The 72,089-nt window shown below is 36.6% G+C and overlaps 2 protein-coding genes and 1 non-coding gene across 3 annotated transcripts; 1 reads left to right on the top strand and 2 right to left on the bottom strand.

Annotated features, from left to right (window-relative positions):
- Positions 1 to 50,579: 50,579 nt before the first annotated feature.
- Positions 50,580 to 51,371, bottom strand: LOC142171744 (uncharacterized). The gene has a single exon (XM_075235440.1). The coding sequence runs from the start codon at positions 51,369 to 51,371 to the stop codon at positions 50,580 to 50,582; it is 792 nt and encodes a 263-aa protein (XP_075091541.1).
- A 1,105-nt stretch (positions 51,372 to 52,476) lies between these two features.
- On the top strand, positions 52,477 to 52,583 carry LOC142172271 (small nucleolar RNA R71). Its single transcript, XR_012701645.1, has one exon. It is a non-coding gene; the product is annotated as a small nucleolar RNA R71 (small nucleolar RNA).
- A 3,987-nt stretch (positions 52,584 to 56,570) lies between these two features.
- LOC142171743 (uncharacterized) lies at positions 56,571 to 57,049 on the bottom strand. The gene is made up of 2 exons (XM_075235439.1): positions 56,852 to 57,049; positions 56,571 to 56,762 (listed from the first exon to the last, which is right to left on the bottom strand). The coding sequence occupies exons 1-2, from the start codon at positions 57,047 to 57,049 to the stop codon at positions 56,571 to 56,573; spliced, it is 390 nt and encodes a 129-aa protein (XP_075091540.1).
- Between the last annotated feature and the right edge of the window lie 15,040 nt (positions 57,050 to 72,089).

The following is a 72,089-nucleotide window of genomic DNA, read 5'->3' as shown; positions in this document are numbered from 1 at the left end:
CTCTACTTTTTTTTTTATCAAGATACTAAAATTATATACAATTAAGATATTAGTTCATTGAAAATTTAGAAAATCAATTGTAATATCCAATATATAAAATGTTAATGGTAGTTATCATTATATCTAACATGGAAAGTATATTTATGTTGATATATTTATTTCTCATAATTGTTTAAATATTTACCACTAATAAATTTATTCTAATAGAATTTAAATGATTAATTATATTTAAGCAAAAAAGAAAAAATAGACAAACCTAATGTGTACTGTGTGCATATGGAGAAGTTTACCGCAAATTGATATAATTCTTTTATTAATTGAAAAGGTCATAAAATTTCGGAAATGTTAAGGACTTCTTACCTAATTCAATTTGATTTGATTTTAAAATTCTAAATATTAGGAAAGTAATTTAAATTACAATTTTATCCAATGTAAAACTGATTTTAAAAGGTAAAAAAGGCGAATGATATTTTGCTAAGGGCCTTCGTGCTTTTAATATAGTATCAGTTTATGTTTACGTGCGTTGCACGTGTCATTCTGCGTAAATCATTAAAAAATTATATGTCAAAACAATAAATTTATGTGTATATAATATTAACAAAAATAGGAAAAATTAGATATAGTTCCTTTAATTTATATCAAAGTTAATCAACTAATGTCATGGCTGTATCTTTTGTAATTTTAATAGATGTGCTATTTTAATCACATTAATATTGACAAATTTATAATTAACTTTAAAGTCTAAAATATGAAGTTCAATCTAGCGTCAATGAGTGGTTCTCCACTACCCTTATGGAGTATATTGAACTTCCCTTTCGAGAATTTGGAGAACCGAGAAGACATGAAATGTAGTAATAGGCCATTTAGTTTTAATATAATCAGACCATCAATTGGGACGTCTTAGAACATACTTCTCCCGTAATTACAATTTCGATTAGGATAAAATTCATGCAATTCTCCCGCAACTCGAATTTTCACTTCGTAGTTGTATTCTATTTAATTTGTGATTAGTTACCTTAATTCTTCAACTATATCTTAGACGTGATCAAGCATAAATTTTGTCCAACATGGAAGTATATAGGTCAAGTTGTAGTTGATTTCAAACACTTGTTAGAAAAGTATTGCAATTTTATCCAATCAGAAGCCATATAATTATTCGAATTAATTAGTTTTCAAAGGGCATAAAGACAGTTAAATTTTCAGGATATTTTCGTCGTTTAACATTAAACGTTTTAATATTCGTATTTTTATAATAACATAGATATAGAAATAGTTTGACAGGGGTGGATTCACCTTGCGACATACGGGTTCACGTGAACTCGGTAGCTTTTGTCCAAACAATGTAAATGTGTTTGAAAAATTCACTAAATATCTATAAATATTTGAATGTAAATCCAGTTACTATTGAAAATTTACTCGAAGTCATTGCTGAAACACATAAATATTAAATTCTGGATCCGCCTCTTTAGATAGATTATATCAAACCGTTATTAGCAATATAGTTTTTGATGTAATATGTTTATTAAAAATGTCTGCTAACGCCTCGTTACGGAGCTTCATACTTCTATAATAAAATACAATATAAAAAGATTTAAAGGTGTAAAAAAGTAAGAATGTGTATATTTTGGAATATTTCTTGTTTTATTGTGAACATGAAAATTTAGAGTGAAACTTAAAAACTCTAAAAAAAATGTTTACTACTTTTCTAATGTCATACACGAAAATAATAAAATTCTTTGTTAACTAAAATCTAATACAAGGAAAACAATAAAGTTCTTTAATTATTAAAGGTCAAATGACGAGTAAGGAATTAATGAGTTCATAAAAAAAATATTCTACTATAAATGTTTGCTCTTTTGTTTCCTGACATTCTTTTCGAGACCAAAATGTGATTATTAAAAATGTGTCATTTATACCAATTGTCGCTATATTGCATGGATGAACAAATCAACATGTAAATATATTTGGTGGCTCTTCCTCTCAGTGAGAGTACTGCTGACGAAAATCAAATTAGGCATAAGACACCGGTAATATCCATGATAAACCTTAAGAGAAGATCATATGCTAAGTAGGAAACTTGAAAAATAAACACAAATAAATCAACAACATCGAAAGCGATATGAATGCCATATACCTCATAGTCCATTTAATCAGGTTAATGTCATCCAAAGTCCTGAAAATTACAACATGAAAGGAGAAATTAGCATAATTCAAAGTAATACTCTCGCTGACTCAATTTATATGATGGTGTTTAATTGAGCAGGAATTTAAAAATAATTAGAGCTTGTGTTCCTAAATAATATTGTTGGAGGACTATATTTTTCTAGAGGCAACCGATATAGAAATTTACAAAACCTAAGTAGATGCATATTCCTAGTATTAAAGCAACATCAATTAAAAAGTTGTTTTTCTTGATTAACAGTAAACTATCCACAAGTAGGATAAAGATTTTTCGAAGGATGACCTTGGCCCTATACATCTGCCAACACATAAAGTTAATTTTTCAAAACTATGAAACAAAAACTACACATGAAACACCATTAGAGGCATCAAGAAAATAAACACAAAATCTAAGAATGATATATCTACCAATACGATATATCGGGTAATACCAACATGTAGCATAAATCATCGAAAGTAGTAAAACAAGACTATATAACATTATAATATCGATAAAGCAAAACGATTAAGAAAGCAATAGAATTGTAGCCTAATGTATTCTTTTCATTGTTAAGGTTCTTTTATATAGGTGCTTTTCTATTTTAAGTAAGTTTTTATTTGTTTCCTTGATTATGAGTAGGAGTGTTATTGTACCGATTTCATAGGAATGAGTTTTTAAAATCTATATAGTAATAATGATGTAAGGAAATAATTACGCATGCTTTTATTTGTTTCCTTGGATTATAAATAGAAGTGTTATTGTACCGATTTCATAGGAATAAGTTTTAAAATCTGATATAGTTATTTTGATGTAAGGAAATAATTAAGTCTTTAAAATTAATTGATTTACAATACACACCGTAATAAATAAAATTTTTAAAGAAACCCTAAAACTAAGGGGGGAAAAAGACCAAAGGAAAAATAGCCTGTAACGAAAGAATCTCAATCAATGTAAATTCTAAAGAATCCTAAACCTAAAAGCAAGCACAAGGAAATTTTTAATTTTGCCCACAAAAAAACAGTGATTACAATTACAAGTATATCCAACATATAATGCACTTATAAATGGTAAAAAAGACGAACGATATTTCGATAGGGCCTTCGCGCTTTTAATATAGTATATATATTATTTTTCTATATATTAAATATTTTTTAATTTTAGTCTCTCATTATTTACCATATAATTAGAATTAAGTTGTTGTATATACTAAATGAAGTAAAATAGTTCTTAAAAGAAATTTCTTATTTGATGTTAAAAATTGTTTTGTTCGTCATGAATACAATTAGAATGTCACGTAATTACGAAAACTATGAACGTCTACAACTTTCGTACTAACATACCAAATAATTGACTTTTTAAACATTTAGTTAAGGTAAAAATTTAATCAATTTTAAAGTCTTAAATTTTAGGTATCTAGTTTAAATAAGAAAAGATTTAATAACCAATTTAATTTTCATGTCCTAAATATTAGGAAATGCTTATTTGATTATTTTATCTAGTGTGAACCCTACTTTTAAAGGGTAAAAAAGGCGAACAACATTTCATTAAGGGTCTTCGTGCTTTTAATATAGTATATATTATTTTCTATATATTAAATAATTTTTAATTTTTAGTCTCTCATTATTTACCATATAATTAGAATTAAGTTGTTGGAAATACTAAATGAAGTAAAGTAGTTCTTAAAAGAAATTTCTTATTTGATGTTAAAAATTGCTTTGTTCGTCATGAATACAATTAGAATGCCATTAGGATGTCACGTAATTACGGAAACTATGAACGTCTACAACTTTTGTACTAGCATACCAAATAATTGACTTTTTAAACATTTAGTTAAGGTAAAATTTTAATCAATTTTGAAGTCCTAAATTTTATTAAATAAGGAAAGATTTAATAACCAATTTAATTTTCATGTCCTAAATATTAGGAAATGCTTAATTGACTATTTTATTTAGTGTAAACCCTATTTTTAAAGGGTAAAAAAAGCGAACAATATTTCGATAAGGGGCTTCGTGCTTTTAATATAGTACTTTTCTTAGGATACGCGCTTTGCGCGTGTACCTTATACCAATAATATAAAACTTTTAAAAATTATATAAAAATTATTAAATTTTGTATATCTTATGTGCAATTATTCTGTCTCATCCGATAGTTTTTAAAAATTTGATGTTGAGTTAAAAGTATAATAATTATGAATATTGGGATAAATTATACCTAATATTAGTATTTAGTAGGATTTGTATTTGTACTTGTATTTGTATATAACTAGAGAATAAAACATAATTTTTCACAAAATGTTTTTCTCTATATTTTTATTTTTTATTTTTATTAAGATAATTAAATTATATAAAATTAATTAGTTTTAATTTTATGATCAGTTATAAATCTATAATTGAGAATAAATAAATCATAGGAGTGCCAACTAATATTATACAAGATATTAATATTGAAACTTATATAATTCAAAAAATGATTTAATGTATAAAAAGTAGTTGATTTAAAACTTTTAGTCTCTCAGTATAATGTTTTTTAAAACTACATAATAAATACATTAAGATATGTTTAAGTTATAGTAAAGGTTAGTATCAAACATGTAAGTCTTTGAAATTGATAAATATTAATAGCAAGCATAGATTGTTAAATAAAACAGATAAATACGATATAAGAGCCAAAGAATTTAAAGTAAAATAAAGTAAAAATAAGAGAGATATTCAAAACCATATGAGAAAATATTCGTTAAAATATTAGAAGGAGTAATAGATAATACATTAATAATGAGTAACAGACGAAACATACTTTTATTTTTAATACACGCAATATCAGTTCCTATTATTTATTACGTACTTAATCCACATAAAGTCTTTTACATAAAATATTTGATCAACTTATTCTTTGTCATGGATTCATGGTAATGATAGTCCAAAAAATAAAAGAATAAAAATTACAGAGGACCTATAATAAACAAGACTAATGTCAAATTTGATTTGATTCTTTCAATTCCTTATTTACCATTTGATTCAACACCATAAAGAAAGTATAAGTTATCGGAAGTTTCTATGTTGGGTTTTATATATTACTTAATTACTATGTTTATCTTATAGCTGCATAAGGTAAATCTTTAATTAATATTTGATTTTTAAATATTAGAATTTCTTACTTAGTAGTTCAAATAAGGTAATTATTTAATATGCAAGATTTTTAGTTGATTTTAAAGTCTTAATAAAAATTAAAATAATTAAATGACTATTTTGTCTAATATGAAATTAAATTTTAAAGGACAAAAAAAGGCGAACGATATTTTACTAAGGGTCTTTGTGCGTTTAATATAATATAAATAAATAGATTTGAGAAGAGATCACTTAACTTAAGCGTAGAATATGACCTCACAAGGTTTCTTTCAACTCGAACACATTTTTTCGGAGAAGGAAATTTAGTAGCAGATCAACTTGCTAACTTGGGGAAAGCATTAAACAAAATACTCTATTCACTGAGGATATCTAGACAGGTAAAATCCACAATGAAGAATGAGGCTAATGGATCTCCTACATTCAAGATTAGAGTGAAGAAAGGTGTCTTCATTTTTTATCCAGAATGACTCTCTTTCCGCCACTAAATTTCTTAATACTTAGGGCCCGTTTCGCCATAAGAAATTTTTCACTTTTTTTTTTTTGAAAATTTTCACTTTTTTCGGTATCTGTGTTTGGTCATGAGAATTTTAAATTTCACTTGAAGTTGAATTTCAAATTTTTTTGAAAATTTTAAAAACTCCAAAAAGTTATTTTTCAAAATTTTCACTTCAACTCACTCACAAAGATTCAAAAACAGCTCCAAATTGTATTCATGTCCAAACACAACTCTAATTTTCAAATACCATTTTTACTTGATTTTTTTTCTTCACTTTTTCGGGAATTTCAAAATTCTTATGTCCAAACGCCCACTCATAGGAGTGGGCATAGTTTGGGCAAACCCGAAATTCAATTTTTTTAGATTTTTGGTTTGGATTTTCGGATTACGGGTTGAATTTTAGATTTAATTTTTAATTTGTTTTGGATTTTGGATTGGATATTGAATTTGATACTTTCGCTTTGTGGATATCCGAAAATCCGAAATTTTTATACTTATTGTTAGTCCATTATCCATATGTAAATAGTAATAAGTTCCAATACCTTACCCATTAGATATTATCTCATAATATTTAATACTAATGACCGAGTCACTGTTAGAATACTTTCTATTTTGACATAGTTTTACTACTCCCTCCGTCTCATATTAACAGTCGTGGTTACTAAAAATAATTGTTCAAATTATTTATCATTTTAGAAGTTCAAGACAAAATTGATTGTTTTTCCCTTTTTACCCTTAGTAATAATTGTTCTTGAAGATGGAGATAACACATAAATAGAATAAATATTCAATGAAGAGAGATTATATCTAAAGACATAAATAAGGGTAGAATAGTCCAATCCCTTTCCTAATTAATATTTCTTAAGGGACATCTAAAAGAGAAACACGACTGTTAATATGAGACGTATGGAGTATTGCTACTTCTTAACAGCCTTATTAATGTCTTTGTTGTATTTTCTTGATAATGATTTCATTACTTGAATACTTTATTTGGATGATTGCAGTGAGAAATGAAGAACTTTTTAGGCTATTTAACATGAATACTTTATTTTGATGTTCATTTTTGTAAGAAGAGGAAACATCTAAACTTATAGGCTCAAGACCGAAAATCTAAAATATCCAAATCGATTAATCTAAAATCGAACTTGAAAAATCCAATCCAATCCGAGCTTATTTGGATTGGACTTGAATTGTCATTTATTTAATCCGAAAATCGAATATTCAATCCGAAATTTTCATATTCAATCCGAAGTACCCGAACGCCCATCCCTACCTACTTAGTCAATCTCTTTTGGAAGCAAAACAGTAACATGAGGAGTCACTTCCCATCTTAGCTTCTTTCTTCTGCACATTAGCCCTTTGCATATTTAATACAAGATGTTAGGCTTTTGTCCCCTCTGTGTAATCTCTTGACTTATCAATGGAATTAATACCCCTTCTTTGGGGCTTTTTTAAAGAACAAAAATCACTCCAACTAGATTATTTGGCTTTGTCAGTCTCTCTTGTTTTCCTGCAGTCCACCAGGTTTATCCTTGATATTTATGTTGAAAATGAATAATCGTTGAAATTAGTTGCTGGGAACATTTGTTTGGAACCAAATGCTTTTCTACTTCAAGTGATCTGGTATTTCACATAATAAAAGCGATTGATCAACATTTGAAAAAGCAAGCTACGGAATATCGATAGTCGTTGGGTGTTTGGTATATGTTACTCCTTCCGTCCCAATTTATGTAATGCATTTTTGTATACGGTTAAAACCGATCCTCGGTCATGAAGATCGATCGAGGATGGTATTTCAATCAAGGGGTATCTTCATGGAGACCCCGAACGAATTCCGAGATGGGGGCGTCGAGCTCGGGCGTTCGAATCGACCGAGGTAATATCGACCGATACATGTCCCGAACATCGATGCACAAAAGTGATCACCTAGCTCGAAACCAAGGCTGAGGTTCCGATCCGATACCGAGCTCGAGTCGGTATTGAGTTCACAGACAAAAAGCTGTTACAACCGCATCAAAGGAGAGAATCTCTACGGGAATTAAGGAGGAGACACACCATCATGGGTCCTCCACTAGTAATATTTATTCCAACATGTTGCTATAGATAAAGTAGTGATCCTTGGCTATAAAAGGAAAGATAGTTTGTAGTAGAAGGCACTTTTTGGCTGGGATTAAGAATTCATTGTGTTTATCGTTCTAAAGCTCACTAAATATCTTTGTTCATCATCTTCTATTTTTGCACCATAAATACGTGTATTGTTATTTTCATATCAAAGGAATCTACTTGCCCTTAGAACCATACATAAATTCAACGTTATCCGATTCTTCGGGTAAACAGTTTGGCGCCCACCGTGGGGCTAAGGATAACAAGTGATTATTTTATACAAATATACAGTACACTCCAACTTACAACTTCATACCAGCAATGGCTCCGCCAATCGACCTCGAAGCCGGCCTTCAGGATGAAACCAACAACTCGGTACCCGTGGTCGAAAGGCTACCCAACAACGACAACGAGGCTCGAATCGAGGAACCCGAAATTCGAGCCGAAGTACCAGTAGATATCAATTCACGAATAGCTCTAGAAGCGAATCAACGTTCCGAGCAGGAAAGAAGCGTTCAGGGTGGCGCTCGACCCATAGCCCGAGACACCCACAACGCGGGGGAAATCGGGGTCAGCTTGCGTATGATTTTCGAAATGCTACAAGCCCAACAAGTAGCGATAGCTCAGTTGCAGAGCCAAACTCATATGCAAAGTAATCCTAACTCCAATCCACTTCTTCGAGAAGTAACCCCCAGAACGGAGCCCGACACAGTGAAATCGAACGAGCAAAAATCAGGAACAGCTCCTGAAATTACTAAACTACTCGAGGAACTCACAAAACGAGTCGAAGCCAACGACAAAAAATTCGAAACATATGATGCTAGGATCGATCAGATTCCGGGGGCTCCGCCCATGATGAAAGGGCTGGATTCGAAGAAATTCATACAAAAACCTTTTCCATCGAGCGCGGCCCCGAAACCGATCCCAAAAAAGTTCCGTATGCCCGTAATTCCCAAATATAATGGTACGAACGATCCTAATGAACATCTCACCTCCTATACATGTGCCATCAAAGGCAACGATTTGGAAGACGATGATATCGAGTCCGTATTATTGAAAAAGTTCGGAGAGACCCTCGCAAAAGGAGCAATGATCTGGTATCACAACTTGCCACCGAATTCTATCGATTCTTTTGCCATGTTAGCAGATTCGTTCGTAAAAGCACATGCTGGTTCCATAAAGGTCGCAACGAGGAAATCGGATCTATTCAAAGTAAAACAAAGGGGTGACGAAATACTGAAGGAATTCGTATCCCGGTTTCAAATGGAACACATGGATTTGCCACCAGTCACGGACGACTGGGCCGTACAAGCTTTCACCCAAGGGTTGAATGGACTGAGTTCGACAGCATCACGTCGGCTGAAACAAAGCTTGATCGAATACCCTGCAATAACTTGGGCGGATATACACAATCGGTATCAATCGAAAATCAGGGTCGAAGATGATCAATTGGGATTTTCGTATGAACCCACACGTCAGAACCGCGCAACCACTAAAATTCTGAAGGAAACCAACAGAGAACAAAGGTCAAACATAGACCGACACCAGCCGTACGTCACAGATCGGGTGAACCGCGGTTCGGCACATGAGACAGTTAGGAATAACCGCAAGTATGATCGGGGGCAAAATTCTCGGGGACTTATGAGCAAGAGAGGCTTTGATAAATATGCCGATTCTATAGAAGTTCCTCGATTATCGGAATATAACTTCAGCATCGATGCATCAGACATCGTATCGGCTATCGGACGCATCAAAGATACCAGATGGCCTCGACCCATGCAGACCAATCCGGCCCAAAGGAATCCCAATCAGATATGCGATTATCATGGCACCCATGGTCACAAAACGAAAGAATGCAGACAATTAAGAGAGGAAGTAGCCCGCCTGTTTAACAAAGGGCACCTTAGGGAATTTTTGAGTGATAGGGCGAAGAACCATTTTAAAAACAAGGACTTTGGCAAGCAAAACGAAGAAGAAGAACCACAGCACATCATTCACATGATCATCGGCGGCGTCGATACCCCTCAGGGACCTTTGCCCAAACGCGCTAAAACGTCGATTGTGAGGGAAAATCGATCTCAAATTCAAGATTACGCTCCCAAAGGGACTTTATCGTTCAATGATGAAGATGCAGAGGGAATCATCCAACCCCATAACGATGCACTGGTAATATCCGTACTCATGAAGTCCCCTAGATTCAGACCGGTGAAGCAAATAAGAAGACCCCAATCGGAGGTGAAGCACGCATTCATAAAAGATGAGGTAACCAAACTGCTCAAAATAGGATCCATTAGAGAGGTAAAATACCCCGAATGGTTATCCAATGTGGTCGTAGTGCCTAAAAAGGGAAACAAACTTAGAATGTGTATAGACTACAAAGACTTGAACAAAGCATGCCCCAAAGATTCTTATCCACTCCCCAACATCGATCACTTGATCGATGCCACGGCCGGCCACGAGATCCTTACCTTTATCGATGCCTATTCCGGGTATAATCAAATCCAGATGAACCCAGAAGACCAGGAAAAGACTTCGTTTGTGACCAGATATGGAACATATTGTTATAACGTAATGCCCTTCGGGCTAAAAAATGCAGGAGCTACTTATCAACTCCTAGTAAATAGAATGTTCGAAGAACAAATAGGTAAATCAATGGAAGTCTATATTGATGACATGCTAGTCAAGTCCCTGCGCGTAGAGGACCATTTGTCCCATTTGCAGGAAACATTCGATATCCTGAGGAAATACAACATGAGGCTCAACCCCGAAAAATGTTCTTTCGGAGTCGGCTCAGGTAAGTTCCTCGGCTTCATGGTGTCAAATCGGGGAATCGAGATTAACCCAGACAAAATCAAGGCCATTGAAGACATCACCATCGTGAACATCATGAAAGCTGTACAAAGGTTAGCAGGAAGAATAGCAGCCTTAGGCTGATTCATTTCAAGATCATCAGATCGTAGCCACAAATTTTTCTCTCTACTCAAAAAGAAGAACGACTTCGCTTGGACACCGGAATGCCAACTAGCGTTGCAAGAACTGAAATGATATCTATCGAACCCATCACTGCTGCACACTCCGAAAACAGACGAAAAACTTTACCTATACTTGGCAGTATCAGAAGTCGCCATAAGCAGTGTCCTGGTTCGAGAAGAGGAAGGTACGCAATTTCCTGTTTACTACGTAAGTCGAACCTTAGGGGAAGCGGAAACTAGATATCCGCACTTGGAAAAACTGGCGCTTGCACTGGCTAGAGCCTCTAGGAAGTTACGACCGTACTTCCAATTCCACCCCATAAGCGTATTAACCAACTGCCCACTTCGTAATATTTTACATAGGCCTGAACTATCGGGCCGATTGGCCAAATGGGGCATCGAACTCAATGGGTATGATATCGAATATCGACATCGAACGGCCATCAAGTCTCAAATTTTAGCAGACTTCGTAGCCAATTTCATGCCGACCCTCGTACCCGAAGTCGAAAAAGAACTACTGTTAAAATCAAATTTATCGACGAAGGCATGGATCCTCTTTACGGACGGAGCTTCGAACGTAAAGGGGTCCGGGCTAGGCATAGTTTTAAAATCTCCCACGGGTAACATTATTAGGCAAGCTATTAAAACTATCAGGTTAACTAACAACGAGTCGAGTATGAAGCCACAATTACAAGTCTCGAGCTAGCTAGAAATTTGGGAGCAGAGGTCGTTGAGGCCAACTGCGACTCTTTGCTAGTGGTGAGTCAAGTAAACAAAACCTTCGAAGTCCGAGAAGGCAGAATACAAAGGTATTTGGACAAACTGCTTATCACTTTGAACCATTTCAAACAGTGGAGTCTACGACATGTTCCACGAGAACAGAATAACGAGGCCGATGCGCTTGCTAATTTGGGATCATCGGTCGAGGAGAATGGTTTGAACTCGGAAACTGTCGTTCAACTTTCAAGGTCTGTAATCGAAGAAGGGCACGCCGAAATAAATTCTACTAGCTTAACCTGGGATTGGAAACAAGTATATTGAATACTTAAAAAACGGAAAGCTCCCTTCAGACCACAAAGAATCCAGGACCCTTCGAACTAAAGATGCTCGATTTACTTTGGCTGCGGACGGAACGTTATATCGAAGAACATTCGACGGACCAATGGCGGTGTGCATAGGTCCGGGGATACCAATTACATCCTCCGGGAAGTACACGAGGGCACTTATGGCAATCACTCCGGTGCCGACATGTTAGTTCGAAAAGTGATCAGAGCAGGGTATTATTGGATCGATATGGGCAAAGACGAAAAAGAATTTGTTCGTAAATGCGATAAATGTCAAAGGTTTGCTCCAATGATCCATCAGCCCGGAGAACAGCTTCACTCGGTCCTATCGCCATGGCCATTCATGAAATGGGGAATAGACATCATCGGCCCCCTACCATCGACCCGAGGTAAAGCCAGATTTATTTTGTTTATGACTCACTATTTTTCTAAATGGGTTGAAGTGCAGGCGTTCGAGAAAGTAAGAGAAAAAGAGGTTATCAATTTTTTATGGGATCATATCGTATGCCGATTCGGGATACCATCCGAAATAGTATGTGATAATGGGAAGCAATTCATTGGCAGCAAAATCACAAAATTCTTCGAAGACCACAAAATAATAAGGATACTAGCAACCCCATACCATCCCAGCGGAAACGGACAAGCCGAATCAACAAACAAAACTATTCTTCAAAACCTGAAGAAGAAATTGAACGATGCTAAGGGAAAATGGAGAGAAATCCTGCCCGAAGTCCTTTGGGCATACCGAACAACATCGAAATCCAGTACAGGGGCGACCCCATTCTCCTTAGTATATGGATCCGAAGCATTGATACCAGTCGAAGTCGGAGAGCCTAGTCCCAGATTTTGATTCATGACGGAAGAAGCAAATAACGAGGCTATGAACACCAGCCTTGAATTATCGGATGAAGGACGAGAAGCTGCCCTCGTCCGGTTGGCCGCACAAAAGCAACGAATCGAAAGGTATTACTATCGAAGAACTAAACTTCGCCACTTCAAGCCAGGGGACTTGGTGTTACGAAAAGTCACCATCAACACTCGGAATCCAAACGAAGGAAAATTAGGACCAAATTGGGAAGGGCCGTACCAGGTGCTCGAGAAATTTGGGAAAGGATCGTACATGCTCGACATCATAAACGGAAAACAGCTATCAAGCAGTTAGAATATATCACATCTAAAATGGTACTACTGCTAAGGTCCGACCTTTCCCATATTTATTCAACTGTCCCGTACAGAAGTATTCTTTTACTCAAAAGCACGTGTTGCACACTTTTTTCCTTAGACCGATTTTTCCCAAAAGGATTTTTTGCGGCAAGGTTTTTAATGAGGCAACCATCGATCGTGCTGCGCTTTCAAAATAGTATCCGAGGCTTTCAACCCTTAGCCCGAACGGCCTCGAATACCGGGGGGGGCACCAGGGCCTCAAATACATCGAGTTCAGACGCAACAAAGTCTTCTCACAACAATAGAGGAAAAATTGTGAGAGCCAAAATGGTCAAAATGAACCATGCTCATATTAGATTGCCCCAAAACATATGTACAATGACTTGAGATTTATTATGCAACCAGAATTAACGATCACTCGAATATTAAGCCTACGGGCTACCACATTATCTCGAGTTCGAAATAATCACTCAAATATTAAGCCTACGGGCTACCACATTATCTCGAGTTCGAAATAAACACTCAAATATTAAGCCTACGAGCTACTTCTATATCAAGTTCGAAATACTCAGTCGATTGTTAAGCCTATGGGTTATTTCAACATCGAGTTCGAAATAATCACTCGAATATTAAGCCTACGGGCTTCCACATTATCTCGAGTTTGAAATAATCACTCAAATATTAAGTCCACGGGCCACTTCTGCATCGAGTTCGAAATAAACACTCAAATATTAAAGCCTATGGGCTACCGAGTTCGAACAAGGACCCAATCGAATTTGAAACATTGAAAAAGCTACGTTTACTCAGAGTTTACGTTAACCACCACATTATCATCAACTCAACAAGCAAAACGTCACTCCAAATCTGATCGATCAAAATCGACCTTGGTATATATATACAAAATTGCCTACGTAATTAATTTACAGATAATGAGAATTAGACTCTAAGCTTCTGGGTCGGGGTCTTCCCCACCCTCGGACCCTCTTTTGCTACCATCATCGTTATCATCATCATCGTCATCAGAAGCCAAGGCTTCAGCTTCCGCTTCAAGCTCTTTTGCCTTTCTTACCTCTTCAGTAAGATCGAAACCTCGAGCATGAATCTCCTCGAGGGTCTCCCTCCGAGATCTACACTTAACAAGTTCGGCAACCCAATGAGCTCGAGCATCGGCAATCTTCGCCGCTTCCCGGGCATCCACCTGAGCGGCCTCAGCATCAACTTGATATACAGCAATAGACTTATCCGCCAAAAGTTTCAACGATTCAACCTCCACCTTAGCCTCAACAAGTCGTATCTCAAGCTCATCGATTTTCTTAGCCTGAACCGACACCTTTTGCTTGACGTTTCGAAGCTGAACGTCGGCTGATAATAACTTTGTTAAGATAGTTTCTTTCTCCGCTGCCAGGCGGTCAATAGTCTCCTTCCACTGGTTGCATTCGGTCCGGATTTGATCGACCTCATCCCGAAGTAGCCCGATCTTCTTGATCTTTTGCTGCAATTGAGACAACGGAGGGTTAACTTCCACAGTCGAGTCGAATCCATACTTTAACAGAACGAGGCTCACCTGTTGATCGAGCTCGACCCTTTCTTCACGAACCTTAGCCAAATCCGCTTGAAGATCCTTTATAGCCTCCTCCTTTTTGCTACAAAAAAGCCGAAGGTCATCTCTTTCACCGAGGACCTTCCGGAGTTCGGCCTCACACTGGTTAAGATCAACTCGGAACCTACCGATGGCCTGCATAGTTATAAACTATCATCAACACCAATAAAGCAAAAAGAGATCACCGATATCAGAACCACCAAGTATGGAAAAGAACAAAGAAGCCAAGTATGGAAGAATCATTACCCGAGTAATAAAACGCTGAGCTTCCTCTAACAAAAGAGAAGCATCACCGATATCGGAACTGTCATCAACACCAGTAAAACAATCCTTAAAAGGATCCGCTGCACCTGAGCCAGCACCAATGTCGGGAGTCTTCAGTTCTCGATCCTCCTTCAACGCCTCCTCAGAAAAAGACGGAAGGGAAGGTGAATGACCCATTGCCATTGCCCCGAGCAAATCACTCGGAGTACTCCGATCGAGACTTAGGTCTTCGGAACCAACCCCGACGGGCACGACCTCCATCGGCTCATCAACTCTAGCAACCTCGACTGCCTCCGTAGGTCGGACTATCAAAGCTGAGGAGTTATCTTCTTCTTCTTCTTCTTCTTCTTCTTCTTCTTCTTCTTCTTCTTCTTCTTCCTCCCTCAGTTGATGGACCGAGTCGATCGAAAGCGCAATGATTTTTCTCCTCACCTTTCGAGTTTTGGGCTTAGGGTCCTCCGGCCGAGAGGAAGCCCTTCGTTTCTTTTCTTTCCCCTGTTCCAGGACCGGGGGCTTGTTTCCTTCATCACCGCTCAAAGGCCGCAAAACAACATCCCTAGTTACACCTATATACAAGGGGAAAACCGATAATGAAATGAACGCAGAATATACCTCGAGGGAAACAGGAACCAAACCTCACCATGATTCTTGGCCTCCCATCTACCTTTAGCCAAATCACGCCAAGCGCGTTCGGCATAGGATGAAGTCGAGGCTAACTTTCGAACCCAATCCTCGAGATCAGGCACATCTTGTGGCATCCAAAGTGCAACTGGACATCAGAAAATAATATTAACAAATACGAAAAAAGACACGAAAAGCAAACATGGATCACTTATGGTCGAAGTTCCATTTTTCAGGAAAAGACATCTTTTCCTCCGGGATAAGATCACGAGTCCTCACTCGAATATATCGACCCATCCATCCTCGATCCTTATCTTCATCGATGCTCGACATCAAAGCCTTCGATGCCCGACGATATAGCCTAATAAGTCCACGATAAATCTGAGGCCGATACAGTCGTATAAGGTGGCTCAGAGAAAAATCCAACCCTCCGGTTTTGATAGAGAAGAAACGTAATAAGATGACTATACACCATAAAGAAGGATGAATTTGGCCGAGGGTGACCTGATATCTCCTGCAGAAATCAAAAATCACGGGATCGACGGCTCCCAACGTAAAGGGATAGGTGTAAACACTTAAAAATCCCTCCACATAGGTAGTGACGCTCTCATCGAGGGAGGGGATTTGTAACACAACCTCAGAACCCCAGCCGCAGTCTTCTCTGACGGCCTCAAGGTGAACCTCCGCTATAGAGCATGTATACATCGATACGTGCTCACACCGACCCGGAACTGACGAAGGGTTCTCCACCTTAAAATCAATTTTTAAAATACACGGGCCGAGAATATAATCTTGAACGGACGGCTCGGGCGGCGCCTTATTGTCACACAACCGCGAGGAAGAAGCTTTCTCCTTGTGAGGTATGATTTTTAAAGTTTTCGCCATTAATATGAGAAGAAAAAATCGCAAAGAAAGGTGAAAGAGGGGACATCACCGTAACTCCGGTATAAGCGGCACTAAAGCAACGAAATAAGAGAAACTAATCAAAGGGAATTTGGGAAAAGAGGAAGCACAAAAGTGGAAAACATTATATGTGAAAACTATTTATAAGGCATGGAGATTCATTTCTAGCGGTGGCCGACCACCGACTGACACACATTAAATGCCTCGATAAAACTAAATCGATGGGACAGCTATCACGCACGTCATAGTCAAAGCCGATAGAAACGTCATTATCGATTCAGTCGAACCTTAAGGAAATCACATCGTTTCTCGTCATATCCTTTCCAAGAAACGAGGGGGCTATCTGTATACGGTTAAAACCGATCCTCGGTCATGAAGATCGATCGAGGATGGCATTTCAATCAAGGGGTATCTTCATGGAGACCCCGAACGAATTCCGAGATGGGGACGTCGAGCTCGGGCGTTCGAATCGACCGAGGTAACATCGACCGATACAGGTCCCGAACATCGATGCCCAAAAGTGATCACCTAGCTCGAAACCAAGGCCGAGGTTCCGATCCGATACCGAGCTCGAGTCGGTATCGAGTTCACAGACAAAAAGCTATTACAACCGCACCAAAGGAGAGAATCTCTGCGGGAATTAAGGAGGAGACACGCCATCATGGGTCCTCCACTAGTAATATTTATTCCATCATGTTGCTATAGATAAAGTAGTGATCCTTGGCTATAAAAGGAAAGATAGTTTGTAATAGAAGACACTTTTGGCTAGGATTAAGAATTCATTGTGTTTATCTTTCTAAAGCTCACTAAATATCTTTGTTCATCATCTTCTATTTTTGCACCATAAATACGTGTATTGTTATTTTCAGATCAAAGGAATCTACTTGCCCTTAGAACCATACATAAATTCAACGTTATCCGATTCTTCGGGTAAACAATTTTCTTTTTTGTTTGTCTAAAAAGGAATAATATTTTTTTATATTTAAATTACTCATTTTATCCTTAATGAAATAATTTAGTCATATAAATATCTATGGCTTGTTTTGGATCACAAGTTTTAAGTCTTTCTTTCTTAAATTCCGAGCTTAATTAAATTATATCAAATAGATCATATTCCTGTATACTTATGCATAGTATGGACTATGGAGTACTATATTTAATTCAATCAATAGATAGAGTTATGATCTTTCATAAATTTATAGAATTTTTAATTAGCTATACTAATTTTAAAACTTTTTTATCGTCACTAATGAAGTTTTAATTTAATTATTAATTGATATACAATTTACCTATTATATACAAACTAGCGTTAGTAGCCGCGCGATACGCGAATAATTTGATAGAATATTAATCTTATAAAATTATGATCTAATATGTCATATTATTTTAATAAATACTAGTTATATTTTATTATTTAATATAGTGTGCAGAAATATAACATAATCTATACAAACTCAAAGGATACACATCATATAGTAATAAATAAATTGTTTGTTCCTTATTTATTCTTATTGTCAAATTAGCAAGTAGTTAATACTATACATTTACTAATGTGACTTTTTACTAACTTGTCAATTGGCTTAATATTTTTATACTACTTCTCTTTTAATATAACATAGATATATATTTTCTTACTCTTGAAATATTTTATTTTTAAACTTATGTTAAACTGTACAAAATTCTTCAATTATCTAAATTTATTGATAATATTTTGAGTGTTATTTATTTATCTTTTAATCAATTCAAAATTTAAATATCATAAAATTATCTTTATGGAGTACTTTTCATACATTCTTTTGTACCGTAATATTTCATTAGTTTTCTTATTTTGTAGTTTACTAGAAATTTAAATAATATAATTTGTTTTACTAAATTATAATTTTGAATTCATCAAAACTATAAAGAGATAAGCATTTTATTATTTTTATAAAAAACCTACCAATATTTTAATAATTATTAATTTGTGTTATATATATAATATGCTTATCTTATATATAATATCATAATAGTATCTTTATATTTTCGTTTTTTATAGATAATTATAAGATATTATATTTATTAATTTAAATAGAGTAACCAATTAATTCAAAATTTAACATTCAAAATGCTTTTTAGTTAGAAAGGTAGTTTATTTTGTCTTAACAATGCCACTTGGCTTTTTGTAGTTATGCCACTTTGCTTAATGAGATTGCTTTTTCTTATACTTTTAATTATAGATAGATTTTTTTTTTAAATATAATTTTAAAACTTCAACTTGAAAGTACTCCATAATTTGAATGAGTATTCGTTTTTTTTAATTTATATTTTCGTTTTTTTAATAAATGATAATTATAAGATATTTATATTTATTAATTCAAATAGAGTAACCAATTAATTCAAAATTTAAAATTTAAAATTCAAAATATTTTTTAGTTAGAAAAGTAGTTAATTTTGTCTTAACAATGCCACTTGGCTTTTTGTAGTTATGCCACTTGGTTTAATGAGATTGCCTTTTCTTCTACTTTTAATTATAGATAGATTGTTTTTTATTATAGATAATTATAAGATATATATATATATATATATATATATATATATGTATTAATTCAAATAGAGTAACCAATTAATTCAAAATTTTAAATTCAAATATTTTTTAGTTAGAAAGGTAGTTTATTTTGTCTTAACAATTCCACTTGGCTTAATGAGATTACTTTTTCCTCTACTTTTAATTATAGATAGATTATAGATAGATATTAGGAAGAAACTACTATCCATTCAATTTGAATTTTTATTTTTTTATTTTTTATATTTTCTTATTTTAAAATAACTTTAAAACTTCAACTTAAAATTACTCCATAATTTGAATGGGTAATTCTTTTATTTATATTTTCGTTTTTTATTATAGATAATCATAAGATATTTATATTTATTAATTCAAATAGAGTAACCAATTAATTCAAAATTTAAAATGTTTTTTTAGTTAGAAAGGTAGTTTATTTTTTCTTAATAATGCCACTTGGCTTAATGATATTACCTTTTCTTCTAGTTTTAATTATAACTAGTAGTCGTACCCGCGCGATGCGCGGTCAATATAAAAAAATATTAAATTAAATTAAATTATGATCGGGCTTATTTGAACATATTAGATCGTATTGCTTTAATAAATTTCAATTGTCATCTTATTTGTCAATATGATATACCCAATAATAAAATCTCTATTAAATTAAAGGGACTTATATGGTCATTGAATAACTCTTTTGTTCTATATTTTTCTTTATTATATTATCCAATATTTAATATTTAGAATTGTTTTTAGCTTATTACTTTGTTTAATATTTTTATCTGCTCGCTTTATTTTTGTAATATAAAAGAAGATATATATTTATTAATATTGAAAAAAATTAATTTAAATTTTATTTTGTTGTTCTCAATAATGTTATCTGAATTTTAATGAATAAAATCTTTATTAAATTAAAGAGACTTATATAGTCATCGAATAACTTTTTTGTTATGTATTTTTATTTATTATATTATCCAATATTTAATATAATTATATTGTTAATAGAAATATTTATTAGCATATTACCTTGTTTAATATGTTTGTCTACTACTTTTGTTTTTGTAATATAATATAAGATATATATTTTATTACTTTTGAAATATGTTTTTTATTTTTATTTTAGTGCTAATGTTCTCAATAATATTATCTGAATTTTTAATGAATATAATCTCTATTAAATTAAAGAGACTTATATAGGCATCAAATAACTTTTTTGTTATGTATTTTTCTTTATTATACTATCCAATATTTAGTATATTTGCATTGTTAATAGAAATATTTATTAGCATATTACGTTGTTTAATTTTTTTTTCTACTACTTTTTTTTTGTAATATAATAGAAGATATATATTTTATTACTCTTGAAATATTTGTTTTTTATTTTAATTTTAATTCTAATGTTCTCAATAATATTATCTGAATTGTTAATGAATAAAATCTCTATTAAATTAAAGAGACTTATATAGGCATCGAATAACGTTTTTGTTATGTATTTTTCTTTATTATACTATCAAATATTTAGCATTATTGCATTGTTAATAGAAATCTTTATTAACATATTACTTTATTTTAATTTTTGTATGCTACTTTATTTTTATAATATAATAGAAGATATATCATTTTATTACTCTAAAAATATTTTTTAAATTTTTTTATTTTATTGTTCTCAATAATATTGTCTGAATTTTAATAAATAAAATACTATTAAATTAAAGGGACTTATATAGTCATCGAATAATTTTTTTATTATGTATTTTTTATTATATTATCTAATATTTAGTATAATTGCATTGTTAATAAAAATAATTATTACTCCATCCGTTCCAATTTATGTGAACATGTTAGATTGGGCACGAAGTTTAAGAAAAAATGAATACTTTTGAAATTTGTGGCCCTAAACAAGTCAAAAAAGGCCCAGGGTATTTGTGTGGTTATAAAAGTTTCTCATTAAGGGTATAATTATAAGTTTAAGCAAAATTATTTCCAAATTTAGAAATGGGTCATTCTTTTTGGAACAGACCAAAAAGAAAATAGGTTCACATAAACTGGAACGGAGGGAGTAGCATATTACTTTATTTAATAATTTTGTCTGCTGCCTTTTTTGGTAATATAATAGAAGATATATTTTTTTATTTTATATTTTATTCTATTAATCTCAATAATTTTTTCTGAATAAATAAACTTTTTATTTTTAAAAAGAAAAACGAAAGTTATTAAAAAATTAAAAAAATTAACTAACCTAAACCAACCCTCACCAATGTTTGAGTAGTTAATTTTAGGTGGTTAATTTCTTTGTGTTTTTATCTTTTTTATCATTTAAAAAAAAAAAAATTTGAATCTCCAAATTTGTTGGAGTTTTGTCCTAAAATTTTACACTTGTTAAATTTTTGTTGATACACTTGGTATCATCACATTGATTTGCTTCTCCCATTCTATATGGATAGAATAGATATTGTCTGAATTTTTATGAATAAAGTCTTTATTAAACTAAACGGACATATATAGTCATCGAATAACTTTTTGGTTCTGTATTTTTTTAAATTATATTATCCAATATTTAGTATTATTTCATTGTTAATAAAGATTTTTATTAGCATATTACTTTGTTTAATATTTTTGTCTGCTACTTTCTTTTTGTAATATAATAGAAGATATATATTTTATTACTCTTGAAATATTTTTTATTTTAAAGTTTATTCTATTTTCTCAATAATATTGATTGAATTTTAATGAATAAAATCTCTACTAAATTAAAGGGACTTAAATATTCATTGAATAACTTTTTTGTTATATAACCTAAACCAACCCTTACATTGTTAATAGAAATTATTAGCATATTACTTATTTAATATTTTTATCTGCTACTTTCTTTTTATAATATAATAGAAGATATATATTTTATTACTCTTGAAATATTTTTTTATTTTAAATTTATTATATTGTTCTCAATAATATTGTCTGAATTTTAATGAATAAATAAACTTTTTATTTCAAAAGAAAAAACGAAAATAATTTATGAAATAAAGAAATTAACTAACCTAAACCAACCCTCACCCATGTTTGAGTAGTTAATTTTAGGTAGTTAATTTCTTTGTTAATTTCTAATAATTAATTATTAACTAATTATGCCATGTGATTTTTTTCTAGGCTACTATTTGGATTAATGTGGTACCTTTTTCGTTGGCTTTTAATCCTTATATTAGGGGTGACAAAATGGTTAAAAGAACACAGTTAACCACCCATATTATTCATTAAAAATGGGTTGGATAATGAACTTTTTAAAAATAGGTTAAATATGGATAAGAATCATATTATCCATTTAGAAAATGGATAACCAATGGATAACTAATGGGTTTAACTTTTACATTTGTAAAACCTCAAATTGGGGGTTCCTCAAGTTTGGTAGATTAGGAATTCTCCCAAACGTGATCATATTTATGAAGCCATGGATAATATGGTTACCCATATTATTCGTCGGTTAACCTATTTTTTATCCGTATTAAATATGGGTCGGGTCGAATAATTTATCCATTTTTTTATTACCCGTTTTCGACCTGAACCATATCCAACTCGACCTGCCCATTTGCCACACACACACACACACTACCATGTTAGGAAAAAATTACTCTCCAAATTTGAGTTGGTGGTTTTATTTTATTATTTTATAGATATTTAAATTCAAAAATAATAACCAATAACTAATTATTAACTAAAATTTTTAAACTACTTATGTCATGTAGCTTTTATCTAAGCCTCTACTTGGTTTAAGGAGAGAGTTTTTTCCTCTCTTTTTAATAATATATTGATATTGATTATAGATAGATATAAGGAGGAAACTACTATCCATTCAATTTGAATTTTTAGTTTTTCTTAATTTTTTATTTTAAAATAATTTTAAAATTTTAACTTGAAAGTACTCCATAATTTGGATGTATTTGTTTTTTAATATTTTCATTTTTTTTATAGATAATTATAAAATATTTATATTTATTAATTCAAATAGAGTAACCAATTAATTCAAAATTTTAAATTCAAAGCATTCATAAAGTTAGAAAGATATTTTATTTTGTCTTAACAATGCCACTTGACTTTTTGTAGTTATGTCACTTGGCTTAATGAGGTTCTTTTTCTTCTACTTTTAATTACAGATAGGTAAGTATTAAATGAGTAGATTGTAGCCTTTTAATGTGAAAATCGAATTCTACACCTTCAGTAATCTCCCTCTTCGTCACTCTCTGCCTCTCTCTTTTCTTTCTTTAGCCTATCTTTTCTTCTTTGGATCTTCTATGCTTCTTTTCTCTTTTCTCATCTCCTTTTTATTTTCTTCTTCGGACAATTCAATAATGTATTCTCATCACCAGTGAACCAGTCGTTGTCTGCTGCCCTGCCAGTCATTAAAAAGTTTTGATTTTGAATTTGAGTTTTTTTAAATCATTATTTATTTGGATTGAATATTATTACAAATATTCGAAAATATTCTTTGGAGTTTATATCTCAATTTTGAGGGTGTTTGGTGAAGATTAGAGTTGATATTGAATGAATTTTCAGATCGGAACTCAATGAATAAGATATATTAAAGTTATATTATAATTGTATGATTTTGAGATTCCTCAATTGAGTTCTTCAGTTTATCAACTGTGTATTTGATGATGTCGTTCTCTTGAAGGAGCTGAGATTTCTCTTGCTCCAAAGCGTTCTTTCGTCAATGACGATCTCCACCAGTGCGTCGTTGTAAACCTCATCGTTCCTAATAGTTTCAACCGCCATAGTCAAACCTATAAATAATCAGAGAAAGTACTTTTGTACCACTGTATTGATTATTGAAATGGAGGAACTTTCTTATAAAATTGCTTTAGAATCTGACTGTTTGGAGGAACTTTGTCACGCCCCAAACTCGGGGAGCGCGACCTGCGCTCAACCGAGAGAATCCGGCCGAGTAAACTTATTAGATTTTTTTCTGCCCAAACTCATCCATAAATAAAGAGGAGATGTACTACATTAATCAATCACTAAAAAGATTTTATTAACAACTTCCTTTTCATTCCCATTAGCAGTTTCATTCATAATTTCCAAAACATTACGAGTTTATAGAATTAATGAAAAATATAATTTTCAAGTACCAACATTTCTAGTTCAATTCCCAACATCAATCATAACCCACAACCTGTCTACGGAGCCTCTAAGTACAATAGAAGAGTAATATAGAAATGCCGGCAACAAGGCCCCGACTATAACTCAAAACACAGTACATGAGAAACAAAAGATACATGACCCCGAAATGAAGTGGGCTCACCAAATCAGCTGAAAAGAGTGTACTGCTAATACTGATCAATGTCGCCTACTGAAGAACCACCTGCATCCATTAAAGATGCAGCGCCCTCGGTAAAAGGGACGTTAGTACTGTCGAATAGCACTAGTATGTATAGCTAAAAATCCTCTTTCAAAATAGAATGCCCATATAAGAAAAGGCAACACATAGAAATAACAAGTCAAAATCAACAATATCCAAATGTCCAGTTAAAACATAATAATTTTCAAAATACGAACTTCATATATAATTTTTGGTTGGGAGATCATTAGCACCGATATACCACCGTCTTTGTTAGCACGGAGTCCGATCACGCCCGATCGGCTACGCCATCTCCCCACGAACAATGTGGTTTGACATGTGATGTGAAAGAAAGTTGTTACCAAGAGTAGTACCACCATATGCACAATGTGGTGTCTGATCTCCACCCGATCAGCTAGGCCGCCTTCCCACATATGCCGTGTGGGTTGACTTTTCCAATCCACAAAGGTTCCATTTTTATCCCAATTAAGGGGAATAATATCACAATTTCCAAACGTTCCAATTTCATCCCAAATAAGGGGAAATAATCCCAATTCACCCCTACACCGACACGTGTAGTTTCAGGTGTGGGCCTTATGACCCACCCTTCCTCAGTTTTGCTAATGATACTCCAAAAAATATTTTTTTGATTTGATTTGAAAACAGAAATATCATAAATACCATTGTACTCACCTCAACATCTTTCAAATTGTATAAATTCTCATTAGTATTCCCAGTCATTCACAACGATAATATTTCCTTGGCTCATTAGGCCATTCACAAGATTCTTTATTCCTGGCACAATGGCCGTATTTCATATTCCACACTTTCACCTATTTTAATTTCAAAGATCACCATCAAGTATCAACATATAGGATATTTCAAAAATTATATACTTCAAATCCATTTGAAATGGAAACTTCAAACACAAATGGTTTCTTCCCAAAGAATGAGGCATAACATCCAACAATAGAAGCACACATTAAAATCATAAACAATCAATACACTATTTATTCTTACAATGTTCTTCCCTAACAATGACAATGTACCAGATTAACACATGAGTATATAGAACTCGAATCACACTAAATATATTTATAAAGCAAAGCATTAGTTAAAGCAACCACTAATGGGCATGAATTGAGTACAAAAGCTTTTAGGTAATTCTATCTTCGAAGTCATTTTTAAACAATTGAGTCGAGGCCCATTTCATATTCTTTATCGCATCTTCTCAAATCATTTACACTACTAGACACAATCATAACTTAAATTCTTGGCATGTTGGCCACACTCTATATCCCCAATTAACGTATTTCAATTCCAACCATCTTTATAGATTATCAACAATAAGACATTTCCAAATCAAGACTTTAGGTACACATATGAGCAATTAAGAGTCTTAAGAATATTGAGGTTTTCTCACACAATTTGGCATACTATCTTTCATTGAAACACGACTCAAAGCCATAACCTTTTAATACGCAACCCATACTTTGAAACTTACGGAAACATTATGGAATTCAATTCCAAGAGAGAAAGTTTAGCCAACATACCTCAATCGAGCTTCCTTAACTCTAGAATGATCCGGAATTCTTAGCAATCCCGATCTATTTTGAGACATAACAAAATTGAACCATAATTAGGAAAATATTCATGGTCTCAACTCATTTGAGCATTTTATCAGACACTAGGTGTGTAAATTTAACCACAAGGTTCTTCTATAAGATTTTCTTTACTCCACAACCCAATACTTACTTATTTAAGCTCAACAATCTTCCCACAATTCTTATTGGTACATGCATGTATAAATAATAATCTCATACCCATGAATCATACTCCTAATCAACCATCCCCAAATTCAAAATTAAAAACTAAGGTATGGAACCTTACCTCTTAGATGAAGAACTTGTGGGTTTTCCTTGTTAATCTTCCAAGATTTGAGCAAGACTTGATGAATAATTAGCCTAGGGTTTTCTCTCTCTCTAAAACACTCTCCCTTCTCTCTAAAACATCCGAATATTTGCTCAAAAATGACCTTTTGCGTGTATTTAACGAAGTAGGATCGAATTTTAAAAACCCAAAAATGGAGCTCTAGAACGGTTCTGCGGTCGCATATGCGACCACATAATGGATATGCGGACCGCATATCGGTCGCATAATTACAGATATAATGATCAAAAAGGTTGTCTGTGTATGCGGTCCGCATAACTGTTATGTGATCGCATAATGCACCGCATAACAGTTATACAGTCGCATAGTCGACCGCATAATTACTCCCAGACTGGCCCTTCTCCTGCTCACTTCTGCGGTTATTATATAGCCCGCAGAGTGGTTCTGCGGTCGCATAATGGACCACAGAAATACATTTTTCCGCCAAAATTTTTCCTTTACTTTCCGGTGCATTGTTCAACCCAAAAAGTCCAAGCCGTGGCTCGCAAGCTCACCGCGAAGAATTTCTACAATCCTCAAACACGTAAGCCTAGTCCGGCACCATGAAACATTATTTGCTTTGCATTTTTTACCGGGATTTACACTTAAATACTTCAAAATTTTTTGGGGTGTTACAAACTTGTTCTTTTTCTCCATTTTTTTCTTTTGGCATATATATATATATATATATATATATACGAGTGCAAAACACAACACGAAATTAATGCTCGCTTCCATAGAGATTAGATTTAAACAATGTTCAAGCATTTTCTGGCTTAAATGCTATTCAGAATGATTAATACTTTGGTTGGAATGATTATGAACTAAATTAACTACTAAAACTATAGCAATTAACAATTGATCACGGAAAGACAAGATTTATGCAACACTGAAATAATCAATGAGAGAAATAAGGGTTGTGACTGGATAAGTGCAAGATCACTATTCAGGATCTAACTTTAGTTCAATTCACTCTAATGTTCTAAAGATTCTCACGAATTCACTCGATGATTATTTCAATCGTATATCCAAGACTCCTATCTCGATTTAATCTGAACTCTACGAGGTAAACCTAATATAAATCAATGTGAAGATATGCAAGAACACGTTAATGGACTAATGTTTAGTGAATTAAACCAAATGAAATAGTGCAAAGATAGTCAACCAAAATATTCATTGTTCGATTAAATAATTCGGTGAACAAAATTGCAATCAATTCAAAACTCCATAAATGAATTCATGTAAAATACTAGAGTTATAATCCAAAAATATCAATCAAAACACCATATCCGTCAAACCCTAAAGTAAACTACTCCATAATCATGAAGGAAGTCATCACAGATAGAGTTAAAGAAGAAGAAAACATGAATTCAATCCAAACTCGGGTGTTAAGTTGAGGAAAGAATGATGAATCCTTATGCCCCATATCCTCCAAAGCTCTTCAAATCTTCCGTAGGTCAAAAAGTCCTTTAGAAATTGCATTTTCGATGTATTTATATCATGTAGGAACGAGACCAGACGAAACTTCACTCACTCTCAGAATTAAGATTCATGTGCCACAAAAGATGTACCATATGCTTGCCCGTAATGTAATACTCTACTTATTCGAGCTCACTTAGTCAAAGATAAGTAGGACTTTATTTGGTTGTAATGTAGGGTGAAAGACGGGTAGGATACATTTGGATATAGTGACTACACCTCCCTGAGCACTTTAATACATATACATTAACAATTTAAAATCCACACTTATGTTGAACTAAACCCCAACCTTCGCAACATAATAGCATTAAGCTCCTAATTTCCTTAAGCACAAACAAGATGAGAACTACCACTACTAAGGAATCAGTTTTTTCTTTCTAATACATACACAAATTCTCTCTTTTTTTCTTTTCAAGGTTCAATTTGTTTTTCAATTTCTTACACGTGACTTTCACAATTTTTCAAACATTGCACATTTCTCATTTTCTTTAGTTCCACTCAAAAATCCAACCATACCACTACTTAGCTTTTAACAAGCTCATAACAATTTCAAGTGCGCGAGAGAGGTAAAAGGTTCAAACAGATAGTCAATTCAAACAAAGGGGCCATCTTGTAGTGTGGTTGCCAAAAAAATAAGATTACAGGCTTAAAGAGGCTAACTAAGATACACATTAATTTTGGTGGGTCAAAGGCATATATTTGGCTCAATAAATAAATGCCTATATCACTTTCTAGACTGAACAAGACTGTTATTTCACTTTGCAAATACACCGAACATGTTCTATGCATCAACTTTCATGCACATAACATCAACAATAACCTCACACGCACATTAGCACATAACTCACTCAGGACCGGATCTATCCCGACTCTCTAGTCATGGATGTTAAGTAGAGTCAAAATCAAATAATTTAAGGCACTTATAGATGAGTCAAGAAATGAGTCTAGGTGTCACAACTAAAACATTCACCACTCTCAAGGAACAATAGAGTTAAGACATGTTATCTACATTTAACACCATAGCACAAGACTGTTATATTCCTAACAAAAAATACTAACTACACCCGGTTCAAGCAAAATCCTTGAAAAAGAACCGTGGTACAAAGAAAAACCAAGGGGAGATTGTTATACCACTTAAGAAAATAAAAGACATATTTTTGGATTTGTTTTTTGATTTTTTTGTGTTTATGTTTCGACCTTAATCCCTCAAGAACAGGGTCGAGGAGATCCATCATCGAAAAAAGTCAAATAATAATGACGAAAACACACACAAAGAAAACATATATACATATTTACATCCCTCACCCACATTTTAAATTATGGCATGTCCCCATAACACGCAAATAAAAAGCAAGAGGTAAAGGCAACTCCCCTGAATCATCTACTCTGGGTCTAGATAAATGTCGGGATCTTCTTTGCACGCCTGACCCAGTGCACACAGCCATGCCGAGATTTTCTTCTCTGACCTCTTCGGGTACACCCCACACTTATCATGCTTTTCCTCTTCATCTAGCTCATTTAGGACATCCACCTTAAAATTAGGGTATATAGCCAACTCATCTCTAGGTGACAATATTGCCTCCTTCATTTTGAACACCACTCTCTTTTCCCCCACTCTTAGCATGAGTTGCTATCACGACCCAAAACCCAACTAGTCGTGATAACACCTAACCCAACCCACTAGGTAAGCCAATTAGCAACAATCCAATTCAAATGAGATTTAGTAAGAGAATGATGATAATACAACTGAACTTTTATGCAAAGAATTCCCAAGGATTGATAGTACAAATCATGAGCTTCTAAGATTTAGAGTTTACAAATCTAGTATGAAATAATTACATCATCTGTTTGAAATTTTAAATAGATTTTTATAAATCTAAAGCTACCATGAACAAGAGGCAGCTACAAACAGAGCGCAAGTTCATCTTCACAGCCAGCTTCCGCCATACACAACAACATCAACTCCAAAATCTGCACGCAAGGTGCAGAAGTGTAGTATGACTACAATCGACCCCATGTACTTAATAAGTAACAAACCTAACCTTAGGTTGAAAGTAGTGACGAGCTTGGACAAACGGTCAGAGTCCAACAGCAACGACCAAGAACAACTCGTAACAATATAATGAAAACAATACAAGTAATACTCAAATATATGATGCTCAGCTTGTTCATAGTTACGGAAAATAGGCATGCTTTTAAGGTACAACAGTAAAACCTAAATATTTCACCGAAATCATAAAAATGTATGTATGTCAGAAAATTGTGATTTTTTTCTAAAAACGTTCAACAACAGATACGATGCTTATAGCATGAGGAAAGTACATCTATATGCCTACATGTCAATATGCATGTGATGTCATGAATGTCACAATACCGTATAACATGAGGAAATGCATCTCTATGCCTACATGCCAAGTATGCATGTCAATTGTAATGCACCACAATGATAAACTCTTGTGCCCATGATCTCAGAGTATTTAACCTCACTCACCACCTCCTAATCACTCAACACTCTCAGTTACTTGGCACTCACACTCAGTAGGTACCTGCGCTCACTGCTGGTATGTCAGACTCCGGAGGGGCGGATCCTGCCCAAGCGCTAATATAAGCCAATCATGGCATGCTGCGGTGTGCAACCCGATACCATCATGAATCAATAAATCCTGCTGCGGCGTGCAACCCGATCCTATCATCATCACTCACTATCTGGCCCTCGGCCTCACTCAGTCATCATCCTCTCCAGTCTCTCGGCTTCACAAACTTCATGCAATCAGCCTAAGCAATGATAACATGATGTGGCAACAAATGATAACAAAGGCTGAGATATGATATGCAAATGAATGAATATGATTGAGCGTGTAATATCAATTCAAGCAAATAACTCAACAACAAAAATGACCTCAGTAGGTCTAACATGACGAGCATATAGCCTAAATATGATTTCTAACACAGATCACAGCTCAATTACTCTGGCACGTAGAAATTTCATGGATAAAAACAAGATTAGGTCACTACACAGTACCACAGAACCAATCGAGTCAAAATTCACACAGTGCACGCCCACACGCCCGTCACCTAGCATGTGTGTCACCTTAGCACCAAGCACATAACACGTATATTCAGGGGTTCATATACTCTCAGCACTAAGTTTAGAAGTGTTACTTACCTCGAACAAGCCAAATCCAATACCGAGCAAGCCAAACAATACTCTGGAAAACACCATCTCGTGCGTACCGACCTCCGAACGACTCAAAACTAGCCAAAATCAACTCAAGAAGATCAAATAATGTCAAAGGAAGCAAACCCAATCGATAAGGGTGGAATCTTAATTAAAAGCCCAAAGTCAACCAAAAAGTCAAACCTGGGCCCGCACCTCGGAACCCGATAAAACTCATGAATTCCGAAAACTCATTCAATTATGAGTCCAACCATACTAGTTTCACTCATATCCGACTCCGAATCGATGTTCAAAACTCAAAAATTCACTTTATGAAATTTTAGATACCCCTCCCCCCCAAAAAATTCTCTTTGAAATTCATAATCCAAATGCCAAAAACGAAGATACATTCACGAAATACAGTAAAAAAACGAATAGAAAATACTTACCCCAATCCATGTGGTGAAAATCACCTCCAAAATTGCCCAAATCCAAGGCCCCCAACTCAAAATGTGAATAAAATAGCCAAGCCCTCGATATATAGCTTCTACCCAGGCATTGTCGCATCTGCGACATCCCAACCGCTTTTGCGGCGTCACTTCTACAGAAAAAACTAACCAGCCAACCCCTCGCACTACGGATCTCCTTCTGCTTATGCACAACTGTAAGTGCGAATCCAAACACGCTTTTGTGCTCCAGCTGTTTCTGCGTCCAAGACCATCGCTTCGGCGAAGTCGCAGATGCGCCTCAATTTTCACATCTGCGAAGACTCCAAACCCAGCCCCGTTTTGCAGGTGCGGCCGCCTTACCGCTTCTGCGACCACCGCACCTGTGCAAAACCAATCGCAGGTGCACAAAACCATAACCAACACTTCTTCTACAATGCAACATGAGACAAAAAATGATCTGAACCACATCCAAAACTCACCCGAGACCCTCGGGACCCTGTACAAACGTACCAACAAGTCCCAAAACATAACACAGCCCTACTCGAGGCCTCAAATCACGCATAAAAACATCAAAACCACAAATTGCACCACGAATCGAACTTAATGAACATTTGAACTTTCAACTTCCAAAACTCGTACCGAAACATATTAAATCAACCAGTATTGAACTAAAATTTTGCACACAAGTCCCAAATGGCATAACGAAGCTATTCCAATTCCCAGAACCACAATCTGGACCCGATATCATCAAAATCAACTCACAGTCAAACTTATGAACATTTCAACCCTTCAAATTGACAACTTTCGCCAATTAGTGCCAAAACCTTCTAGAAATATCCAAATGCAAATCCGGGCATACGCCTAAGTCCAAAATTACCATTCGAACCTAAAAGAACCATCAAAACTCTGATCCGAGGTCAAATACTCAAAAGTCAAACTTGGTCAGATCTTCCAACTTAAAGCTTCAAATATGAAATTCATTTTTCCAAATCAATTTCGAATCACCTGAAAACTAAAACTGACCATTCACACAAGTCATAATATATCATACGAAGCTACTCAAGACTTCAAATATCTAAACGGAATGCAAATGCTCAAAACGACTAATTGAGTCGTTACATTCCCCCCCACTTAAACGTACGTTCGTCCTCGAACGTGCCTAGAGTCGTTCCAAAGCCATCAAATCGCCATGTAACCATTACCATGCACATACCATCCCACGTCACCCCAATCCATGTAAGCCTAACAACACAACATAAATGAAGATCATTACTTTAACCTTGGTCCGTAATCCTTAGAACCCAATTTCAATATCCAGAATTCCTTACAAGACTCGAATCTCGCATCTACACACTGCATAAGTCTGAACAAGCTGTATCAAGCCATAATTATAACCCAAGATGAAATCACATGATATACCACATAACTCGCATACTCGTAGCAATAATTTCCGATCACAGTAACTGCTCAAAATAAATCCGATACCGGTAATAAACCTCATATCAAATAAAACTCCATTCCAAAACCTTCGTACACTGCCAATGATGAAAGAAACACGCATAAACTCATAGCCACTCATCAGATCAGCAGGTCATGGATCTCTCTCTCGTTCGACAAGAGCCAACGCCAAATCCTAAGCCGACTTCCGATATTATTCCTCCAAACATACCATAATCAAATCCGATAGTATTCATTCTAGGTCCAATGACCTTATCTCATCGATACAACCACTCTACTGACATGCCACACCAATACAGCCTTAAGCCACAAACCATGCAATCTGTGCACCAATACGCAACAATTCAAATGCACCCAAAAATGGAAGATGACTCAAATGAGAGAACCGTCCTGCAAGCTCGACAAGTACCACCACAACCACAATATTGTGAACCCATTATACATAGTTGAACTAAGACACACAAATATAACACAAAGGATCATATCCCAACATAAATCCTTTGCAATGCGTGACCCCATCCAACACTTGTCCTATGAAATATTTCAAGCCATAATGCTCGAAATCAACAACCACACGCAATTCGACATCAATTACATAAAGCGCATGACCATAACCATGGAGAAGAGAATAACACAATATACAATAGCCCGAAAAGAACATAACCAAGGCTCAATTAACCATTCCGCACCCCAATTACCATCTCGCTCGGATTCCGCTATAAGGCCCAAACAGAACCGCACCATGTGTGAATATAACCAACGAATCACCACCCCTCATATTATATGAGACTAACACATAGAACATATAATAACACGAACAAGATCAACTCTAATCGAATGACACACCTTTCAGCAATAACGGTGCTGAGTCAACAAATCTGACCCGGTGTAGAATACACATCCTCATTGGACCAATTGGCCCCCAAATCAACTTCGGTCATCCCAAAATGGATAAATGGCACTCCAAAAGTCCACAATGACCTAACCATAGCACATACTACTATCTAGCTAACTTTGGCCACATCTTCACAGTCCGCAACCACGAAACAATCTACTTTTGAGAACTCCCAGTCTCCAAATCCATAGAACACATGAATCACCATAGTCGACCCCTACTCCACCACTCGACTGATTAACATATCTCTCATACATAATCATCCCTACGAGGAATACTTCTAAAATTATTTCGTGCCACATAGAAAAATCTGAATATCAGCAGTTGATCAGCTAGACGAGTACTGCAATACCAATAAAGCATCCGTAAGTCAATATTCAGTGCCCTTTCTGAAATGTACACTCTCATCAGGCAATACCAAGTAGTAATATCATTCACCTAGTCATCTAAAATCGTCCATGTTGTCTAAGAATTCATGACCTTCCCTTCAAAACTGAACTGTGACCTTGCACCTACAAATCTCGATCCCACACAACATACCGCATCTATCATGCCATCTATGAAAAGCACGAGAATCTCATAATCAACTCTGATTCACCAGCAGAATGCATACCCGGTCAGTTAGAAACCTTCCATTTGATCCCATCCAGGAGAAATTCACAATATGCAACATGCTCCTCACGCCGGTAGGAAATATCCATCTCAAACAATGGTGGAAACCATCGAGAAATCTTTGAAACCCATTTGCATATAACCAAGTCATCGGAACTGAATCTCTCTAACTCAACCAAGCCACGCAAGTCGCCAAACCCAAGAGTATTTTCACAAAACACTTATAGAGACTCACCACATCATAAGTACCCAAAGAACTGATCATATCCATTACCGTACTGATCCAACTTGCTACCAAGCTGCATATTTCCCTTGAGTTTCCTCTGAATTGCCTTCAAGTTGACACTTCTCCTTGCCATAATACCCCAATCCTCAACCAAAACTCAACACACGAGATCCTAGCATGAAACCACATCGCCCTAAAGCTCATAAGCTACCGCATTCCCATTTAAACACTTAAATTACCGCATTCAGGATACCCACTCTGAAGAGACCTTAAGTGAATCTAAAACTGTTTCCTTTACCTTCCTGGATACAGAAATGTAGAATCCATAGTGATACAGAAATACCGTAAGCCCCGACACCATCCGATGCAAATCTCAGATTCTAGCCATATACTAGTCCGGAAAATTCTCAATTGCCATATGTAAATCTTGAATCCATTAGAACCTTCTCGAGAGTCATCCACTCTGCTCAAATCTCAATTGCACCGACCAAACGGGCCGAACGACTTGTGCTCCATTAGCACAATAACACACAAAGAAGTAATCCACACCTCTAAGCAACCGAGTGAGTCCTTTTCTTGGTACATTACATCCATCACGAACAACAACCCTAGACCATTTACAAGACTCCCATTTATACATAAGGTGTAATACATCATGCATCCAGAAATTTCTCACTCAAATCATCCTCAAAACCAACCTCTGCAAGTCATAATCGATCCACAAGTATGCCTCAAACCGAAACCAATACAACACATAACCATGCAATCAAATTGCCGATGGTAGACTCCATCGCTTGGCTCAAATCCATAGAATAAAACATCTGATAACTCACAATACCCATACTATATTACTGCCATAATCCCGTAATGGGAATCAACTAAACCCTTCATAAGCTCATGTAACACAAACCATATAATACCTCAATTCATCTGCTAAGATCACATTCATCCTCGTGACGGTCAGGTCAACTTTCTCAACCAATCCGAACTCAAATTGCAACACCTATAACCCAATGGTAGAAAATAAAGCCTCCACACAACATCATAAGGATCACACATCCGTAGATTACCTCGCAGGTGATAACCCACCTGCTTAGCCTCAAACTGAGATCTCTCTATAACCTTTCAAAGCCACAACTACTACACAATTACTTACTCTCCCTGAGTCTAACTCATCAATAAGACATGGGAATCTACTTCATTCCACAAATAAACAACATGAAAGAATCCCTCAAAACGACCATAATTCGAGACTGTAAAACCCTTCTTGCCACATTAAAACCATCTGAATGCATCTTGCAGTCACATCATACTCATCATGTAATCATCCAACCACTCACCGAGCCATAAAATCCACCCATAGGGACACCACTGGACATGGAAGTCCATAAGCATATGCTCACACAACTGAAACTACCGAGCCTAAGATGCGGTCCAAACCGGGCCTCAAGTCCTCCATACTGGCCATCACCAAACACAGAAAATACATCTCGCACCTCATCCATATAATCCACAATCCGTCGATGTACAACTGATATCGAGCACTCGCATGCGCATACGAGTGAGTGGAAGGAATTCAAAGAGATACGCTTCAATCTGAATCAATGTCGCACAATAAGGAAAGAAAGATGAGATGTTTATCCCAAATGCCCTGCAACCTCTCGAAGATAGGCATGGACGTCATCATACCGATCCGCAAGACTCTACTAGACACTTACTCATAACTAGTAGAACCTATGAACCTAGATCTCTGATACCAACTTGTCATGACCTAAAATCCAACTAGTCGTGATGGAACTTAACCCAACCCGCTAGGTAAGCCAATTCGCAACAATCCAATTCAAATGCGATTTACTAAGAGAATAATGATAATAAAACTGAACTTTTACGCAAAAAGTTTCCAAGGACTAGTAGTACAAATCACGAGCTTCTAAGATTTAGAGTTTACAAAGCTAGTATGAAATAATTATATCATCTGTTTGAAATGTACATAATCATATTTTTATAAATCTAAAGCTACCATGAAGAAGAGGCATCTACAACCGGAGCACAAGTTTATCTTTACAACCAGCTTCCGCCATACACATCAACATCAACTCCAAAATCTGCACGCAAGGTGCATAAGTATAGTATGAGTACAACCGACCACATGTACTCAATAAGTAAAAAACCTAACCTTAGGTTGAAAGTAGTGACAAGCTTGAACAAACGGTCAGAGTCTAACACCAACAGCCAAGAATAACTCGTAGTAATATAATGAAAACAATACAAGTAATACTCAAAGATATGATGCTCAACTAGTTCATAGTTATGAAAAATAGGCATGCTTTTCAGGTACAACAGTAAAACCCAAATATTTCACCGAAATCATCAAAATGTGAGTATGTCAGAAATTTATGATTTTCCCCAAAAACTTTCAACAACAGATAAGATGTTTCATTATGAGATAGCATGAGAAAAGTACATCTCTATGCCTACATGTCAATGTGCATATGAAGTCATGAATGTCATAATACCAAACAACATGAGGAAATGCATCTCTATGCCTACTTGCCAAGTATGCATATCAAGTGTAATGCACCATAGTGATAAACTCGTGTGCTCATGCTTTCGGAGTAATCAACCTCACTTAGTATGCTCAATCACTCACCTTCCAATCACTCAACATTCTTAATCACTCGGCACTCACACTCAGCAGGTAACTGCGCTCACTGCTGGTATGTCAGACTCCGGAGGGGCAGATTTTGCGCAAGAGCTAATATAAGCCAATCATGGAATGCTGCGGCATGTAGCATAATCCCATCATGAATCAATAAAGTCTGCTGCGGCGTGTAGCGCGATCCCATCATCATCACTCACAATCAGGTCCTCGACCTCACAAACTTCATGCCAATTAGCACAAACAATGATAACATGATGTGACAACAAATGATAACAGAGACTGAGATATGATATGCAAATGAATGAATATGACTGAGTATGTAATTGCAATTTAAGCAAATAACTCAACAACAAGAATGACTGATGAGCACAAAACACAACACAAAATTATTGCTCGCTAGTCAAAGATAGTATAGTTTAATTATCGTCTCCACACAGATTGAATTTAAAGAGTGTTCGAATAATCTCCAGTTGATTACTATCCAGGAAAATTAACACTTGATTTGATGACTATTACTACGATTAACTACTAAAATTTAAGCAATTAACAATTAATCACAAAAGACAGCGGATGAGCAACAAAGAAATATCAATGAGAGAAATAATGGTAATTGACTAGATAGGTGCAAGATAATTGACATGGGATCCAATTCTTGAGTTATTTCACTCTATAATGTTTTTGATTCTCACAAATTCAACAGATAATTAGATTACACTTGAAGTTAATGTCGATTAAACATTAAATTTAGTAATTAATCCAATTGAAGCACGGTAAACAATTGCAACAATAAAATGATGGGTATGATCTAAAGGGTAACTTCTCACGAATATTTCCCTATTTTCTAGTTCGATTAATAATTCAAGGGGCTATTTGAATCACAAATTTAAATTAGAGCATAAGATATAAAGAAATTCAATATCAAACTTCTCTTTCGATTAAGAAAAATAATAAATAACTCCACAATACGAATTAAAACTCCATCAATTAATTCCAACAATTATCAAGAATTAAATCCCTAATCAAGTTATCAAAACACTGTATCTGTCAACACCCTAATGGAAATTACTCCATAGCAATGGAAAAAGTCATCTCAATAAGATTTAAGAACAAAGAAAACATCAATGCTAATGATTCGATACAAACTCCCGTATTGCACCGATTGTTGGTTGAAATCTTGATGAACTCTTGAGTCTTCTTGCCTTGGTTGGTTCTCCAATCTTTCGTAGGTCAGAAGTCCTCTAAATATCGTATTTTTGGTGTATTTATACCATGTAAAAACAATCTCGGACGAACTACCCATTCCTAGCCGAAACAGGAGATTACTTTGACAAACTTGTACATGCGCGTCGCGCCATGCGACGCGCTTGTGAGGAAGTTCAGAGAGGCGAGACTTTGTCAGGCAGTAGCAATTACATAGACGTGTCGCTCCTTGTGGCAGCCCATACTGTGCGGCTCTCAGAGTAAATAGTTTTGTTCACTTTTTGACATCCGAACTTGGTCCTCGACCCCCGAACGAGATCCCGACTTAATTTCTTGGGTTTATACTGAGACTTCAAAGCTCTAACTTGTTCGATTTAGCTCCAAATTACCTTAATAGCTCGGAATCATTTCCTACAAGTCATAAAACACGCAATAAGTGTAATTCACTATCATTTAAGCTCAAACACACGTAAAATGCAGTAATTAGAGTGCAATACTACGACTAAAATACGAGTTTCTAGACTACCATCAACACCCCATACTTAGACCATTGTTCATCCTCGAGCAATCAAACTACACTTCACATAGGAATGACCTATTCATTAAACAACTTCCCTAAGCACCATATCATAACATCCTAGCCTCAAGACTCGACTCAAAAACACCACGCATTTTTCACAACCTGTTCACTTACTCTAACACAGAGGTCAAAGACTTTACCTTACCTTCACAAGTCATGTTCCCTCACACAAATAATAGAGAGTAGTTCCACAGACAATAAAATTTAAGAACAAATAGTAACTCAAGGCTTGCCTGTAGTGTAATACTCTACTAATTAAGCTTATTCAGTCAAGGATCAAGTAAGACTTTATTTTGGTTGTAATGTAGGCTACGGGACAAGTAGGATACATATGGATATAGTGGCTACATCTCCCTAAGCACTTTAATACATATACATTAACAATTCAAACCCCACACTTGCGATGAACCAAACCCCAACCTTATCATCATATTAACACCAAGCTCCCAATTTCTTTAAGCACAGACAAAGAAAGATTTATCACTAGCAAGGAATAAATTTCTTTATCATATATGCAACCACCAACATGTTTTCTCTTTTTCTAGATTCTAATTTTCTCTTCTTCTTTTTTTCACGTCCCTACAAGTGGCTCTCACAATTTTTTCAAACAATGCACCTTTCTCCTTTTTATAGTTTCACTCAAAAACCCAATCATACCTCCACTTAGCTTTTAAAAAGCACATAAATATATCATGTGCTCAAGAGAGGTAAACGGTTCAAACAGATAGTCAATTCAGACAAAGGGGTCAGGCTTGTAGTGTGGTTGCCAAAGAAAATAGGATTACAGGCTCGAGAGGGATAACTAGGATATACAATAATTAGGCGGGTCACATACATATAACTGGCTTACAAAGAAATGCCCATATCACTTCCTAGACTAGACAAGACTGCTATTTCGCTTTGCAAACACACGGGGCAAGTTCTAGATATCAACTGACATGCACAAAATATCAACAAAAACCTCACTCACACGTTGGCACATAACTCACTTAGGATCGGATCTATCCCGACTCTCTAGTCAAAGCAGTTAAGCAAAGTCACAATCACACAATTTAAGGTACTTATTTAAGAGTCAAGAACTGAGTCTAGGCATCACAACTAAGGCACTCACCACTCTCAAGCCATATGCAGTCAAGGAAAATTGCTTCAAATTAGCACTATTACTCAAGATTCTTTATTCCTATAAAACTAAAAAAAACCTAACTACAGCTGGTTCAATTAAAACCCTTGGAAAAGAGCCGCGGCACAAAAAAGTAATAAACTAAACTAAAATAAAAGACATATTTTAGGATTTCAATTTTTTTTTTTTGATTTTTTGTATTTTTCTCGTTCGACTTCAAATCCCTCAAGAAGCCAGTCGACGAAATCTATCAACGGGAAGAGTCGAAACTAAATAATTAATTACTAACTATTACAGTCCAATAGAATTTAGAGTTATAATTTACAGACCATATTGTCTAAGAAAGCAAGAAACAAATCAAACAAAACCAACTAGCAAACAGGAAAAAATACAAATACAACCAAATAGGACCACCCCACCCCCACACTTAAGAAATTGCATTATCCCCAATGCAAAACAATAAAACAAGAGTGAAAAGGTAACTCCCTGAGGCCTGTGGCCTACTCCTCATCAACACCCTCAAAGGTGCGCATGTACTCCTCATCATCAGAGGATCCTCATACGGTGGCATCTATGCTCCATCTTGCAAGCCCAACCACTGCTGAGTGACCGAGGAGAGGGGGTAGTCCTCCTACAGCCTTGTCAAATCAGTCTCCCCCCGAGCAGCGCGAAGGCGCATATCAGCAAATAGTAGCTGCAATGTCTCCTTGACACGAAGTAATCTCTAATCCATAGGACCAACAACAAAAGGGGGGGGGGTCTATCACAACTGTGACATCAAAGGACTTAAGAGGCCGCATCACCGGAATTGTCCGGTCATAATCGAACTCCTCTTCCACATGGTGCATCCTCAGAAGTCGCGTGATCATGCTCGGGAAATACAGGCGGTGGGCCCTAAGTGGTCGTACTCAAGCCATGTGCTCAAGCATAATCTTACCCAGATCAAACTTCATCCGAGTCAAGATAGCATAATGAGACACACCTTCAACCGGGAGACGTCAATATTGTTCTGGGTAGGCATGATCTTTGCATTAATAAATTAGAGAATGACTCTGGCGGGACATTGGAAATTGCACTTCTTCATATCTTTGTGGAACTCATTAGCATCTCGCATCCATGTGGCAAGAATCCGTGCCACACAGTTGGCGTCTAATATTAGGATAGGGGTGCCGACGCAACAACCTGGGGAACAACTTATAAGAGTGCTCTGTGAACCCTATGATTTGATTGATTACCCATGGGAAAAGGGAATCATCTTTCCTCTCACCTTCACTTCATACACCGCATCTAAACTTGCCTTAGGTTGCTAGTTAGCATAGAACTCTTTGACCATGTTCACATTCACCGACTCACCGGGGCAGAACAAGCTTTCAAACCCAGGTATCTGATGTTGTTGTAAATCCCCGAGTACTTCCTGTCTAGCTTGCCATCATCAATACTAACTTATGGGTCGGGGCTCACCGCCGTAAAAAAGGTTTGGTACCACATCCTAGAATGAGCTGACACAACCTGAATGTCATACTTGCAGCTCGGTACTACATCCGCATCTGGATCAATGCGCTCCTCTCCCTCCTCCACTGGGGAGGGAGAAGGTGCCCGCCTACCTCCTCGACGACTACTAGAGGCAACTTCGGAGGAACATGTGTTAGAACGTTTGCTAGGATGGCGAGATGTTGTACCTGCACAAGACGAACAATAGTAGCCACAACACTTAAAATAAAAACAATACCAAATGGGGTAACCACCCTACACTTATGTTATTGGCATGTTCACAAGTACAATTTATATCGGGGACTCGGACTTCCCCATTGAAAGCACGCCACAAGTAATCAACAACCCACCCAGTCACCAAGATAATATTACAATAACATAACCATGGACTACACTAGTATAAAACACAAAATTAAGAAGCTAAACTAGTAATTAAGAAAATAAAACTAAGAAGTTATACTAATTCACTATTAACAGAATTAAGAAGTTACCATACAAAACTACACAAGTACTTAGCACGAATCAGACACTCCAATTAGCACCTAGCAACACATTAGCATGGGGTGATCGATCGATTAGCACTCGGGGCTAACATGTTAAAGTTTCACAACATAAGAATATGACCTCCCTCCCCACACTTATCATCAAGCATCACATTATCCCATAATAATTATCATCCAATTAAGCAACAATGTCACCTTCTATGTCACTGAGATATTTTATCAAACACATGGTCACCAAATTTAACTCATAATTTCAACTTCAAATAATCTAATATCACTACACAAACATACCATCAACCACCCAACAACAACCACAACACCACCATAATATAACAATGGCACAAAGTGCTCCAAATTTGCACAAACTTTCCTCCAATTTTCGGCCATATAAGCACCACCACCATACTTCACCATAAAATTATTCCAAAACCACCAAAACATACTAAAAATCCACCACAAGCATAAGAATAATGAAAATCCCTACAAAAGCTAGTACAATTTCGGCCAAGTTAAACAAATAGCTAAAAGATGAGCAAAAATAAACTACCCAGGGTTAGGTTAAACTAAATTAAAACTAACTAAATACTACAATTAAATACTAAAAGAAGATAAGAGATGAGAGGAGGAACTTACCTTGATCAGTGATGAACGTGAGTGGAAGAAATTTGAAGAAGAAGAACAATGGGGGATTTGGGGGAGAGTTAGAGAGGAGAAATTTGTGAGAGAGAATGAGAGATATGGAAGAAGGGGGGAAAACGGGTATGTTTTAGGGAATGGGGGGGGGGGTCTGTTCATTTCGTTTTTATTTTTATTTTTTTCAGATTTGTTTTTAAAACAATCTAGCCGACAAAAATTGTACAGTCGTGTCGCGGGGTGCGGTGGTCCACGCGGTGCAGTAGTGGAGAAGTTCAGAGATCTGTTTCTTCTGTCAGACTCGACCTTTGTCCTAGCGCGGCACCCCATGCGGCGCGTTAGGCCACTTTTCTCAGAGTTCCGACGATTTTTGCTTTTTAGCCCACAGGTTGCACCTTGACTCTATTATGTACTTATTTTGTGTTCAATTCATGCTTATACATGTCCAAACAAGTACCAAAACTCCTAAACTCTAATAATCTTAATCTACAATTATCTAAACTATTCTACAAAAGCAAGAAAAAAGGGATAGAAGCAGTTCTGAGTTATAGTCGTCAGCTTGACTCCGTCACTTAGGCTCATTTGATCACGATGCTAGAAGATTGCTTGTCAAATCCTACAACAAGGTACTGTTTCAACCTGTGCCCATTCACCTTAAAGCTTTCATTCCCTTATTCATGTTGTATTTCAATGGCGCCATATGGTGAGACGTGTTTAACCACATACAGACATGTCCATCTTGACTTGAATTTTACAGGGAACAACCTAAGTCTACTATTGTATAGTAAGACTCTGTCCCCTTCATGAAACTCCTTTGGCTTAATCAGATGATCATGCCACCTTTTTTTCTTTTCCTTGAAGATTCGCGCATTTTCATATTCGTTCATTTGCACCAACCTGTGTTCACCTGCAAGACTAAGATCAAGATTAAGCATCTTAATTGCCCAATAAGCTTTATGTTCTATCTCAACAGGTAGATGACACGATTTTCCATACACTAATTTGAACGGTGAAGTTCCTATAGTTGTTTTGAACGCAGTTCTGTACGCCCATAGAGCTTCATCCAACTTTATAGACCAATCCTTACGAGAAGCACTAACCATATTTTCAAGAATTCGTTTAAGTTCACGGTTAGCCACTTCAACTTGCCCACTAGTTTGGGCATAGTACGGGGTTCCTATTTCGTGTGTGACCCCATACTTAGACAACAATGCAGCGAACTGCTTGCTCACAAAGTGCGACCTATTTTCACTGATAATCACTCGAGGTGTCCCAAAGCGGGTAAAGATGTTCTTCCGTAAGAACTCACACACCACCCGAGCAACATTGGTCCCAGTATGGATTGCTTTGACCCATTTAGAGACATAGTCAACGGCTACTAGGATATACTCATAAGAATGAGACGATAGTAACGGGCCCATGAAGTCAATGCCCCAAACGTCAAAAATTTCACATACCAAAATGGAGTTTAGTGGCATCTCATACCTCTTGCTAATGTTACCTGCCCTTTGACACTTGTCACATGCAGCTACATACACCCGTGCGTCTTTGTACAAAGTAGGCCAATAGAAATCGACTTCCATGACCTTTGTTGTAGTGCGATTTCCACCATATTGTCCTCTAGCTTCTCCATCATGGCAATAAGAAAGAACGCTTGTCATCTCTCCTTCAGGCACACACCTTCGAATCACACCATCTGCACACAGATTAAACAAGAAAGGGTCATTCCAAAAATAACTTTTTACCTCACCTTGAAGATTCCTTCTTTGATCACGAGAGAGGTCACCGGGCAACCATCCACTAGCCAAAAAGTTGGTTACATCAGCATACCAAGGCGGCCTTTCGGAGACCGCAACAATGGAGAAAATATGCTCATCAGAGAACTCTTCCCTTATTTCAACTGTTCTAACCGGAGGTCTCTTAAGTCGAGATAGATGATCTGCGATTTCATTTTCTGTGTCCTTCCTATCCTATATTTGATCTCCAAGTCAAACTCTTGGACCAACAACACCCACCGCATCAGACGCGGCTTGGACTCCTTCTTACTCAACATGTATTTCAAGGCTGAGTGATCAGTGTGTACAATCACTTTACTCCCCACCAGATATGATCTAAACTTTTAAAAAGCAAATACCACAGTAAAGAACTCTTTCTGAGTAGTGGCATAGTTGACTTGAGCATCATTCAACGTCCTACTTTCATAGTAGATGTGCCTAAACATCTTATCTTTTCTTTGCCCCGGAACTGCCCCCAGAGCTACATCACTAGCATCACACATTATCTCAAATGGATGGCTCCAATCAGGTATCACCATAATAGGAGCACTCACAACCTTTTCCTTTATCAATTTGAATGCTCTTAAGCACTCCACAGTGAAAACAAACTTGACATCCTTCGCTAGCAATGCAGTCAACTGTCACGCCCCGACCTCGCGGAGCATGACCGGCGCTCAACCGAGATACCCCGGTTAAGAAAGCCTACTTGATGCCTTCTACCCAACCTTGCGTATTAACAATATAAGAATCAATACAAGATATAGACATGAGAAGAGTCAAGTGTTCCCCATTCTTTTCCCAGTAATCAAAATAGATTCATTTATGACTTCCAAAATATTACAAGTTTATAGATATGATGAAAAATATGTTTTCCATATACCAACACTTCTAGTTCATTACCCAACATCAAACACCACCCACAACCTGTCTACAGAGCCTCTAAGTACACAGAAGAGAAGAATGTTAGTGTTAGCAACAAGACCCCAGCTATACCTCAAAGCTCAAATACAACGTCAAATGACACAAGGCCCGGAATAGAGTAGGGCTCACCAAAACCTTCTTAATAGAGAGTGACTGCTAACGAGGACCAAAACTGCCCGCTGATGAACCACCTGCATCCATTGAAGATGCAGCTCCCTCGGCAAAAGGGACTAACATGTGGAATAGTACTAGTATGTAAAGCTAAATGTCCTCTTTCGAAATAGAATGCCAATATCATAAGAGGAAACACCATGGAAGCAACAAGTAACAATCAATGATATCTAAATGCCAAGTTAAAACATAACAATTTTCAAAAATACGAAAATAATATACATTTTTGGTTGGGAGATCATTAGCATCGATATACCATCGTGTTTTTGGCATGGAGTCCGATCACGCCCAATCGCCTAGGCCATCCCCCCATGGACAATGTGGTTTGACATGTGATACAAAAAAAGGTGTTAGTAAGAGTAGTACTACCATGTGCGCAACATGGCGTCCGATCTCCACCCGATCGGCTAGGCCGCCTTCCCACATATGCCGTGTGGGTTGACTTTCCAATTCACCGCTTATATCAATATCATCCTAATTAAGGAGAATAATCAAAATCACATCAATATTTCAATCTCATCCCAAATAAGGGGAATAATCACAATACACCCCTACACCAGCACGTGTAGTTTTGGGTGTGGGCCTTATGACCATCATTCATCAGTTTTCTAATGATACTCCCAAAAATATTTTTGTTTTGCACAGAAGGGAAACAAAAGTACAGATATATTTTCTATTCACGTCATTACCTTTCACACTATTTATAGCCTCGTTAGTAACTTCACACATTCACAACATCATTATTATTTCATTGGCCCTCTTGGCCATACTTATGATTCTTCTTTCATGGCACGGTGGTCATATTTCACATTTCCCGCTTTCATTTCTTTACTATCAAGGATCATCAACATATAGAATATATCGAAAATCACAACTTTAAGTTCATTAGTAATGAAGGCTTTAAACACATTAGATCCCTTTTCAAAGTATGGAGCACAATGACTTGTAATCACAACACAAGTAAAAAAAATCATATGCGAGTAATACACTGTATCTTTTTAAAATAGTTCTTCACAAAAGGGCACTACACAATTTCAACTCTTGAGTACGTAAGAACTCGAATCACATTGGAAATATTTATAAATTAGGGTATGGTGATTTACGGTTTAAACACGACTTCAAATCAAATGCACTAGCTATAACAACCATGGCCACGTTTTATATCTCACTTTAGTTCTTTCACTTTCAAACCAATTTATAGGTCATCAACAGTAAGAGCATTTAGGATCAAGGCCTTAAGCATGAATATGAACAATAGGGGTCTTAGGCGCATTGAGTTTTCTTTCACTATTGGGCATAAACACTTGCAATTAAAAACATGATTAAAATCATAATATTCTGACACATTGGTCACATTTGAATACATTCCCGAAGGAGAGCGCAATACGATAGGAGCATTCGGTACACATTTCTAGTACATATCTTTCAACAAAAGTTTATTTGGAATAGTAACCTTTGTATGGGATAACTCGGAACATGGGAATTAGAAACTTGGGCCAACCATACTTGAAACTCATGGGAACATCATGGAATTCGATTCCAAGATAGAAGCTTAGCCAACATACCTTGCCTGAGCTTTACTTAAGTTACTACAATGCCCAAACACTTCTAGCAATAACAATATATAAGAAGATAGCGAAAGCGGTTAATAATTAGGAGGATTCCCATGGTGGAACTCTCTTAGGAATTTTGTCAAACACCTAGTATGCAATATGGTAATCCCTTCCTCCCTCAATCGATTTCAATAAGAAACTACCCAAAATAGTTCATTAACCCCACATACTACAAGCTATTGCCACATGCATGGCCTATTTCCAATCCCAAAATATACTTAGACCCTAAAATAACTTGCATCGGTGGTATAAAACAGGAACTTACCCGGATAAATGGTGGTTTAGTTAGTGGCTTCCTTGATTCTTGAAGATTGGTGCAAGAATGGGTGATTAGAATGCTAGGCCATCCACTTCTCTCTCTAAATTTGCCAGACATTCGTTTCAAAATGAGCCCCAAAGGCTATTTATCAAAATGGGGTCGGGTTATAAAAATAAAAAAATGGACCCTCCGAACTCAGGTCTGCGGTCCCAGAATGGACCGCATAATAGATATGCGGCACGCAAAATGGGCTGCAAAAATGATGCCAAGAACTGGGTTGGTCTGGACCAGTCTGCGGTCTGCAAACCACTTATGCAGCTGCTGAATGGACCGCAGAATCATCCAACAAAATTCTTCATGCCAAATCTGTGATGGAAAATGCGGACCGCGAAATGGATATGCGATCGCAGAATGGATCGCAAAATGACCTTCAAAATTCAATCATTTTTCTGCTCAACACTCCAACGGGTATGCGGCTCACAAAATGGATCTGCAATCGTGAATCTGAGCACATAACTTGCCCTTCAGCAAAACATTTCCACCAATACCTCGATGCATTCCTCAACCCAAAAAGTCCATACACATCACCCCACCTCGACACCACAAAACTTGAATCCCTTAGCAAAATTTTTACGGGGCCTTACATCCTCCCCTACTTAGGATGATTCGTCCTCGAATGAGGAGTAGAATTCGCCCAGAACACTCAACATAATTCATTTCTCCTTGCACACATCATAAGCCCCCAATTTGACTAACTCCCAATTTTTTCAAAAAATTTGGCAGAGTCTCCCTCTGTAATTGGGACTATCCACCTGCAATAGAACCACCAAAACAACTCCTAACAACACATCCGCAACTCAACAAAATATCACAATATATATTAATAACACTGACCTCAACATTGGGGGCATTACATTAACAAAAGTGGTATCATGACATGAACAATACACATTTAAATCATAACACATAGAAAGCACCTTTTGAACCACAACCATTTGGCTCTACAAACAAGTGAGAATATTTCCTTTCCAGAACACTTTCAGCCTTCGAGGTCATGTCCTCGACTCACAGACTCAACCATAGCACCTGGCGGAGGCAATCTCAACTTCTGGACTTATCTAGCAAGGATGGAAATTAGGGACCTCTCGCAAGCCAACTATCCATTAACTTTACCTTCAATAGCTCCCGCTATAATGATAGACAAAGGACTTCCAACTACCTTCCTTGACGTAGACACATGAAACACCAGGTGCATAGAGGACCACGAAAGGGAAACATAATACTCATATCTTGGCCTATTTCTTTCAATATTCCATAAGGCCCAATGTGCACCACACCTACTTTACCTTTATTAACAATTCATATAATATCTTCATGAAGAAAATCTTGAGAATAACATGTTCACTTTCTTCAACTCTAAATCTCTATGTCGGACACCCAAACTAAACCCTTGGTGACCTTCAACCATTATTCTATGATGTGCTAGAATGAATATGACTATAGAGTTCCTACCCAATATGTTCGATCATGGAATGATTCTTTTTCTCTGACATGCTGAACCTACTACTATCGGTAGATTTAATACAATGAGGAATAACGGGGTTTGAGATTGAGCTGTAATTGTTCAGGAATTCATCAATGTGCTGAGTAGGGCATTACAGGAAGTTATATCCTAAGGGATGTGATGGTCACTACCAATAGCGCTAACATGATTAATCATTATGATGACATCATCGATTCGACAAATGGGATATAGAGTTAACTAGTACATATTGATAATGTGGGAACCATGTACATGATCCCGAGATGCAAAATAAGTGAGCCATTTTAGACATGTGACATATGGGAGGCATGATCGGGAGGATAAAGACAATAACATCAGTTATACTTGGAAGAATATTAGTTATGAAGGGGACAATAACAATTGTTTCACTCCATATGTGCCTTGTTTGGCAATAGTAAGCCTCAAGGAGAAATAGCCAAGTATGTGACTCTAGTCTCCCACTTGAGTGTGGAAAAAATTGGTTTAACTAAAAATGAGAAGATTCTGGCACCCTGAATGTGATATGGGTTTCAAAATACGAAAAATTGCGTTACGCTCTTAACATTAACTTCTACATCCGTACACATCACCCCACCTCGGCATCACAAATCTTAAATCCCTTAACAAAATTTTTACGGGGCCTTACATCAACGGTTTGGTAATGCTGGATTTTTTTTTGATGAACCTCCTATAGAACCCAGCATATCCCAGGAAACTCGTTACGCTCTTCACAGAAGTCAGTGGAGGGAGCCTAGCAATTACATCAACCTTAGCTCTATCAACATCAATACCGTGTGCAGTCACTTTGTGGCCCATGATAATTCCCTCTTTCACCATGAAGTGGCACTTCTCCCAGTTAAGAACCAAGTGGGTGGCTTCACAACGTTCAAGCACAAGCTCCAAATTATTCAAGCAATCCTCAAAGTCAACACCAAAGAAGGTGAAATCATCCATGAATACCTCTAGACACTTCCCATTTAAATTGGAGAATATAGACATCACGCACCTCTAAAAAGTGGCAGGTGCATTACACAACCCAAATGTCATCCTTCTGTAAGCAACAATACCTGACGGGCAAGTGAATATGGTCTTCTCAACATGTTGTGGGGCAATGGGTATCTGATTGTAGCCTGAGTACCCATCCAAGAATCAATAGCATCCATGTCCAGCCACTTACTCGAGCATTTGATCAATAAATGGAAGTGGTAAGTGGTCGTTGTTGCATCATTCAGCCTTCTATAATCAATGCACATTCTCCACCTAGTGATTGTTCTTGTGGGGATCAATTAATTGTCTTCATTCTTCACCATTGTCATGCCCCCCTTCTTAGCTACAACTTGCACTAGACTAATCCACTGGCTATTATAGATGGGGAATATCACTCCCGCATCTAGCAATTTGATGATCTCGTTATGCACTACCTCTTCCAAATTTTTGTTCAACTTGCGTTGGGGCTGCACCACTGGTTTGCTATTTTTTTCCAACAGAATTTTGTGCATGCAAATGGTTGGACTGATTCCTTGAATATCAGCTATACTCCATCCAATGGCATTTTTGTACTTTTACAACAGCTCCACCAGATTTTGCTCCTGTGTACATGTCAAGTAAACAGGAATAATCACAGGAAAATTATTAGTTTCAAGAAAAGCATATTTCAAGTGAGTAGGGAGGACTTTCAATTCCACACTAGGCTTAGAATCCTCCTCTTTTAGTTCCACCTTATCAACCACTTGATCCTCAAATTCAAGAGCTTCAGCCTCTTTCTTTATTTCAGGATCTTCATCCTTCACTGTGCTAGACTGAGTAATACGACTCTGTAGAGTATCTCCCACAAGCTTGTCAAACTTGTATTTTTTATCCAATTCCCCAACAACATCTAGCTTGAAACACGAGTAGGCGAATGCCTCATCACTTGGGTATTTCATCATCCTCTTCATCTGCAACACCACTTTTTCGTTTCCCACTCTGAGCATAAGCTGCCTTTCATAGATATCAAAGATAGATCTGCCTGTACATAAGAATGGCCTCCCTAGAATTAGAGGCACCTCCTTGTTCACCTTCATATCCACCACAATAAAGTTTACGGGGAACACAAACTTGTCCACCCGAACTAGAATATCCTCAATGATTCCCTCAGGTAAAAAAGTGGTCTGGACAGCCAGTTGTAGGGACACTGGTATTAATTTGATTACTCCAAACTCACCTTCCAGATTCATGAATAAAGATAGAGGCATTAGATTTATAGACACACCAGAATCACTGAGGGCCTTGTTGAATTTCTCGCTCCCCAATGAACATGGTATGGTGAAGCTTCTTGGGTCCCCGCGCTTTTGGGGAATTTTGTTTTGCAACATTCAGCTTGACCATTGTTGTCTCCTCCAATTTTCTCTTGCTAGATAGGATTTCCTTCACGAACTTTGCATAAGCAGGCATATGAGTGAGTACCTCTATGAAGCGAATGTTCACATAAAGTTACTTAAGCATCTCCAAGAATCGCCCAAAATATTTGTCAAGTTTTTCCCGCTTCATCTTTTGAGAAAATGGTAGATCTTTTATATGTCTACTTTATTCAATCTCCTTTTGTACCCCACTACTGTGGCCTTTTTGCTCTTCACTCTTTTTCTCTTTCGGTGTCTCAGTCTGCTCGTTCACCACCTTGGGTCTAGCTTTCACCACTAGGTCAACCAATGTTTTTCCACTTCTCAGAGATACAACTTTGATTGTTTCCTTTGGGTTATTTTCAACGTCAGAGGGTAGAGTCCCAGGAGCCCTCTCAGATAACAAATTTGCAATTTGTCCTATTTGCCTTTCTAGATTCCGGATAGTCGTGCCCCGAGTCTTGGATTTTTCATCTGTTTTGTTGATGGATGCTTTCATAAGATCTTCCATACTAGACTGATTTGACTATTTTGGCAAGTATTGCTTCCTTTGCTAGCTCTGAAAATCTGGTGGTCCTTGACCCTGGGGTCTTGGATTATTTTGCTCCATGAGTTCAAACTCCCACTAGGTGAACTTCACGAAAAACCTGGATGTCTTTGACCCATAACATTATAGTTGTTCCCACCATGGTAGTTTCCTATATTATAGTTCCCCACAGCGTTGACTTCCTCAGCCGAAGCTTGACATTCATGTGTTGGGTGTCCCATTCTACAGAAGTCACATGCTGCTTGCGACTCACTTTGTACCTTAGCTAATGCCACTTTTCTTATCTCCTTGGCCATTGTGTCTATCTAGGCTTGCATGGATGTGTTAGAGTCCACCTGGTGAATCCCAACTGATTTTCTTCTGTCATTACTCTCAGCAGGCCACTGGTTAGCATCCTTAAATAATTCATCAAGGATTAAAACAATCTCTTCCATAGTTTTCTTCATTAGTGGACCTCCACATGTAGTATTCAGAGTTCATCGCGATGACAGTGTCAGTCCATCCCAAAAATCCTCGAGTTGCATCCATAAATCAATTCCATTATGCTGACACTTTCTGACTATCTCCTTGAATCTTTCCCAAGCTTTGAAAATCGTTTCTGTCTCCTTCTCGCAAAAATTATGGATTTCCCTTCTGAATTTCCCTGTTTTTGCAGCTGAGAAGTACTTGTCAAGAAATGTTTTGGTCATCTGTTCCCATGTCCTTATCGATCCTGTGGGCAAGCTACGAAGACAGTGCTTAGTGTCATCTTTCAATAAAAAGGGGAATTCCTTCAAGATATCACATCTTTTGATACTCCATTGTACTAAAAGGTGTTCATGATTTCTTCAAAGTCCATCAAATGAGTGTTTGGATCTTCATTCACCTTCTCTCTGAAGATGTAGCTGTTTTGGATGGTTTGAAGCAAGCCTTGCTTCAACTCGAAGTTGTTTGCTGCTATGGGTGGAGGTCTGACACTTGACAGTCCTTGGTTGTAGACTAGTCTGGCATAGTTACCCAATGATCTTCCAGGCCTGGGTGTTGCATTCTCGAACTGGTCTTCAACCAAGGGTCGGTTTAGATTGAATCTTTGACCCCCATTATCTTCGACAGTCTCCTCAGCAATTCTTTGGGCTGCTTCAACTACTATCCGTGCAGCTTCTTGTTGTGATGCCTCTCTTGCACCTAAGTCTACTCCATCATTCTCTTTGTTTGCCATGTTATCTTGAGTCGAAGTATGACCCAAGAAATTTTCTGTTAATTCTCTTTCTTTACTCAGTTGTTGCAGGTATTTCTCCAACTCTAGTTCGTAGGGTATCACTTCCTTTGAAGAAGATCAAGTCATACACCAGAGAAATCAAACATGTATCCTGCACACAAGTGCGAAAAACGTGAATACACTAAAGTAAAAAAAATTGGTTCCTGAATTAGTCCTAAAAACTATTTTAAACACTATTGATTGCCAATCCCCGACAACGGCGCAAAAATTTGATGAGCGCAAAACACAACACAAAATTATTGCTCGCTAGTCAAAGATAGTATAGTTTAATTATCGTCTCCATATGGATTGTATTTAAACAGCGTTCATATAATCTCTAGTTGATTACTATATAAGAAAATTAACACTTGATTTGATGACTATTACTACGATTAACTACTAAAATTTAAGCAATTAACAATTGATCACAAAAGACAGCGGATGAGCAACAAAGAAATATCAATGAGAGAAATAAGGGTAATTGACTAGATATGTGCAAGATAATTGACCCGGGATCCAATTCTTGAGTTATTTCACTCTATAATGTTGTTGATTCTCACGAATTCAACATATAATCATATTACACTTGATGTTAATGTTCCTCTTTCAATTAAACATTAACTTCAGTAATTAATCCAATTGAAGCACGATAAACAATTGCAACAATAAAATGATGGGTATGATCTAAGGGGTAACTTATCACGAATAATTCCCTATTTTCTAGTTCGATTAATAATTCAAGAGCCTCTTTAGATTACCTATTTGAATCATGAATTTAAACTAGAGCATAAGATGTAAAGAAATTTAATATCAAACTCCTCTTTTGATTAAGGAAAATAATAAATAACTCCACAATACGAATTAAAACTCTATCAATTAATTTCAACAATTATCAAGAATTGAATCCCTAATCAAGTTATCAAAACACCGTATCTATCAACACCCTAATGAACATTACTCCATAGTAATGGACAAAGTCATCTCAATAAGATTTAAGAACAAAGAAAATATCAATGTTAATGATTCGATACAAACTCCTATATTGCATCGATTATTGGTTGAAATCTTGATGAATTTTTGAGTCTTCTTGCTTTGGTTGGTTCTCCAATCTTTCGTAGGTCAAAAGTCCTCTAAAAATTATATTTTTGGTGTACTTATACCATGTAGAAACAAGCCCGGACAAAACTACCCTTTCCTAGCCGAAACAGGAGACTACTCTGACAAACTTGTACATGGTTGTCGCGCCATGCGGCACGCTTGTGAGGAAGTTCAGATAGGTGAGACTTTGTCAGGCAGCAACAATTACATAGCCGCGTCACGCCTTGCGGCGCCCCATGCGGCGCGACTGTGAGGTTTTCTCAGAGTAAATAGTTTTGTTTACTTTTTGACATTCGGACTTGATCCTCGACCCCCGAACGGGATCCCGGCTTAATTTCTTGGGCTTCTACTCATACTTCAAAGCTCCAACTTGTTCGATTTAGCTCCAAGTTACTTTAATAGCTTGGAATCATTTCCTACAAGGCATAAAACACATAATAAGTGTAATTCACTATCATTTAAGCTCAAACACACGTAAAATGCAGTAATTAGAGTGCAATACCACGACTAAAACATAGGTTACAAGTCTACCATCAACGACCTTAGTGGGTCCCAACAGGACACGTATATAACCTAAACATGGTGTCTAACATAGGTCACAACTTAATTACTCTAGCATGTAGAAATTTCATGGATAGAAACAAGATTAGGTCACTACATAGTACCACAGAATCAACCGAGTCATAATTTACATGGTGCATGCCCACACGCATATCACCTCAGCACCAAACACATAACACGTATATTCAGGGGTTCATACCCTCAGCACCAAGTTTAGAAGTGTTATTTACCTCGAACAAGCCAAATCGAATACCGAGCAAGCCAAACAATACTATAGAAACACTATCTCGTGTGTACCGACCTCCGAACGGCTAAAAACTAGCCAAAAGCAACTCAAGAATATCAAATAATGCAAAAGGAAGCACACCCAATTGATAACGAGTCCAACCATACTAGTTTCACTCAAATCCGACTCCTAATCGATGTTCAAAACTCAAAAATTTACTTTATGAAATTTCAGAGAAAACCCTCCAAATTTCTCTTACAAATTCATAATCCAAATTCCAAAAACAAAGATAGATTCATGAAATATAATCAAAACCAAGTAGAAAATACTTACCCCAATCCATGTGGTGAAAATCAGCTCCAAAATCGTCCAAATCCGAGGTCCGCAACTCAAAATGTGAATAAAATAGCCAAGCCCTCGATATATAGCTTCTGCCCAGGCATTGTCACATCTGCGACATCCCTGCCTCTTTTGCGGCATCGCTTCTACAGAAACAACTAACAAGCCGACCCTTCGCACTTGCGGATCTCCTTCCGCTTCTACGCAACCGCAAGTGCGAAGCCAAACACACTTCTGCGCTCCAGCTCGCTTCTGCGTCCAAGACCATCACTTCGTTGAAGCCGCAAATGTGCCCCAATTTCCGCATCTGTGAAGACTCCAAACCCAGCCCCTTTTCGCAGGTACGACCACCTTACCACTTCTGCGACCATCGCACCTATGCAAAACCAATCGCAGCTGCTCAACACCAGAACCAACACTTCTTTAGCAATGCAACATGAGACAAAAATGATCTTAACCACATTTGAAACTCACCCGAGCCCCTCGGGACCCCGTTCGAACATACCAACAAGTCCCAAAATATAACACAGACCTACTCGAGGCCTCAAATCACGCATAACAACATTAAAATCACAAATCACACCACGAATCGAACTTTGAACTTTTGAACTTTCAACTTCTAAAACTCATGCCGAAACTATTAAATCAATTCGGAATGAACTCAAATTTTGCACACAAGTCCTAGATGATATAAAGTACAACCCGCTTAAGCTGGTTTTCCACCTATTTTTTAGTGTTCAGCCATTTCTAGCATCGAAGCTATTCCAATTCCCGGAAACATAATCAGGACTCGATATCATCAAAGTCAACTCTCAGTCAAACTTATGAACATTTCAACCCTTCAAATTGGCAACTTTCGCCAATTAGTGCCGAAACCTTTTGAAAATATCCAAATGCAAATCCGAGCATACACCCAAGTCCAAAATCACCATCTGGACCTAACGAAACCATCAAAACTCTGATTCGGGGTCAAATACTAAAAAGTTAAACTTGGTCAACTCTTCCAACTTAAAACTTTAAACATGAAATTCATTCTTCTAAATCAATTCTGAATCACATGAAAACCAAAACCAAAAATTCACACAAGTCATAATACATCATACAAAGCTACTCAAGACTTCAAATAGCTGAACGGAATGCAAATGCTCAAAACGACTAGTCGGGTCTTTACAGCTGCATTTCCTGAACATCTAGTATAGATATGCCAGTTTCCAAGAAGGGTCTCCCTAGAATCAGAGGGAACTTCTTATTCTTTTCCATGTTCACCACGATGAAGTCCACAAGGAACACAAATTTGTCCATCCGAACTTGCACATCTTCCACTATTCCTTCGAGTATTATTGTGGACTGATCCGCCAGCTGCAAAAACACATGTATAGATCTAGTTGCTCCAATTTCTTTCTCAAGTTTCCTGAAAATAGACAAGGGAATAATATTAATAGAAGTACCTGAATCACACAAAGATTTTCAAAGTTGGTACTTCCTAGAGAGCAAGGTATAGTAAAACTCCCTAGATGTTCACTCTTTCGAGGGAGCTTATTTTGCAGAGTCGCACTACAATTCTTTATGATCTTGACAACCAAAGTCTCTTCCACTTTACTCTTGTTGGACAATAACTCCTTCAAGAACTTGGAATATGCTGGCATTTGTGAGAGTACCTCTTTGAAAGGTAGATTAACATGCACATGCTTGAGCACTTCTAAAAAATGCCCATATTGTTTGTCCATCTTCTCTCTTCTTTGCTTCTAAGGAAAGGTAGAGCATGCATATATTTGCTATCCTCAGCCTCCTCATTCATTGAATTTGTTCTTCTTCTTTTTCAGAGCTCTTGTCTTCCTCTCCTTCTTAAGACCATCCTCTGGATCTACCCTCACTTCACCTTCATAATTTTCATAATTTTTCTGGTCCCTCACAATCTCCACTTTTCTTTGAATCAAATCTCTCTTTGGTTTGGCAATGGGTTCCTTAAATACTTTCTTACTCCTCAACGACACTGCATTTATTGTTTCTGTTGGATTCATTTCGGTATCAGCAAAAAGAGTTCCTGGACCGCTTGAAAACAATAAAATAGCAATTTGTCCCACCTGTCTTTCTAAGTTCTGGATGGCTGTGCCTTATTCCTGAATAGATGTACCGTGAGTTTCAAGTCTCTCATTTGTATTAATAATGAAGGCCTTCATTAGATCTTTCATGCTAGACTGATTAGACTGTTCAGGATGGTATTGCTGCCTTTGCTGATTTTGAAAGCCTGAAGCTCCTTGTCCTTCGGGTTTGAGATTATTCTGTTGTCATGCATTCAAACTACCACCAGGTGAACTCCACAAAAATTTGGGGTGCCTTTGCCCCAAGGAGTTGAAATTATTACTACTTTGGTCGTTGCCTCTGTCCAAGCTTCCCACAACATTCATTTCTTCCTCCGCAACAGAGGTTTGATACTCATGTGTTGGATGTCCCATTCCGCAAATATCACATCCTGCCTGTCGTTTACTATGCACCTGGGCCAGTGTCAATTTCTTGATGTCCTAGCCATAGTTGCTATCTGGGCCTGGATTGCAACAACGATTCAACTTGGTGCACAATTGCTGACCTTTTTCATTCACCTTGGTCAGTACGCCATTGATATGCATCTTCAGATAGGTCATTTAGAATAGTGACAATATCTTCTGGAGTTTTCTTTATAAGCGGGCCTCCCACTGCACTATTTAATACCATTCTTGATGCAGGATTTAAACCATCCCATAAATCTTGGAGTTGGATTTTATATACCATGATTTTCCATGCGCACTCCGAATGTATACAAACAACCTTCATTATTTCTTTGTCATTTTTCTTCCACTTAATATACTTTTCTTTCTTAATGGCACGACCCAAATCTCAATATGTTGTGATGGCACCTATCACATTACTAGGCAAGCCAGCAATCACAAAATAACTACGCATTTTAAATTAAAAGCATTATATAATAAGTTTAACTGTGAAAAATCTCATAAATAACCGATAAGAACAATTGCGACTCAACTACAATATCCCCAAAATCCGGGTGTCACAAAGTTCATGAGATACTAAGTGCCAACACAGTCTAAATATCTAATAAAACTGTTTGAAAGATAGAACAATACAGAATAAAACTGAAAAAAAAGGAGAGTCGAAGTCTGCGAGCGTCAAAGCAGCTACCTCAATAGTCTCCTAGCAGATACCACTCCGAGTCTAGCAACCACCGGGTCCAGATGTACTTGGATCTTCACACGAAGAGCAGAGTGTAATATGAATACAACTGACCCAATGTACTCAATAAATAACAGGATTAACCTTAGGCTAAAAGCAATGATGAGCTCTGAAAGGCACAGTCCAAATCCAGATAATAACAATACATATATAACAAGTAAAAGGCAGTAATAACTCAGAGAAATCCCATAATCAATTCGTACGCAGTACAGAAATGTAGACATGCACTCAAGTTCAACAATTTAAGCTCGATACTGATAAAATATACCAAGTATAGCCAGCATGAGGAATGTTACGTCTCTATCAACATGTCAAATATGTTGTTACATGTAATGCAACACAATAATAAACTCATGAACTCACACTCTCAGGGTACTCAACACGCTCCATCACTCATCACACTCAATCACTCAGCACTCTCAATCGCTCATCACTCTCAATCGATCAACACTCTCAATCACTCAGCACTCGCACTCAGCACTCAATGGTACCTGCACTCACTGCTAGTATGCCAGACTCTGGAGGGGCGGATCATGCCCAAGAACTAATATAAGCCAATATGGCATGCTGCGGCATGCAGTCCGATCCCATAAATATGTCAATAAACCATGCTACGGCGCGCAGCCCGATCCCATAAATATCACTCACAAGCCAGCCCTCAATCCCCAACTCAGTCACCAATCTCTCCAGTCTCTCGGTCTCACAAATCATGCCAATCAACCCAAACAAAAATAACATGATGTAATATTAAATGATAATTGAGGCTGAGATATGATATGCAAATGATGAATGTGACTGAGTACATAATCACAATTTAAGCAAATAACTCAAAAGCAGAAATGACCTCAGTGGATCCCAACAGAATAAGCATATAGCCTAAACATGATTTCTAATATGGATCGCAGCTCAATTACTCTAACACGTAGGGATTACATGAATAGCAACAAGATTTGATAACTACACAGTACCACGGAATCAACCGGGTCATAATTACCACAGTTCACGCCACATGTCTGTCACCTAGCATATGTGTCAGACCAACACCAACCATATAACACAAAATTCGGGGATTCATACCCTTAGTACCAAGTTTAGAAGTGTTACTTACCTCAAACCATGCAAATGAAAACACCAACAAGCCCTTGCCTCACGAATCAGCCTCCAAATGCCTCGAATCTAGCCACAAATAACTTAATACAATTAATACAAGTTATAGGAATCTATTACATACGATAAATCTAAGTTCTTTAACCAAAGTCAAAAATTCAACCCCAGGCCTACGTCTCGGAACCCGACAAAATTCACAATATATATATATTAAACGACTCCACCTCTAATATCATATGTACACAAAAATATTGTACACTCATATGTGTACACAAAAATATCGTACCAAAAACCCAATAGTAGCTCTAGATCAAATAGAGCACACCAACTCTCGGTAATCAAGGATCCTAAGAAGAGGGACCGTCAGCCAGTCTACCTACACCTACGGGCATAAAATGCAGGCCCCAAGCAATAAGGCGTCAGTACGAATAATGTACTGAGTATGTAAGGCATAAAAATCAGTATATAAAAGACATGAAAGAAACATGGAGTAAAGGACTCAACATATAAGACTGAATAGCTCTTTGAATCATGAAAAATTTATAATGTCATGCATATACGTATAAGTGTCATATCATGCATAGGTATATGCGTACATAACATCATCAAGCCTCTGAGGGCATCCCAGCATATCATCTCAGCCTCAATGGGAGAAATCATTAACGTATACCAACTGATCAGGTGGTGGTGCGTATATAATGTCATAACCTTTCCCCATACCCCATATACATCAAATATATGTGTATATAACGCCATCTGGTCATGGGTCAATGTACATGTATAAATGAATGCAAAGTATAAGAAGTAAGTCAATAAGATCTCTTGGGATGTCATAAGATCAATATGCCTTCGATTAATATCACAAAATAAACTTTATCACTTATTTGTTTTCTGAGGCCCATGAACAGACGATATAATAATAGGACATATGGGAAATCAAGAAAATAGGCAACCCTAGTACTTCTAATAAAATAGCCATTTGTGAAAGTTGCGTGTTTGCTTGTTTCGTTGTATCATATGGATCATGCCAAAAGGAAAGAAGGGATAGTCTTAACATACCTTATATAAATCTATCCAATAATAATGCTAAACTCAGCTCACTGCACCTTAATCTACAACAATGACAGTGAAGCTATTGTCAAGCTACGAATGACTCTCTCATCTATATAATGAAAGTAACTTAATCTGTAATAAAACGGGCAGCATTTCCCCTAATTTTACTACTTCCTCAAGCCTACTATAGGCGAGACAACAACATAATAGAATCCACAACTCAAAAACAACCTAACTACAATTCGGGACCTTTAATACAACAAAAAACCCAAATATCCGATAACACCCAATCAACAAGTTATCAATTAGCTTGAAATTGCAACGACGAGCTACCAACCCACTACCCTACCACATGTGGCATTTCTCCACGCCCTTTATCCTTCCAAACTCCATAAATAAGTAGCATAAGAGGCCAACATGAGTGGACTACAAAATAGTCCACTACAAGTGGAATAAATCAAACTCACGGCTTCCGATCACCGTCTCGTGAGTTCTAACTGTCAGGATACGAATTTATCAACCTTCCTTGATATTTAAAAATCTTAAATACAGCAAGTAGGTATTTTCTTAACCATGAAGTACCTTCAAAAACTCAAACTACAAATAAAAAGAGAGATGGTATAATGATACTTACATCATAGGGATTGTTCTAATGATATCGCTTTATTGATTTCGTACCTGAGATGTTAATCATTTTTGAAACCTTTGTAGAAAGCTTAAGGATAGTGTCACGACCCAAACCGATGGGCCGCGACGGGCACCCCGTACCTTACTCAACCGAGTACCAACATAACGTATCGTTCGTATCATACTATCATAGGTAAATGAGTCAGAGAGGCTGTCATGAGATAAGTAGAATAAACGCTAACCAGAATAAACATAGAACGACCCAACCTGATATAGAAACTTACATACGTGACATACGGGCCTATAAGGCCAACATGATCATTTGTAAACTCAAAACATAGGCCGATAAAGCCATACAAGTATCTGTATACATGACATTTGTCTACAAGCCTCTAAAAGTACATAAGTATCATAAAGGTCAGGACTGGGCCCCGCTATACCAATCAATACATGTCCTAATTATACTGACCAAATAAGAAACTCTAGAGCAAATGAAGCGCACCAACACCTTCCGTTGAGATGATAACCTACTTGGAGGACTCTCAACCTGTCTATCGGGACCTACGGGCATGAAACACAGCATCCCCAAGCAAAAGGGACGTCAGTACAAATAATGTACCAAGTATATAAGGAATAAAAATCAGTAAATAATAGACATGAGAGAAACATGAAGTAAAAGACTCGACATGTAAGTCTGAATAACTATGTGAATCATTAATATTCATAATATCATGCATATGCGTATAAATGTCATATCATGCATACGTATATGCGTTCATAACATCATCAAGCCTCTAAGGGCATCCCATCGTATCATCTCGGCCACTATGGGTAAATTATCAACGTATACCAGCTGATCAGGTGGTGGTGCGTATATAACGCCGTAACCTTTCCCATATACCATATATATATATACACGAACTTACGTATTTTCTGAGACCCATGAATAGATGATAAAACAATAGGACACATGGGGAATCAAGAACATAAGCATCTCTAGCATTTCTATGAATCGAGTCGTTTATGGAAGTTGTGCATTTGCTCGTTTCGTTTCTATTGTATGTATCATGCCAAAAAAAAAGGATAGCCTTAACATACCTGGGCCGATTCTCTTGACAATCCCTCTAACACACATTAATTGCGACAACCACGCGATGGCAAGATCGGAGTAGGGAAAATCCATATGATATTCTTGAGAAAGATTGCACCGTACTCCCTTATAATTGCAAAATCTCACGTTGCTTAAGATACTAAGAATTCTCGTTTGAATTTTGTTTCAAGAGGATCACGTTATTACCACATGAATTCTCATATGAATTGGCTAAAGCCTTCCTTTCCTCATGTTGTAGAGATATCCACCTCCTAAAGTGATTTAGAGACATTTTTATTATAGGGGTGGACCCCACTTGGCAAGATGATTAAGCCACTAACGCAACAATGTTTTTTCCACCTTGAAATGCGACTTAAGAGTCACTAATTTGGAATGGTGGGCTGCCACGTTGGGGCCTTTTAGGCTTTATCCAAAATCTTGATTTATTAATCACTAATTCCTTAATTAACTAATTAATCTCCCATTAACCAATAACAATCCAATTATTCACACAATTATGAATTATCTCAAATTACTTATAATACTACTCACTTTTAACACACTTTATACATCTTGCTATCATGGTCATGTGGTACCTTGTATGGCACTAGTCCATAAATACGGGATATGGTAGCTTGGACCATATTTTATCTCAAAATGTCAAACTTCGACAAAATTCATTTTCTTCGATTTGCTTACCCTCTCACCTTCACGAATTTACTCATCACTTGTTTGAAATAGCATAATACTTATAATCTCAAAATAATCTCATTTCCGAACTTACGTCGATTAACTTACGACGAAACTTTAACGTACGAAAATGCAGGATGTAACATCTCATTTTCGAACTTCCATCAATTTACTTTTGGCGTATTTTCGTGTACGAAAACATGGGGTGTAACACCATTCCCCCCTTTGGAACATTCATTCTCGAATGTTGACTGATGCACTTATCATTTTCATAGCTTATGGTTCTTGCGAATACTTTAGTACTTTTCTTGCCATCTAGGCAACTGTTCTGTGAATAAATCCAAAGGCCAAGGCACTCCCACCTTTAGGACTCTTTCTCACACCACGACTTGTGATCGGAATCTTTCCAATCTCGTAACTGTTGCTACCTTCTATCATGCAGCCTGTACGACTCTGACCTTGTGAGTGTGCCTATGAGATTCTTCTCTCCTTTACCCTCCAGTTTTTAGCCAATCTCTAGGCCTCACTTGGTAAACATATACAGAGCTTGACAAGATGTCCCTCTGGGAATCTATAGGTATATTGAAGTTCTTAACTCGGTAGTTTGTTGAACTTACGAAAATTGCTATATCTTATTTCATAGACCCGATTATCTATCCGTATGACTTTACTGCTTCTAGGTAGGTCATACTATACCATAATTATTACTTCGATTTATTGTTGTTGAGGTCTGCTACCAAACTCCAAGTTGCTCTTGTTGCTTATCCTATATGTATAAATCTAAGTCCTTTAACGCTTCTTCATTACTGTTCATCTTAAGACTGATGGCCTAATCTCATCTCATACTTTGTAACTTTTATCCATCCATTGTTGATTCACCTCAATATTGATCTATAATCTACCACTGATAACTTAACCTTTTATGTAACAGTGCCACTAGGGCTCACGTCTCATCGGAGAACATCTGAAACAATTAGACTGATCCACTTGGGGGCGATACCATGCTTCCATAACCATATTTCATAGCATCCCAACGTGATTCATCCTATGGGGATTATTCTAATCCCGTACACCTCATGAAATCCCCCTTTTTGTTTTCTTCAAATCATAAGTCAATCGAAGGCCCAAACGTCATCCTTTATCTACCACAATTACACATGTATTCTACTATCAGGACAACATTCCATCTCTTCTAAATGCCATTAGTCTTAGACTCCTTTGAGTTCATTCAAGCTATATTGATCTTTCTATAACTTAGAGAAACCATCAGCTCTCTTGTTTTCATGGGCTTAATCCTGAGGACTTATCCATTCTCGTCACCTTCTCACTCGCCCTTTCTTATCCTTACTCCTGTCTTCCTAAAACCTTGTCGCTTTACCATACTTTAGCTTGCGACCTACACATATCTATTTATATTATTCGCCACCTTCCTTCAACTTGCTTGCACCATAGATTTTCTTATGTTATTCTGGAACATCAAGCGAGACATCACATCGTCTCCAACTCTTCTTTGCTCTCTTGACTAGATCTCTTGGTACCTAAAAACCATAGGTTTGAAAATATGCAATTGAGGACATCGATATCACTCCTGAATACTGAATCCCAGTGCTTCTAGCCTTCTATCTGAAGTATAAACTATTCACAACCTTCTGCTTTTGAGTATCTCGTACGTTGTCCACATTTACCTTACTTACCTTAAAATCTCGCATCGCATCTTCTATCTCTTTCATGACCTCCCTTCCACACAGGTATATTTCATATCCACAACTTGAAGCTCTATTATAATACTTGCACCTCTAGTGCATACATAATCCGATGGGAGCTTTATACTGACTTATTATGAGGCTGGTACTTTTCTAACTGCTTTATCGTACAGTCGTTATAGAATATGGTTGTTGTACTATCTCTCTTGTACCTCTGATATTTAAGAGTGATCCTGCGATGTTATCAATCACAAGGTCTATAATTGTTTGGGTCCAATAATCAGACTCCTGATTTATAGTTGATGTAACTCTTTTAGTTTCCTCTTTCCTCTGATCAACCTGTATGTAGGCTTAAGATATCTTCCTATCTACGGCTCATGATATTAGTTATTACTTTAGCCTTTCATGGGCGCTATGGAATATTCACGATACAATCTTCTAACAATTCAATCCTTTATCTATGACCTGGACTCAATTCTTTCTTTTAACTTATACCGGAGTCTTCTATGGCTGTATGATTGTCAACATATATGCTGCATGGATAATACTCTGAAATCTTAAGTGTGTTCATAACGTAACTAACTTTGGATCATTGATCGAATAATTCCTTTAATTCCTTCTCAACTTTCTTTAAATGTAAGCAATTACGTTTTCTGGTCATTTTGCCACTTATTGTATGAATACTTGGCTTATTTTAGTGCCCACACATATTGGAATTCCATACAACCCATATGATCTTGAATATCACCTTTGATTACTTTTTTTTCTTCTTCCCATTCATTAGCCACGACAGCTACCACTTTCTTATGGAGTGCATACATTTTTGTTGTGAGACTGTTGTTACATGGTCATTTCTTCTTCAAGTTACTATGCTTAGGTTGAAGCCTTCTTCCTTATTTCCTCAGCTAGTCTTTCATTGTAGTACTTAGGGAGGACCCTCTGACTCTTGTAAAGCTGCGAGCTTATTACATCGAATACTCGACGTAATTTTTGATGTCCTTCCTTGCCTATAATTATCCATAGTTACTTATCTCCATGCCCTTTTGCTCATAGGGTTGCTTCTGAACTAATATTTTGATTGTATTCCCAGTGGCATTCTCGTTTATTTTCGTAACACTCATACGGTATCTTTAACTTCCTTAACTCCTATCTAAATATATCTCAAGTATTACAATGTCATAACTACGAGGCTGAATTTACTATATTGGGTTTTACTATGTTTATCTTGCACGATCTGTTGATTTGTCTGTATCCTCTTGTCTAGTCATAACTATGCTCTTCCTGAATCAACTACTAACTACTCATTGGCCCATTCTCATATCAATATTACGCGTAATCTTTCTTGGGTTATTTCCTTTGTCTTAACTTACGTCTCGCACTGGCTCCTTATTTATCAATAACATCTCGGGCAGAAACCCTTACTTCCTCTCCTTGATGTCGTGCTTGCATAATGTTTTGGAATCGTAGCATATCTATAGGATTTGGATAAGTGCAAGCTCATTCATTTTTCATTTTTATCGCATTCTTCCTTTACCATTCCATAGTTATTAGGACCACTTAATTCTGACTTAATGCCACATCACTCCATATTCCGCCCTTTTGGGGAGTACTAACATTTAGTGCTACGATGATCTACGTATAAAATTTTTACCTCTTCATCTTTGGTGTCTTTTCACATCATCGATGACCCTTAATCGCCTCGCGATAATCCTTCTGTACCAAGGATAACAAAATTCCTTAATCGCAAGGATGACACTTAATATAACTGACACATACAGCCCCTTAAGCTTAACTTTGCTCATATTGCTTGCTTTAGGGAAGTGTCTTCCTAAATGACCATTCTCTGAATTTCTCATGAATCTTCTTCTGTTGTCCATTATATTATCGCCGGAACGAAATCTAAAATTCTCATGATGTCGACCATTATCAAATCACTCAGTCCCTAATTCATGTTTAGTTTATCTTGTTTACCAGCCCATACTGATTTCCATTACTCTTGGGTTTAACATTTCCTTCTGGTAATCACGTTAGAGTCACGAACTTATTTCTCGAAATGAAGATATGACTTTATGGCCTATACTCCTTTGTTGTCTCAAGGCATGTCACCTCTCGCCTTTTCCTTCACTTGACTATAGACTCTGTAATACTATCATCTTTTTTATCTACCGTTGTCATCCATGTATCACATCTTACTCATAATGCTTCATTAACTCTCTCCTTATCTCCCGCTAACATTTATGTCTATCACTTTATTCTGAAAACTCGAACAAGACATTCTTTTGCTTTTAGCTCCCCTTGCTCCATCTACTGGCTCTTCGGGTTACCTAACATTCTTTCTCCACTAGGGACGGGAGCCATACTAAGGTAATATTTATCCCTTCCAGGCTTCTAGTGCCTATCTTTGTAAAAATATTTCTGAACATTCTAGTATTCATATCTAGCTATATTATTCTAGAGTGCACCATATGAGTGTCTCACAAGGAGATCTATTAGCACATTTGTAATATCCTTCGGAAATGTCAACTAACTCAAACAATCCATTCACCATTTTGGATTTCTCTAACCCCAACCAGATCCTGATATCCCGTCCTTCTCTTAAACCATATTTATTAGCTCCCATAGGGCATAACTGAGATGGGTGTGGCCAATTGTACATAGTTGAAAGTAACTCAAAATGCTTATATTTCTCTGCTTGAAATGTAAATATTGTTAATCTTCATTAACTGGGTACCTCGTACCCTTCTTCACCTTGCTTCTTTTACTTGCTGAAACTTGTGTCTACCTTCTGAATCTCTCATTGCTTTTCACCTTATGGGTAGATATTCTTACCTTAAGGCTCCTTATCAAGAAGCTTACACATCTTAGTATACACATGTTCTGCTGAAGACCTCACATTTATCCATCATAAGAATGACGAAATCGAGTTCCTCTGACTCAATTCTTCCACAGCTACATTCAATTTCTTACCAACTGTCTTTATGGATGTAGGCATCGTTGTATTATGAATAAGATAGAGTTTAGGAAATTGAGTTCTTACAACTGAGCTCTACCACACGATCTAGAGTAAGAAGAAAAAGTGACAGTCCTAAATGTCCTGTAGCCTCCTGCTTATAAGTGTGGTGCACAACACACCCATAAATAAGACTCTACTAGACACGGCTTGCAGACTCCCTAGGATAGAACTGCTCTGATACCACTTTTGTCACGACCCAAACAGATGGGTCGCGACGGGGACCCGGTACCTTACTCAACCGAGTACCAATGTAACGTATCTTTCGTATCATACTATCATAGGTAAATGAGCTGGAGAGGCTGTCGTGAGATAAGTAGAATAAACATGAAAGAATACTTGACAGAGAACGACCCAACCTGATATAGAAACTTACATACGTGACATACGGGCCTATAAGGCCAATATAATTATTTTTAACTCAAAACATAGGCCGATAAGGCCATACAAGTATATGTATACATGACATCTGTCTACAAGCCTCTAAAAGTACATAAGTATCCCGCTATACCAATCAATACATGTCCTAATTATACTGACCAAATAAGCAACTCTGGAGCAAATGGAGCGCACCAATATCTTTCGATGAGCTGATAGCCTACTTGGAGGACTCTCAACCTGTCTATCGGGACCTGCGAGCATAAAACACAGCGTCCCCAGGCAAAAGGGACGTCAGTACAATTAATGTACCGAGTATGTAAGGAATAAAAATTGGTAAATAATAGATATGAGAGAAACATGGAGTAAAAGACTCGACATGTAAGTCTGAATAACTATGTAAATCATTAATATTCATAATATCATGCATATGCGTATAAATGTCATACCATGCATAAGTATATGCGTTCATAACATCATCAAGCCTCTGAGGGCATCCCATCATATCATCTCAGCCAATGTGGGCAAATCATTAATGTATACCAACAGATCAGGAGGTAGTGCATATATAACGCCGTAACTTTTCCCATATATATATATATACACACGTATATAATGCCAGCTGGTCATGGGTCAATGTGCATGTATAAATGCATGAAAGGCATATGAAATACGTCATTAAAATCTCTCGAAATATCATAAGACCATTATGCCTCTGATTAATATCATGAAGTAAACTTTATCAACTTACGTATTTTCTGAGACCCATGAACAAATGATAAAACAATAGGACACATGGGGAATCAAGAACATAAGCATCTCTAGCATTTCTATGAATAGAGTCATTTATGGAAGTTGTGCATTTGCTCGTTTCGTTTGTATTGTATGGATCATGCAAAAAAGAAAGAAGAAGGGATAGCCTTAGCATACCTGAGCCGATTCTCTTGACAATCCCTCTAAGACACGTTAATTGCGACAAAATATGTGACGGCAAGATCGGAGTAAGGAAAAATCCGTATGATATTTTTGAGAAAGATTGCACCGTACTCCCTTATAATTGCAAAATATCACGTTGCTTAAGATACTAAGAATTCTCGTTTGAATTTTGTTTCAAGAGGATCACGTTATTACCACACGAATTCTCATATTAATTGGCTAAAGCCTTCCTTTCCTCCTGTTGTAGAGATATCCACCTCCTAAAGTGATTTAGAGACATTTTTATTATAGGGATGGACCCTACATGGCAAGACGACTAAGCCAATAACTCACCAATTTTTTTGCCACCTTGAAATATGACTTAAGAGTCACTAATTTGGAATGGTGGGCTGCCACATTGGGGCCTTTTAGGCTTTATCCAAGATCTTGATTTATTAATCACTAACTCCTTAATTAACTAATTAATCTCCCATTAACCAATAATAATCCAATTATTTACATAATTAAGAATTATCTCAAATTACTTATAATACTATTCACTTTTAACACACTTTATACATCTTGCTATCATGGTTATGTAGTACCTTATATGGCACTAGTCCATAAATACGGGATATGGTAGCTTGGACCATATTTTATTTCAAAATGTCAAACTTTGATGAAATTCATTTTCTTCGATTTGCTTACCCTCTCACCTTCACGAATTTACTAATCACTTGTTTGAAATAGCATAATACTTATAATCTCAAAATAATCTTATTCCCGAACTTACTTCGATTAACTTACGACGAAACTTTAACGTACAAAAATGTGAGATGTAACATCTCATTTCCGAGTTTCCATCAATTTACTTATGGCGTACTTTCGCGTACGAAAACACGGGGTGTAACAAATAGGTTTATGGGTCTTCTCTATCTGTGGTCTATGGGAAAATGAAGAAAAATAAGACTTAAGGCATACATATATATCCACATTTAAAAAGTCAAAGAGGTACTAGCTTGGCACTCTAGTATTGGCCCTTCTTCAGACGCTTATATCTTTTTTATACGGATGTTGTATGAATGAACGATTAAGAGTGTTGGAAACTACATTCCAAGACCTTCAATTTGGTATATAATATGTCCCAAAAAACTCTCATATAACACACGAAATGTATTGTTCAAAAAGTTTCGTACAAGGCAAATCCTTAGTCTGTTTTTCCGCAACTTAAATTCGATTTTTTCCAAACTTTATATTTTATATCCAAACATCATATATAGTCATATTATGACTTTACACTCATTTAAATCATGATTAACAAGTCTCATATTCATTGTACGTCACCTTGGGATGCACATGGTGTAACACTAACCATATCAAAATCATCCAATTTCGACCTCAAATCGCCTTTCAAATCCTCAAAATATAACTTATAAAGTTTCCACAAATTTCTCCAATTTTTCCAACCCAAAACACTAATTAAATGGTAAATACAATGATGGATTCATGTATAATAATCAAATCCGAGTTAGAATCACTTACCCCAATCAACTCCTTGAAAATCTCTTCAACAATCGCCCAAAATTGAGGTCTCTATCTCAAAAGATGAAAAATGGGACAAAACTCTCGATTTGGAAATAATATACTACTGCCCAGTTGTCCTTCTTCGCGAACACGGAAAGTGCCTCGCGTTCGCGAAGCACAAAATCCTTAGCTGCCAAAATTACTCTTATGCGAAAGCGAGACCTCCCTCGCGAATGTGATGACCACTAAACCAATACCTACGCCGAACACAACTCATCTCCCGCGAACGTGAAGGCTTAAATGCCTGGTGCCCAACCGTCCTTAACCTTCTACGCGAACGCGAGTCCCCTCTCGTGATCGCAATGCACAAACTCCCTAGACCTTCGCGAACACGTGACCTTTTTCGCGAACGCGAAGAACAAACTTCACCAATCACCGAGATACACATTGCGAATGCGAGACCTCTCTTGCGAACACGTATAAGAAAACCAGACACTAGCAAATTCAGCAACTCTAAAAGGCAAAACTCAATCCCCAATCAATCTGAATCTCACCCGAGGCCCTCGGGACCCCATCCAAACAAACCAACACATCCTAAAATATCATACGAACTTAGTCGAACCCTCAAATCACATCAAACAACATCAAAAATACAAATCGCACTGTAATTCAAGCCTAATGAACTACTGAACTTCCAACTTCTAACACCAATGCTGAAACTAGGGGTATACATAGGTCGAGTTGGTTCGGATTTTTCAATTACCAAACCAAACCAATTGTCTCGGATTTTGAAATCTATAAACCAAACCAACAAAAGTCGGGTTTTTCAATCTCGTTTTTTCTCGGGTTTTTCGATTTTCTAGGGTTTTGGGGGGTTTTCCGATAAAATATTCATAGCATAAAATATATAATGTGTGTTCTAATATTTCTTAGGTCCTAGTAGGATAAAACTATATAAGATATTTTTCCAAAAAAATAATTCAAAATAATGTGAGATGAGTCATGATTATCTAAAATACTCAACAAGTCGCATAATAAAAATATTGTTAATTAATAAGACATAATAAAAATAAATAAAATCTAAAATTACTAAGTCATGATAAAATAAGTACTAAGTATTAATTACATGACTAAATAATGATAGTAATAAGTTATGCATTTTCACTATCTAAACCAATGCAAAACTAAAAGAATAAATATACAATACTATTGTCATTCCTACTTCCTAGTATTGATTGATTTTTGTTTTTTAGCATTAGTATTGATTTATTTTGCTTTGGGCTTTATTTGAGTTACTAACTTTTATGGGCTATAAAACATATTTGACCATTCAAAAATTCTAAGTCCTAGTTTGAAATAATACA

Source organism: Nicotiana tabacum, chromosome 17, assembly GCF_000715075.1.
Source record: "Nicotiana tabacum cultivar K326 chromosome 17, ASM71507v2, whole genome shotgun sequence".
Lineage (NCBI taxonomy): Eukaryota > Viridiplantae > Streptophyta > Magnoliopsida > Solanales > Solanaceae > Nicotiana > Nicotiana tabacum.
Note: the sequence above shows the minus strand (reverse complement) of the source record. Positions and strands in the feature narration are given on the sequence as shown.

What these genes read in the sequence shown, in the direction of transcription:
- LOC142171744 (XM_075235440.1), bottom strand. Translation starts at nt 51,371, where the DNA reads ATGTTGCAAAACAAAATTCCCCAAAAGCGCGGGGACCCAAGAAGCTTC.
- LOC142171743 (XM_075235439.1), bottom strand. Translation starts at nt 57,049, where the DNA reads ATGCCAGCATATTCCAAGTTCTTGAAGGAGTTATTGTCCAACAAGAGT. An exon ending in AAAATCTTTGTGTGATTCAG is followed by an intron (nt 56,763 to 56,851) that starts GTACTTCTATTA and finishes GTGTTTTTGCAG; the next exon opens with CTGGCGGATCAGTCCACAAT.